Below are 71,195 nucleotides of genomic sequence, written 5' to 3'. Positions count from 1 at the left end.
AAGTTGCTTAAGAGAGGGCTCAAGAGTGGCTACTGGCCTTCTTCTATCAATGAACATACTCAGAGCAACATCATCCTAATTTTCTTCATCACTGGATCTCATAACATGAGCCACTACTTCCAAAGGCTCATTATCAAAGTGAGGAGAAGGAACAGGGTCGAAACTGACCTGGGAAGAAGATTCCTGACCTGTTTCCTCAGGAGAGGGGTCAGGTCCTTCAAGAGACTTAGGCATAGTAGATGTTTCCTTATTCACTATTCTTTTAGCAGAGACGGCCAATATGTTTTCTATGGCCTCTCTCTCCTGAGATTCCAATGGTGCAACAGTATCCGAGACAGGAATACCCGTATACTGATCAACATCGTCCTCGTAGACCTTTTCTGCCTGTGGAGTCTCACTCTTTTCTTCATCTTTGCTTTGTTCTTTGAGAATCTCAGGCGACAGAAAAGAGATACTATCGATTTTAGGGATTTCTGAGTTCTCAACACTTAGAGGAAGAGTGTGGTCTGAGGGAGTGGTGAGAGAGAGGGAGGGTGAAGGATAATCAGGTTTAGGTGCTTCAATTTCAACAATGGTGGAAGGGGGAATGTTGAGAGGTGTTTCTTTAGGAATAGAGGAGTCGATGGTTTTCTTTTCAATGGTGGGAAGGATTGTTTGATCTTCAGCCATAGTACATGATTAGTTTGGAAGTTCTGGAGAGGCTAAGAAAGAGAGAGGTGAGCGTTCAAGGTTTGGAAATGCGAGGGTTTTAATGAAGAAAGAGGCAATTATGAGGGAGAGAGAAACGGGTTCTGAAACGGCGGTAGATGTGTGGGAAGATGCAATGTTTCAGAGGGAAGTGAAAGGATTCGAATGAAAAGACGTGACATACAGAATCTAAAAATATTGATGATGTGGCACTAAATTTTTATTTCTTTTTGAGATATATATGAGAAAAACACAAGACTACTAACCTGTGGTACAAAAACCAGGTTCTTGACCGGTCTTTCAAAAATTCTCAATCCTCTTTTACCGCTCATGCATTGCCTCAGCAGCTTCTATAATCATCATGCATGTCTAGCTGTAACGGTATAGAAGTGAGTTAGACTTGGCCGGAAAACACTTCAGCTAATTTTACCTGTCTGTGATTTTCATAGCCATATAGTAGGAATCGGGTTCTCAATTAGGCTTTATTAGCCCGAGTGCCAGCCTGTTTCTCTCAAAGTGTTCTCTGCTCAGGGCTTTGGTGAAGATATCTGCAATTTGGTTTTCTGTGCTACAAAACTTCATACAGATAAGACAATTTTCCACATTGTCTCTGAGAAAATGATGTCTCACATTAATGTGCTTGGTTCTTTTATGTTGGACTAGATTTTTGGCCATGTTGAGTGCATTTGTGTTATCACGCAGAAGAGGCACACAGTCAGTGTTACACCCCACAATATTATGATAATGTTACATCCTGCAGTATTACATTACGATGATGTTACGCTTTGCAGTATTAAGTTACGACAATGTTACACCCTGCAGTATTACATTACGGTGATGTTATGTTTTGCAGTATTAAATTACGACGACGTTGCACCCTGTAGTATTGTACGTTGAATTTGTCGTAAGGTAATTGACATCAGTCCAAGTAAAAGATTATTTGGAGATTATAATGATTATGCTATTTCAAGCAAGTGATGAGTAAATTCGTGAAGGTGAGAGGGGAAGCAAGTCAAGGAAAATAAATTTTCGTCCAAGCTTGACATGTTGGATAAAATACAGCTCGAGATAAAATACCTGATATTTATGGACTAGTGTCATACAAGGTAGCACATGACCATGATAGTAAAGTGTATAAGGTGTATTTAAAGTAAGTAGTATTTTAAGTAATTTGAGATAATTCTTAATTACGTGGAAAATTGGGTAATTGTGGATTTTAGTGGGAAATTAATTATGTAACAAAGGTAATTGAGTAAATTAAGACATTTTGGATAAGGAGTTAAATCTCCCAATGTCGCAGCACGTCAAAGTCCATTTGATGACTCTTAAATTTGTGTTATAAGGTGGCAAATGAAGATATAATGACGGCTTAGTCACCACATAAGTATGACCCACACCTAAGGACTTAAAAAAGACTATCTAAAATCATTTTAAACCTCTACAATCACAAGGAAAGCTTTAGCAAAGTTCTTGGATTTTGAATAATAAAAACAACATTTTCATTCTCAAAAAAAAGAACTACATCAGATTCCTACAAAATTCCTTACCAAAACTCTACAATGAGATTCTAAAACATTATTTTAACACGTGATTCTTTCAAGTAATTCTTACAAGATTTCAACCAAATTTCTTGCAACCAAATAATTCCAATGAGAATTGTTAGAACCGTAGCAACATAAAATTTTGCGATTCTAAAGGAGTACGGTGCAACCTTTTCCAAGAATATTATACGTATTTTTTCCTACCCTAGGTACGTTAAGGTTATCTCTTCTTTCTTTTTGGCATGATCTATACGACACAAACGAAACAAGTAAATGCATAAATTTCATAAATGGCTCTATTCATAGAAGTATTAGAGATATCTATGTTCTTGAATTTCCATGTGTCATAATATTTTATCATCTGTTCATGGGTCTCAGAAAATATGAAAGTTGAAAGAGTTTACTTTACAAAATTACTCAAAGGCAAAATGCTCTTATGATATTTCGAAAGATTTTATTAACGTACTTTTCATGCATTGCATTCATGTACATTGACCCATGACCAGATGATGTTATGTACGCGTATATATATATGTATATGGGATATGGGAAAGGTTATGGCGTTATATACGCACCACCACCTGATCAGCTGGTATACGTTGATAAATTTGCCCACAGTGGCCGAGATGATATGATGGGACGCCCTTAGAGGCTGATGATATTATGAAACATGTACTTATGCATGACATGACAATCATAGCATATGCATGACACTATAATTATTTCATGATTTACAAAGTTATCTAGACTTACAGGTGGAGTCCTTTACTCTACATTTCCTCGTTGTCTGTTATGTACTTATTTATGTGCCTTACATACTCAGTACATTATTCGTACTGACGTCCCTTTCCCTGAGGACGCTGTGTTTCATGCCCGCAGGTCTCGATAGACAGGTTAAGAGCCCTCAAAGTAGGCCATCAGCTCAGCAGAAGATGTTGGTGCGCTCCATGTGCTTCGGAGTTGCTTCTTTGGTTAGTATGAGTTAGATGTGTATTGTTTGGTATGGCGGGACTTTGTCCCGACCTTAATGAAAATTATGTATTCTTAGAAGCTTGTAAACAGATGTCATGTACGTAAAATATGGTATGGCCTTGTCGGCCTATGTTCAGTATACGAGTGGTTATTTTGGTCTTATAGGCCCTTATGTATTATGTATAAGTTGGTATTACATGTTGTACTCTACTTATATCACGTCAGCCTTTCGGCTCAGTTACCTATAATAGTATGACACGAAAAAATACGTTATGTTGGTACTCGGTTGAGTAGGGTACTGGGTGCCCATCACGGCCCATTGGTTTGGGTTGTGATAGTCAGTGTACACTCCAAAGTCTTCCAACTGCTGTTTGATCTATAGAAACTGAGCACAGCAGGAAGCTGCATCAACATTTTCTGCCTCAGCTGTTGAAAGAGCTACTGAATTTTGCTTCCTTGTGCCCCATAAAATAAGACATGATCCTAGGAAGTGAGCCATTCTAGATTTGTTTTTCCTGTCCATTTAGATAACCTGCATAAGTCAGCATCATCATACCCAAAAATATTAAAATTGTCACCTGGCGGGTAGTACAGAACCAGGTCATGTGTTCCTTTAAGATATCTCATAATTCTTTTGGCAGCCTTCAGATGAGATTCCTTGGGATTTGACTGAAACCTTGCACATAGTCCCATATTGATAACAATATCTGGCCTACTTACAGTAAGATAGAGGAGAGATCCAATGATGCCTCTATACATTGTTTAATTCATTAGAAAGCCAGATTCGTCCATATCAAGTCGAGTAGCAGTGACAATGGAAGTGTCAATCACTTTTGATGCTTCTATGTTAAACCTTTTCAGAAGTTCTTTGATATACTTCTGATGACTAATGAATGTTCCCTTTGTGGACTGCTTCACTTGAAGACCCAAGAAGAAATTCAACTCACTCATCATGCTCATCTCAAACTCACCTCCCATGAGTTTTGCAAATTCCTCACATAGTAAATCAGCTGTTTCCCCAAAAATGATATCATCAACATATACCTAAACAACGAGCAGGCCCCTTCCTCGTTTCTTCAGAAATAAAGTGTTGCCAATTTTTCCTCTTGTAAAACCATTTTCTAAGAGAAACTTTAATAACCTTTTATACCAAGCTCGAGGAGCCTACTTCAACCATACAGTGCCTTGTCCAATTTGAACACATGATCGGGGTGTTCGTGACATTCAAAACCTGGAGGCTGCTTTACATAGACTTCTTCCTTGAGGAAACCATTCAGAAATGCATTTTTGACATCCATTTGGGATAGAGTGAATTCCATATGTGATGTAAAGGCAATGAGGATTCTGATAGCTTCCATACGAGCAATAGGAGCAAAAGTTTCATCATAATCAATTCCTTCCTTCTGATTGTAACCCTGGATAACTAACCTTACCTTATTCCTTGTAGTGTTCCCATGTTCATCAAGCTTGTTCCTGAATACCCACCTGGTTTCTATGATGGTACGATCTGAGGGTCTAGGTACTAGGTGCCACACTTTGTTCCTTTCAAATTGATGCAGCTCATCTTGCATAGGTGTGATCCAGTCTGCATTTTTTAAGGCTTCGTTAATGTTTTTAGGCTCTATTTGGGAAAGAAAAGCTGAGAAGGCAAGTGACTTTTTAACTTTTGATCTGGTTTGGACTTCTAAATCTGGAGGAGTAATTATGTTTTCAAGAGGATGGGAGCTTTTATGTTTCCAGTTGGGCACTTGAGCTTCATTTGTAGAGGAGCTGGGTAATCCTGACTGGTTCCCTTTGTATCCTTCTTTCAGCTACATGTGAAGTACTTTGAACTGCATCAACCACTCTTTCTTCAGCTTTAGTGGTTGTAATAGTAGTACTTGGTTCCTCTCCAGCTAATGAGGAAGAGACTACATTTTCTTCACTTGACTCATCATATCTGCCTTTCCATTTGCCATATCAATAACCTCACCTGGAACCAGCAGAGGCTCTCCATCTTGATCATCCTTGTTGCTTTTCTCACAGGAGAGGTAGGACTCATCAAAGATTATGTGTACACTCTCCTCAACACACTGAGTCCACTTGTTGTATACATTGTAGGCTTTACTTTGGGAGAAATATCCCAAAAAGATTCCTTCATCACTCTTGGCATAAAATTTTGCAAGCTGATCATTTCCATTGTTGAGAACATAACATTTGCACCCAAATGTTCTTAACTGATTCAACTTGGGCTTCCTTCCATTCAACAACTCATAGGGATTTTTGTTCAAGAGAGACCTAATCATGCACCTGTTCACCAAGTAGTAGGCAGTGTTAATGACTTCAGCCCAGAAGTTCTTAGCAATCCCACTATTGATCAACATTGTTCTTGCCATTTCTTCAAGGGTTCTGTCCTTCCTTTCCACAACTCCGTTTTGTTGTGGAGTTCTTGGGGCTGAGAAGTTGTGAGTCATGTCATTCTCGTTGCAGAATTCATCAAACTTAGCATTGTCAAATTCTATTCCATGATCTCATTTAATACATGCTACTTTTGATTCCATCTTCACTTGAATTTTCTTCACAAAGGCTACAAAAACTTAAAATCTCTCATCATTTGTTCTAAGGAACAGAGTCTAAGTGAATCTAGAGTAGTCATCCACTATCACAAAGATATATCTTTTTTCTCCCTTGCTTTGCACTCTCATAGGACCACATAGATCCATATGAAGGAGATCAAGTGTTTTTGAGGTGTTGACATCCTTCTTTGGCTTGAATGAGGATTTCATATGCTTCCCTCTAGCGCAGTCATCACAAACCTTGTGCTCTTTGAACTTTGACTTGGGCAGACCACGAACCAGGTCGTTCTGAACCAACTTATTCAGTAGAGAGAAGATTGCATGCCCCAGTCTTCTGTGCCAAAGTTCAACATCATCATCAACTGCTTTCAAGCAACTCATATCACCACTTTGTAGGGACTCAAAATCAGTAACGTAGATATTCTTGTATCTTTTGGCCACAAGTACCACTTCACCAGTTACTAGATTTGTAACTGTGCATATTTTGTACAAGAACTCTACCTTGTTTCCTTTATCACATATCTGAGAGACACTCAAGAGACTGTACTTAAGACCATTGACATAGTACATATTCTCAATTGAGTGAGTGAGTGATTTTTCAATTTTTCCAACACCAAGAATGTACCTTTTTTTCCCATTTCCAAAGAAAATACTCCCTCCTTGCAGGATTGTTAGTGAAAGAAAGTCCATGTTATTCTCAGTCATGTGCTTTGAGCATCCACTATCCATGAACTATTGTTGACTGCTTCCTTTCACTATTCCCTGCACAAGAAAATCAAGGGTTAAATTTAGGAACCCAAGAAAGTTTGGGTCCTTTTTAATAAACAAGAGGATGAATAAGTGTTCTTCTAGTCCATGCAGGTAACATGCGCCTTTTATGGGTGGCACCTGGTCCTCTTTTAGTAGTTACTCTTTGTTGATACCCAATTTTTCTCTATGTATTTTCTATATGCAAAATAACTTCAAAATAGCATATTTATATATACATATATAAGCATGTCCAAATGTTTTATTATTTTTTCATAATTTTTATTGATTTATTTTCCCCCTTTTATCCATAAAATCTCAATAATTATTTCCAAAATTTATTATCTTGATAATTCATCTATTAAATTTTTATATTTATGCCGAAAGATGGCTAAAATAATTTTTACATATTTTTACAATTTCATTTAGTATTTTTAAAGCTAAATTGCACACAATTGCAATATAAGCCATTTTAAGGTTTAATTGTGTCTTATATTCATAAAATTGAGTCTTGTATTTTTAAATTTTAGTATTGTTAATCTATTTTCAGAAGCTATTGACTATTTTTTATAAATAAAAAAAGTAAAATTGGTTATTTAAATAACAGCCCATTTGTATTTCATTTATAGCCTAAATTAGACCCCAAATTTCCCAACCCAATTCCAATTAAAATCCACCCCTAACCCTTTTAAAACTGACCCAAACCCGGATCCCCACCTACACCTTTTAATTTAGGTCGTTGATCATTCAGATCAACTGCCACCATTTCACCTTACCATTTTTAACCCAAAACGACCCCTAAACCTAAATCATTTCTACCAACCCGCCGCTCTTGAATCCCTTCTCCTCTCAAACTCTCTCTGAAAACCTAAGGTTAACCCTAGCCGTTGCCACCCAAATCTACCCTAATCCCCTTTGATCTTCACCTAATCCATGGACTCCCATGGCTGTTTGAGAGATGTACCTGTCTCCTATAGCTCCTGGTCATTTCTTTTCGTGATTTCATGGACAGATCTCAAAGGGATCTAGTCCAGTCTTGGCTCAACTTCTATCTATGGCCTTTTCCCGGCCACCCATGACCGATCAAGTCAGATCCATGGCCTTTCCGGCTAGATCGGTAACTTTTCAAAGTCTTTTCTCACTTTTTATTCTAACTTTAAGAGCTTTCCGATTTCTTTTAGATCTGTCTTAGATTTGTGGATGTTATGAACTTCTTAATGTTTACTCAAAGGTTCTTTGATTTTCTTTCAAAGTGACTCTTCGTTTTCAAATTAGGTTTTCTTAAACTCTTTTTAAAAGATCTCTTCTCCGATTTTCAGTATTGTTTTATGATTCTACTATGTTTAATCGATTTGTTCATATTTTTCTTCTACCTGGTTCATCGTGTCGAAACCCTAGGTATTTTTGGATTCTGAAGCTGTCTTTGTTTGTCTTGCATATATACTGGTCTCGACTGAGTTCTTTGTGTTTGGATCCTTTTCTTTGTTTAACTTGACTGATTCTAAAAGTTCTTACCTTTTTAACTCAGCTCTGTCAAAACCCTAATTCCTTATAAATTTTTCTTTCTCTTCACTTATTGCTATATGTTTAAAGACTTTTCTTGTTTTTGTGTGTTGATCTCCTTGCTATGTGCTAGACCGTTTCCTTCATTTTTTTGGTTTTATGTGACTACTTGACTTTGTGGACTACTGTGCTTCGAGTAGGTTTCTTTTACTACTGGGTCCTAGCTTTGGCAATATGGTTGGCCTCGCATGTCTGATACTCTTGTTCATTCTTCTCTATTTATATGGCAAAGTGCAGAATCATGATTCTTTCTTGATTGATCTTGATTACCTCAAGTTACGACTGATTGCAAATATTTTCTCATAAATCCCTGGTTTCACTCCTTTTGTTTAAATTGATTGATTCCTTTCCTTTTCTGTGATGTTTAACCTTTGTTGAACCCTTTCCCCAATTAAGTATATTTTGTACTTAGACTTAATTATTTACTCTATACTTTTAATATCCCCTATAGGGTCAAAAATCAATCTTTCTCAAATTAGTTTTCTTTCCTTAATTATTCCTACCAGTGTCTGTTTGAATAGTAATTCCTTAATTAAAGGAAAGTACTTGTATTAATTGATTCTGATTGTAATTATCTCCATGTTTGTGTTAAAACTATACTTGTTACCTTATTTTTCTACCCGTTTTGAAAGCTATAAATACCTTACCCTCTCTTCTCTAAAGACACGAACAACTGAGTTCAGAACATACACTTACACACTCAAAACTCTCTCTTTCTCTACTACTACATGTGTTACTACTTTGTCTAGCCGACTGAAAGCCAAGGCTAGACTGTGGAAGCCTACTTGCTTTACCTTTCTGCACTTTGCTTTCTCAACTGGTATGTCCTAGTTAATTTTAAAACTTCAACAACAACACGATTCTTTAATTGTTTTAGTTTCTCTCATTCTTGGTCTACTTCTGCTTGTAATTCTGTTGTGAAACCTGCAATCAAGTTACATTAGTCTCTCCTTCCTCTTTAGATTAATGCACTCCCCTGTGTGTGTTTTAAAGCATATTTTGTCAATCACTTATTATGTAATTGCTACCTTTATGAATCCCAAACCCCTATGCCCTCTATGTGTTTACGTTCTTTTGGCTGGTTTGTGTTCATACCAGTATCAGCCATTACTGTGCATGTCTAAACCAGACCCCTGTTGGGGTCATGTGCTTATAGACAAGTGTCTCCCCAAAATCCCTTTGACCCTCCTTGTATGACTACTGATTCTGTGTGTGATCCTATCTTGGGAGTTTGAGTTTTGTTTACTACTACAACTGCTTTCAATCCCCTCTGTAAACACGTGATTTTTGCTTCCCTTTGACCCCTCATGCAGTTGTCACCTACATCATCTTCTTCTTTAGACTCACTGGAAAAATCTCCCCATGCTGAAGAGCTTGCTTCACAACATTGTCAGCGACATTCTTTCTTTTGAAGCGTTTATCAGGAACCGGATTCCTCTTGGCTGCTTTGTCAGAGTTATGTTTGAAGTGTTCTTGCTTCAGGAGAGGACAATTTTTAATGAAATGCCCTGACTTTCCACACTTATGACAGAGGTCATAGTTCTTTGGCTTGCTAGAGTTGCCCATCTTTGGTATACCTCCATTCCTTCTAACCATTTTCTGAAATATTCTGGTTAAGTAAGCTATGTCACTATCCTCACCACTTGAGTCATTACTTTCTGCCTTGAGTACCAGCTCTTTTTCCTTCTTTGGTTCTCTTCTTTCAATGTCCTTCTTCTTCTTCTTCTTCTTCTCCCAACCAGCTCATCTATAGTCAGCTCTTGCATATCCTTTGCTTCAGTAATGACATTCACTTTACTCTCCCATGAGCTGGGCAAAACACTGAGAATTTTCCTCACGAGCTTGTTCCCAGGAATGATTTCACCAAGCGAGTGTAACTCATTTATGATGTAAGTGAATCGAGTATGCATGTCTTGAATGGATTCATCATCCTTCATTCTGAAGAGCTCATACTCAGTGGTGAGCATGTCAATCTTAGATTGCTTTAATTGAGTAGTTCCTTCATGTGCTGTTTGTAATGCTTCCCATATCTCTTTGGCAGATTGGCAAGCTGAAATCCTATTGTATTCATCGGGACCTATACCACACACCAAAATTTTCTTGGCACAAATTTTTTTCTCCACAACCTTCATGTTAGCATCGTTGTATTCTTTCCTTGTCTTAGGCACTGTCACAGCAGGGTCTCCGACCTTTTCTGTAGGGACATAAGGACGATCACATATAACATCCCACAACTCGGAGTCTTCAGCCATGATAAAATCATGCATCCTTGTCTTCCACCACCCGTAATATTAGCCATTGAACCTGGATGGTTTATAGGTAGACTGACCCTCTTCAAAGTTCGGTGGAGCAGCCATAAGGATCCTTTCTAGGTTTTAACTTGATAGAAGGACTTGCTCTGATACCAATTGATAGAATATATGAGTCCACCAAACTATATAGAGACCAGGTCCTATATAGGTTTCCACAGATAACGTTGATGCAATAGTAAGTAAATGGAGCATGGAACTTTTACGTGGAAAAATCTCTGCTCAAGGGGATAAAAAAATCACGACCTACACTAGTAGGATTTCAACTTCACTATGAGCAATCTTTATATTACAACCTATGCAATCTAGGAATTAAACTCTTAGTCCCTCTCTAACTTGTAATACACCTATTACAAGCTACTTTGCAATATATTTATTACAAAGACTTTAATTCATGACTAACTCTAGTCATGACACAAACACTAAAGGTTTATGGTTTACAAGGGGTTCCTAAGTAAAACTTCTAGATAAGCAAAGTAGGAATTACAATGAAGAACAATTACAAAGTTACAACTCAACTAAGACATACAAGACACTTGTTGTAGGAACTGGTCCGTAATAGTGTTGTACTTTGTTCTTGATGCACTTGAGAATTGAATGCTTGATTGTCAGATGCTTGAATGCTTGGATAAAATCTCAAGTATTCAAGTGATGTTTTATTGTAATGTTATTGTTAATACAACATGGATGACATCACTTGAATGATATAATCACTTGGTTGGTCAATGAGAAGTGACTGTTGTACTATACTACACTATTTGCATGTACAGTGCAGGCAGTCACTTTCCAGCTGTAGACAGTTGACTTCGTACTGCTGTCAGGGGAACCTAAGGGGATCAAGTCCCTGTGTTGATTCTTTATCTTCTGAATTTATAGCAACTCACATTAGCTTGAGTGCGTTGATTAAGTTGTGTACCAAGTGTATCATGTTCCTTATTTGGTTTTTTGACAGCAAGTTTGTTAGATTATCAAAACATGAAGCTAAGGTACTGTAAAGAAGGGAGCACTGACGAGGAAGAGAAGAGAGAGAACAGTCAAAGGTATAAGGTAGCTAGGAAGGAAGCGAAGATGGCAGTGACGGAGGTTAAGACGACAACTTTTACTCGTCTGTATGAGGAACTAAGGAACAAAGGTGGGGAGAAGAAGTTATTCCGACTCGCTAAGGTGAGAGAGAGGACAACTCGGGATCTGGACCAAGTGAGGTGCATAAAAGATGATGACGACAAAGTTTTGATAGGAGATGACCAGATTAAGAGGAGGTGGCAGACCTACTTTCATAAACTTCTAAGTGAAGAAAGGGATCAAGATATTATACTTGGGGAATAGAGGAATGCCGACAATCACCATGAATCAAGTAATTGTAGGGATATTGAGATCGATGAAGTCATGGAGGCAATGCGTAAGATGAGAAGGGGCAGAGCTACCGGGCCAGACGAAATTCCGGTTGAACTGTGGAGGTGTGTGGGTAGAGCAGGCTTGGAATGGCTTACTGCATTGTTTAGTGTTATATTCAAGACTAATAGGATGCCTGAAGAGTGGAGGTGGAGTACAATGGTCCCGTTGTATAAGAACAAAGGTGATGTCCAGAGCTGTAACAACTATAGGGGCATCAAATTACTAAGTCATACCATGAAAGTTTGGGAGAGAGTGGTAGAAATGAGAGTGCGAAGGACGGTGTCTATTTCAGACAACCAGTTCGGGTTCATGCCGGGGCGATCTACCACAGAAGCTATCCACCTTATTAGGAGGATGGTGGAACAGTACAGGGATAGGAAGAAGGATCTCCACATGGTGTTTATTGATCTGGAGAAAGCGTACGATAAGGTTCCTAGGAAGGTCTTATGGAGCTGCTTAGAGGATAAAGGGGTCCCGAGTAACTATATTAGGGTGATTAAAGACATGTATGATGGAGCTAAGACTCGGGTTAGGACAGTAGGAGGCGACTCTGAACACTTTCCAGTTATTACGGGGTTGCACCAAGGGTCTGCGCTCAGCCCATTCCTATTTGCCCTGGTGATGGATGCACTGACTCATCATATTCAAGGGGAGGTGCCATGGTGCATGCTATTTGCTGATGACATTATTCTAATTGACGAGACACGAGGCGGCGTCAACGAGAGGCTAGAGATTTGGAGACATGCTCTTGAGTCTAAAGGTTTCAAGTTGAGCAGGACGAAGACGGAATACCTCGAGTGCAAATTTAGAGTTGAGCCGACGGAAGCGGGAGTTAAAGTGAGGCTTGACTCTCAAGTCATTCCCAAGAGGGGTAGTTTCAAGTACCTTGGATCGGTTATTTATGGGATCGGGGAGATTGTCGAGGATGTCACACACCGTATAGGGGTGAGGTGGATGAAGTGGAGGTTAGCGTCGGGAGTCTTGTGTGACAAGAAAGTGCCACCGTTACTAAAAGGTAAGTTTTATAGAGCAGTGGTTAGGCCTGCAATATTATATGGAACTGAATGTTGGCCGGTAAAGAACTCACACATCCAGAAGATGAAAGTATCAGAGATGAGGATGTTGAAGTGGATGTGCGGGCATACAAGGATGGATAAGATTAGGAATAAAGATATTCGAGAGAAGGTGGGCGTGGTCCCCATGGAGGACAAGATGCGGGAAGTAAGACTCAGATGGTTCGGGCACATTCAGAGGAGGAGCACTGATGCACCGGTGAGAAGATGTGAGCAACTGGCTGTAGTGGGCACGCGGAGAGGTAGAGGGCGACCTAAGAAGTATTTGGGAGAGGTGATCAGACAGGACATGGCGCGACTTAGGATTACTGAGGACATGGCCCTTGACAAGGAATTATGGAGGTCGAGCATTAAGGTTGTAGGTTAAGGGAAAGTTGTGAATATTTCTACAACACAATAGGGTGAGACTAGCCAGTTAGGAGTTAGACTAAGAATGTCATTGGTCGTCTATTGATGCAGGGCTTTACCTGTTAGTTTTTACTATACCAGCCATCTATTTCGTATTTCGTATTCTGTATTTCATATCTCTATATTGCTGTTATTTTATTATACATTTTTATGGTACTAATATATCGGCTCTTGTTGCTTTTTTGAGCCGAGGGTCTCCTGGAAACAGCCTCTCTACCCATCGGGGTAGGGGTAAGGTCTGCGTACATATTACCCTCCCCAGACCCCACTTGTGGGATTATACTGGGTCGTTGTTGTTGTTGTTGTTGTAAAGCTAAGGTACTGTAAACCCATCAATAATAATAGCAGGGAGATAGAAATGACAACAACAAGTCTTACTTCAACATTGGATTCTACAATATAAACCTCAATTTTGAGTTAACATTCAGTCAATACCAAGGTCCGTAAACATAATAAGATTGCTCAACATAACAAGTAGCTAGTCTAAACATGGATAATACGATCAAAGAAACAACAATTGCAAGAATAGGACCCACTTGCATGTTATAACTCGACAACAACACATAGGTATTCGTCACCCCACCTATACATTGTACTCAACATTCAAACACATTTAAAAATTAAAAGTCTATGATTACTTTTCAACCAAGAAATAAGTTTTCTTGCAATTGTGAAGGTTAGATTCGTTATTTAAATGTTTTTAATCCATGCACTTCCTCTTGATGGATAAGTGTTAAAAATATAAATATAACATAAGTATATAATTTGATGTAAATAACTAATACGAGTAAATTTTTTAATATGAGTAAATAATTTGTAATGCGAGTAAATACATTTCCTTTTTTCTCTTATATTAGAAGCAACAGTTGAGGTTCTTCACTAGCCTGTTTCATCAACATGCCTAGTTCACAAAGTGTGTTGTACAACTAGGCCCCACCTAAACTTTGTGATTTATGTTTGGTCCTAATTGTAGAGAAATCCTTAGAAACCTATTTAAAAAAATTAAAATATCAGTTTTTGCAAGTAATGATTGCTCAAAATTGATGCATGGTAGGGTGACTGCTGAATGAATAAATAGGAGAATTTCTTGGTTGTATAATTTAAATTAATCTAATTTACAATGACTTTCATTGTTGCGATGGTACAGTCTGCTGAAATTCTATAAAACCTTTATAGTAACTTGTCTTATTTAGTTTTCTCTGAGAGTAAGGCCTCTTCAATTTCAGTTCTACTACCACTATCATTATAATATTTTCATGATACCATCGCAAGCTGTAGTGGATTTGTAGAGAAAAAGAACAAATTTTCAATTTTTCTAAAATTCAAATTATCCAAAATTATAGCTAAAGTTATTAGTGATTTATATAATTACATTAGAGATCCACAGTTAATAAAATATATCAAAAAATTAGAAGAAAAAAAACCAAAATATGTACAAGGAAGAAAAGATTTTACAGGTCAAACGAGATGAACGTAGATGGTTGATTCCATTACGCAGAAGGTCAGAAATGAAATCTTAGAGAAATGTAGAGAAATCCAAATATAGGAAGAAAAAATCAAAAGCGATAAAACTGAAAACTGTAATCATTTGAAAATACAAAACTCTTTATTTATACTTGAATAGTTTTTTAACATCATTTATTCTTACATGGATAACAAATGGACCAAAATTCACGTTATAGTGTAAAATAATAATTAAACTACTATTTTTAAACTTTTTAAAAGGAAAATAAGGTTGGACAAAAAGTACAACTAGAGACCATTACAAAAAAAACGGGGCTCATTGGGTGATGAAAAAAGCTAATTTCATCAAATAAAGAATTCATGTTTTACAAGGCTTACTGAGTAAATAAAGAAAATAAAAGAATTTTGGATACTAAAATAAATAAAAAAAGAAAAAATTTCGGGTTTAGAGCATAACTTAGAAATATCAAGATGAAAAAACAGTGCGGTTCAACAAATTCAATTGGTGGTCTAAAGCTAACTATAATAATAGGCCTTAATTTTAAACATATATAAGAAAACATTCACACCCTCCATGCTTGAGTTGCATTGTTGTTTTTAATAATCGATTTTTTCTAATAATTCATTTTTAGTTGATAATATACAACCAATTCATTAGATATGTCTTGATACATTGTTGATCTAAGTAAGAAAAATATAAAAGGCATAATATACTTATGAAATAAAAATATAAAAAAAAATAGATTGAAAAAAGACACTAGAATAAAATTAGAATAACTGAACTTGATTCTTGACTTTGATAACTTTAATTATATCAAACTAGAGTATCACTACGTAAATTTGCTTATTGCAATGCTTGAAACAGTGAAAAAAGAGCATGTAATTAAAAATGTGCAATTTACTACGGGGCTTGTATTTGACAGAATAATAATATACTTGGACAAAGAGAAAAAAAAGATAAAAGTATAAGTTCTTCATAAGAAGTAAAATATAAGAAGTATAATTTGGCTTATTTATTCCAATAGACCTAGAATAATTTATATAAAGGAAAGAGGATCTAAATGAGTTATTGTTGTTACCTAATATTTTTCTAAATATTAAGTACTATTCCAAAAGTTTACTTACATTTTATATATATATTTTTATAGTTCTTATACCAAAGTATTTATTTTTTTTTAAGGAAAAAGTAGCATATACATGTACTATTATTAGGAAATGGGGGCCCTCAAAAGTTGGGACCTAATGCAAAAGTCTTAGTGGCCTCCTCCTTTCGCCGCCCTGTGAAAAAGAAGAGTGAGAGATTCAGTTTAGATCATATAAAGAAGAATGGATAGTACTAATATATCGTCTCTTGTCGTTTTTTTGAGCCGAGAGTCTCCTGGAAACAGCCTTTCTGCCCCTCGGGGTAGGGATAAAGTCTGCGTACCTATTACCCTCCCCAGACCCCACTAGTGAGATTATACTGAGTTGTTGTTGTTGTTGTTATTGTGGTATACACTAGCAACTTTCTGTACGTTAATTTATTTTCCAGGTCAATAACTCTTGTGTACATCACAGATAAAACTTTCACTCATGATCGGATTTCAGCTGAAGCTTAAATAAGTTCGTGCATCATTCGTATATTACTCAACAGTTGTAACATCTTACACGTTCTTCGTGAACTTTATCAAAGCTTATGCACTTGGTTTGAGATTCTTGGTTATAGACTTATCTATTATTACCTATTATTAAAACGTATTGTATTTTTGAGAGTTGAAAAGGAATAAACGTATGAGTTGTAAAAAAGCTACTCAACAATGTTATTGAAAGTTCGAAAGAAATTTACAATTATACTTCTAAGGTAAAAAAAGAGTTAATACCCTCAAACCCGCCTAAACTATACGATTTTTGTCAGTTTCTTACCTAAACTATCGAGTGTCCCTGAAAACCTCCTGAACTATATCCCCCTTTATAATAAAACTCCCCCGTCTCATTTGCCCTAGTGCGTATGATACACGCTCTAAATAAATTATAAAACCTGCCATGTGGCATGCCACGTGGATAATTAATCTAATTAATCTTAAAATAAACGTAATTAGCCTAATAATTAAATTATGTTGAGTATTTACTTTCTATTCGGTAAAGACTATAGATGGTCATTTACTCAGTCAAAAAAATGGCATTTTACTCTTATCAGAGAAGAGCTCTTATCGGACCGATTCTCTTCTTCGATTATCTTCCTCTGATTTCTGTTCAAAACTAGTCGTTGCTACCATCGTTTTCTCTTCAAACTAGTCGCTGCTATTTCGAATTTGGAGTAAAGGTGAAGTATAAACTATTGAATCGGAACAAAATTAGGGCTTAGGGTTTTGCTGGTGAAATATCTTCCTCCGATTCTTTGAAGATTTTGAAGATTGCTTCAATACAGGTTTTATTCTTTATTCCCTATTAATTTTGTTGAGAATTATGATAAGTAGGTGGTGCGATTTAGTTTGTAGTAAAAAAAATTGGGTCTTTTTTTGAGGTGTTACATCTTTCTGCTTGTCGATGTTTGTTTGTCGAATATATAGTTGCATGCATGTTGTTTGTTGTTAGTTTTAGATTTCGGGTCATTTTATGTTAGAAAAATAAAGGTGTTCTGTGTTTTTGGCCTTATTCTTTGCTGCTTTTTATTGTTATTTTAGGGTAATGGCAGACAAATATCTGAATTTGAGATTTCATATTGGTGGTATGCTTGTGAGTGAGGTAGGGCCAGTCTATGTTGGGGGAAACATTGAATATGTCTTTAATGTGGATACCGACAAACTGTCTATTCCAGAAATTATTGATTATGCCAAGGATTTTGTGTTTACCAATGTAGCAAAAATGTTTATTGTATCTTCTAAGGGTGGCAGTTTGGTAGAATTGAAAAATGATCGGGATTTGTTGGTACTTGCTGAGCTGTTAAGTAATAATGATACAATAGACATTTATGTATGCCATAAGGGAGATAATGTAGTCCAAAACAACCATGTGACTAGTGGGATCGTTGAAGAATCTTCCAGTAGGGTTGTTGAAGGTTTCAATGCACCTTTAGGTTCCCAAATTGAAAATATTGATTGTAGTAGTCAACTAGAACCCCATGAACAGTCACATGTTGTAGAAAAACTTCCTAGAAACTCCTTAGTAGATGAAGATAATTCTGACATAGAAGATGAAGACTTAGAGGAAGATGACAAAGGTAATGCTGCAGATAGTGATAAATCTAGCAGTTCTGATGATGAAGAGAATGAGGTTGATTATGGTAGTGATGTGCATGAAGAGTTGAACATAGTTAAAACAGATTTGAAGGCTTATAAAAAGAAAAAAAAAGCACCAAGAAAGAAAGTTGTTGCTGAGTGTTTTCTTAGACTAGTTGGGATAGATCCAGGTTTTGAAGACATAGATAAAGGGAAAAAATATTTCCGGTAAGCTAGTTGGTGATGAGCCTTTTTATGACAGTTCAGATGCTGATAGTTTTATGAGTGATAGTGACAATGAGAGTGGTACTGAATCAGGAAATATAAGTGATAACATGAAAGCAAGAAAGGAGAACAAGAGGGTAATGTATGATCCAAAATGGGGAAAGATGGTTTAGCAACTTAACATGATCTTTGAAAATGTATATAAGTTAGGAAGCTGTCTAGGTATGCAATAGAAAGAGGTTGTGAGCTAGAGAAGATTACAAATGATAAAAATAGAGTTAGGGTAAAATGCAAAACTAGTGGATGCACTTGCTTGTTTTTTGCAAGCGGAGAGCCCAAATCTGTTGATTTCATTATCAAAACTTATAATCCTAGGCATAACTGCAACAAGACCAACACAAATTCAATGTGCAATACCAAGTATCTTGCAAAGTACTATAAAAGTAGGATAATTTCACAGTCGTGCATAAAGGGTTGGGAGATACAAGATTTGGCAAGGGAGGATTTGGGTTTATATGTTGGGAAAAAAATTTGTTCTAAGGCTAGGGAACAAGTATTGAAAGAAGTGATGGGTGATCATGTGAAGGAGTTTGGCAGGATTTATGATTATAGAGATGTGCTCCTTCAATCAAATCCAGGGAGTACATGTGTGGTAAAAGTGACAGATTCTGAAGATGGAAAAAAATTATTTCACTCCTTCTACGTTTGCTTTGCAGCAATGAAAAGGGGATTTATTGAAGGGTATAGAAAATGTATTGGGTTAGATGGTTGTTTCTTGAAGGGAATATCTAAGGGACAACTACTTGTTGCTATTTCAAAGGATGGGAACAACCAAATGTTTCCAATAGCATGGGCTGTAGTTGGGACTGAAAGTAAAGACACATGGTGTTAGTTTATAAGGATATTGAAGTCTGATTTGGAGATCAATGATGAAGGAGCAGAATTGACAATCATTAGTGATATGCAAAAGGTACTATCTTATTTAAACTAACAAGATATTTATTTTTAAGCTAACAATATCTTTTTTAGACTAACAATGTCTTATTTTGCAGGGTTTATATTCAGCAGTTCAACAATATCTTCCTGAAAGTGAGCATAGAATGTGTGCAAGACATATTCTAGCTAATTGGCAACAAAAATGGAAGGGTATTGAGAGAAGAAATGGGTTTTGGAGCTGTGCAATGTCAACTTATGAAGCTGAACTTAAAGCAAACTTGGACAAGTTAAGTAAGCTAGGTCACAAGATCTATAAAGACTTGGTAAACTGCAATCTTGAGAAATGGAGCAAAGTAATGTTTAGAACTTCTTCCAAGTGTGACAGTGTGGATAATAACACGGCTGAAAGCTTCAATGCTTGGGTTTTGGGTCCTAGGCATAAGACAATTATTAGCATGCTTGAAGAAATTAGGATAAAGGTAATGAATAGGTTCACCAGAGTAAGGGCATTTGCAAATACTTGGAATGAAGGCATATCACCAATGGCAATGATGGTATTGGTTACAAATGTGGAGAAGTCTATGAGATGCACAATACACTGGCACATGGTGTGGCTGCAATTCATCACAAGAGACTTAATCCACTTGACCTCATTTCTGAGTGGTACAAGAAGGAGACCTACCTAAAAGCTTATTCTCATTTCATACAGCCAGTACTATGCATGGAGATGTGGCCTGAGTCATCAAATGCAAAGGTTGAACCAGCTTGATAGCTTATATGATTCCACCAAACTATAGAGTACCTGGTCCCGTGTGAGACTGATACATAGAATGCTGTAAAGGCTGAAAGTAAAGAAGGCAAGAGATTTTTCTACGTGGAAAAATCCCACACAAGGGGATCAAAAAACCACGACCTACTCTTGTAGGCTTTTAACTCAACTAACTTGCAATCTACCTATTACAAGCCACTTTGCAATCTACCTATTGCAAAGACTTTAAACTAACTTGTGATGCAACCACCACAAGTCACTCTCTAACTCTCCTAGTTACAGAGGATTTAACTTATGACTATTTCTAGTCACAACATAAACTCTAAAGTTTACGAATTTTGTTTGTTCCTAAAATAGCACTTCTAAGAAAGCAAATGTAGAACAATTAACAAGATTACAACTCAACTATGGATATGCATAAGACTTCGTTTAGAAACTGATCCTTAGTGGAGTTGTTTTCTTGCTCTTCACACACCAGTGATTTCAATGTCGGATCGATGTTTCTCCTTCTTGAGAGAATATCACTGAATGCACAAGTAATGGTGTGTCTTGTACCAGGTTGTTTTATTACAAAAGATATCACAATAGATTGTGGTGTCAACTCTTGGTGTACTTATTCTCCGTGAGAAGTGACTGCTGCACTGTCTGCACAGCCACGTCTGGGCAGTTGCTTTCCAGATGGACTTTGTGTTTTATGTCAGGACATACCAACGGACCAGGTCCTAATACTTCTGTCAGGATATACACTAGGACTAGGTCCTAGTTGTGTTCCTCTTTCTGTAACAGTTGCCAGATGGTCACTTTCTTCTGCTGTATTCCGGCTGTGCACTTGACTTGTACTTTGGTCAGAGAACCCTAAGGGAGCAGGTCCCTGTTGTGTTCCTCTTTATATTGAATGCGTACAGTCACTGACTTGTGCTTTTGTCAGAGAAACCTAAAGGACCAACGCATTGGGTCCCTATTGTGTTCCTCCCTGTGGTTATTGATCCATTTGCAGATTTTCAGGCTTCGAATAGTTCACATGAGATGTGTATCCTATGGGACAAGGTTCTCTATCTGGTTCTTCACAACAAGTTTGTTAGATCATCAAAACATAAGAAGCATAAGTTTAAGACATTGAAAACCCATCAATTTCTCTCTTTTTGATGATGACAAACTTAGGCATGGAAAGCATTTGTTTGGGTCAGATTTAACCAGATGAGATATCAGTTCCCCCTTAATCTTAGATCTCCCTCCTTGTCACTTTCAGTTCCACCAGTTACCCCTTCCTCCTTGTCATTTTTAGTTCCCCCTCAACACCATCTGCTTCTTTTCCCCCTTTTGGCATCATTAAAAAGAACAAGTGTGTCGAAGAGCACAAACTGGTAATTAGCATAAAGAAGTCTAACACATCTAGCTCATGCCACATATGTGCATGCAACATGACAGAAAAGAGAGGCTAGAGGAACACAAATTTATACATGCAACGAAAAGGGAGCTGTTTTATTAATGTTTACAGTGGACTGAGCAATACAAGAGCAGTAATGGTTAAGTTCAACATGCCATCACAAAAATAAGTAAACATAAGTAAAACGGCAGCCACATGAAGTTGAAGCAAAAATAGCTTGACACTAGGGAGGATCCTAGGGAACACTAAAAGGAAGGAGGCTTAGAGGAAAAGACAACAACGGTTTTGAGAACCAGGTCCAGTCTAGCATTTACAGCCAGTTGTTCTTCAAGTAGTTGAGCCCGAAGTCTCTCGTTTTCCTTTCTCAGTCAGGCAACCTCCTCATGTACAGAATCAGGTCCCTTAGCTGCTTGGCTAAAGTGAGATTCCAATATGGAATTTGGGGCCTCAGCCTTCTTATTTCCTTAGAGGCTATAGTTTGAGTGTTTATCAGCTGAGAAATGGTCGAGATGCTTCCACCAACCTTTTCTATACATTCACATTCTTCTAGAGTGGTCTTAGAGAAGGTTTGCTTGTGTGTGCCCACTCTGGGGTTGCCTAAGGGAACCTTATAGAATCTGAACATCTGAGTGAGGAGAATGCCATAAGGTAACCCATGATTGCCACCTTTAAAATTTGCCACCTTCTATATATGATCTATCATGATTTTTGGAAAATTGATAGGTACAAACTCATCAAGCGCTTCCATCAGGACCAAATCCAACTTTGTAGCAATGGAATATCTCTCAGAGCGGGGTAAGAGTACTTTATTAATCAGTTCAAAAAGAAGCTGGTACTTAGGAAGCAATACCTTCTTATAGACATGTTCCCCCTGTTGGATGGCTTGCTCTTTCATAATGGCTCTCCGAAAGTTTATTCCACAGATATCCTTAACTAAGGACACACTTCACATGGAATTCTGAGAATCTTTCCCAACATTGAAGTGTTGAGTACAATGTCCACTCCATTTACAAGTGCACAGATGTGACCCCCCTCGACAGTGAAGAGAGATGAGTAGAAGATTTGCACCGCATCTTCGTACACCAGAGGCATGCTCCCTTCAAACAGGTGTTCCCATTATTGAAATTCCACAATCTCCAGAATTTGTCTCATGCCTGCCATCTCCGAAATTGCTGGATCAAATGTTCGGCCCCACAACACTTTTTGAGTTCTTAATCTCTGCTGCCACTAAACACCATCACAGGTCAAGGACCTTGTTGAACCAGGTTCCTTAATGGTTTCCCCTTTTTGTTTGCTAGTTCCTTCTCCAGACTTTCCTTTCCAGCTTGTAGCCCCTACCGTATTGTCCTCAGGCATGGCTAGCTCAGTTTTACTCCGTTTAGACTTGCTACTATACTTCACCGATTACCCTTTCTGTTCCTCAACAATTTTACTTGTCATAAACTGTTGCACTAAGGAACCAGGTTCCCTAGAGGCATTTTTATCTATCTGATTTACTGACATACTCTTGATGAAATCTTTGGGATTCATTTTCCTCTTTTTCCTTGTCTTGACGCTCCTTTTACTTTTCTGCAATGAGGATTCAGAATTCTCTTGCTGTAGTGACCTGGTGATGGGTGATTTGGAGGAAGAATCCAAGAGCTTGGAATGAATAGGAGGTACAAGAGTAGTTTGCATAGAAGTGAATCAGGTTCATCAAAAGGATTTTCTGAGAATATCTCATGAGCCAAAGACTCGAGGAGTGTTGTGGTTCTCACATCTCCTAGGAATGGAACGCCTTCCCTTGATACTCAGAAGAGAGATAAACTCCTTAATTCATCAGACTCTTTGCAGATATAGCCATAATGTTATGAGTTGTTTCCTTTTCAGGTGACTCCTTGAGAGTCATTGAGTCCAACATGGAGGTGTTCAGGTACTGGTCAGGATCATCCTCAAGGGCTTCTGATATTCGAGGAGCAAGACCTCATGTGTGGTCTTTGATGAGATCGTAGGATTGACTAGACATAGGATTCTCAAAATAGTAGTGAACAGGGTTTATCATAAATGGAAGCACTGTAGGGGTGGAGGAGGAACCAGAAATGTGTAAGGTGGTAGAAGGCATGAAACAATAATGTTATGGGAATTATTTCAATGATGATAAAGAAGTGGGAGTAGTGTTAATGGCGGGGGAATGAGAAGATTGTTCGATCACCATTAGATGAGTACTTAGTAGACGAGTAGAGAGAGAAAGAGATAGATGGGAAGAGGATCCTAGCTATACACGGAAGATGAAGGTTCATGACTTGTGATGAGAGAGAAAGAAAGTTTTATTGGAAGGAGAACTAATGATGAATGGAGAGCGAAATAGGTTATGAATAGTTCTGAAAACGGCGGTAGGTTTGTGGGGAAGTGTTACTGTGCAGAGGGGATGAAGGGATTTGACGGAAAAGACATGACACACAGACGTTGAAAAGTTGGATGATATGGCAACTGAATTACAAATATTTATAATTTTTTTTGTTTAGGAAGGGCATGCAAAATTTAAGCACATTACTACTAACCTGAGATATAGGAACCTGATGCTAGAGCAATCTTTTGAACAAGGTTTTAGCAGCCCCCTCTCTTGCAGTTCATAAACTGTATCTTTAGCTTCTATGATCGTCATGCGTGTTTACCTACAATAGTATTGATGTGAGTTAGGCTTGGTGAGAAAAAACTTTAGCTACCTTTACCTGACGGTGTTTTACACAGTCAATAGGATCAGGTTCGTTATTAGATTTTTTTGTGACCCCGTCTTCACCTTGATTTATCCAAAATATTCACTACTTGAGGCTTTGATGCAAATATCTGGAGTTTGGTCTTCTATTCTACAATGTTTTCCACCGATCAATCCCTTCTTCATATTGACTCTTAGAAGAGGATCCCACCCTTCAATGTGTTTGCAATTTCTCTCTAGTTGTTGATGAGGTCATTTCGTTTTGCTTCCTTGTCTCCCAGAAGATGAGGCATGAATCATGTTAGGTGCACTTTGGTTTTCCAATTTGAGACAGAAGTTGGTTGAAGAAAGAGATATGGAGATTAATTTGATTTCCCACACTTTGTGTTCTGCTGCTGGTGTAGTGCCATGAGCTGCATCTTACTTCTTCCTTCAGCTTCAGTGGTAGCAAGTGATGTACCAAGTCTTGGTGAGACATGGAGGATGATGTTGCGTTGTCTTTTGCCAGTCTCCTTCATTTTGCTTACTTTATCATCCTCCTGATTTGAAGCCTTAGATATTTCCCAAAGGCAGGATTGGTTCATCATATTAATCCTCACGGTTTCTTTCTTGGCAAGTGAGAGAGTTTTGTTGAATACCCCATGAGCATCTCCTGCCATTTTGTGCTTCCTTTGTTGGAGACCCTGTGGCCTTGTTTTGTGGATTGTACCTCAGAAGGATCCCTTAGCTCGTCCTTTTGCATTGAGCTTCCCAAGCTGATCCTTCCTGTTGTCAAGAACAAGGTATTTTCTTCCAATTTGGCAGCTCCTGGTGAATTTTGATTTAGGAGGGACCTGGTCTGACACCTATTCTCAAAGAGAGAATATTATTCATTTCTTTTGCTCGGAGTTTTTTGGCGATTCCATAGGCGATGAGCACAGTCCATACAACAATTTCCAGATCCGTTCTTTCTTTCAGCTACGCCATTTTGGTTATGCAATCCTTGGAGTTTGAGAATTTGTGCGAGATCCCTTCTCCTCCTCCTCCATCATTTTTTTGAACTCATGTCCAGGTGACACTTTAGTTTGGCAAACCACGTACCAGGTCCGGCTGAGTTTCTTCGGAGGTGAGGAATTTGCATATACTACTCCTTCATCCTATGGTTGTGACTTCACTCATCTCATTCTCCACTTGATGATTAGTGTAAGCACGTGATTTTTGCTCCACGGACAATCGCTCCAAAAGAAATAAAAATAATGGTAAATGGCTTCGCTATACAATTTTTTGATCTTTCCGTAACATGTGTTGTTGGTCATTTGGGGGTCTGTCCATTTTACATCTAGTCATTATCAAACAAAAATACAAAATGCCTGTCGTTAAAAGAAAATTCAAAAAATATATGTATGTGTGCATCGTTCGTTCTAAGATGTGATCTAACCATTTTTATTTTATTTTATTTTTATTGTCCATTTATGTGTGTTTATCGTTGTGGGTGTCACTCAATATGTGTGTAGGTTTGTTTTAATTTTTACATTGTTTTAGGAATTTTTGTTTAAATTGAAAAAAAAAGAGAAAGGGGAAAAGGAAAATCTGATTTGGGCCCCGAAGCAAGGCCCAAGGCCAAAATACTGATCCAGTCCAAGATGAGCCTGCCCAAACACGGACTCAAACGACGTCGTATCGGCGTCCCTACCAAAGCCGTTGATCTGATTCAAACGAACGGTCCAGATCAGGCTGTTCAACTCGCCTCAACGACTTCGTTTCAGGCAAAATGATCTAAGCCGTCCAACCCCATTGATCCAACGGATCCAGGCCCTCCTCTAAACCCGTCAAACATGACCCGATCCAATCCCCTACCCGGTCTTAACCCACTATCAGCTCCCGAACGACGTCGTCTCTCCTCAATGAGTAGATCCTGGCCCTTGGTCTCAATTGATCCAATGGCCAGGATCTAAACCCTCAATACATATATAAACTCGACCCTTACCCCCACGCCCCAAGCCGCACCCCCCTTCAGCCACTGTTCACCATCTTCCCCAGGGCCCCTTTCCTCTCAAACCCTTAGCAGCTTAGGTTTTTCCCGTGAGCCCGGTAACCATGGTTCCGATGACCACCAAAGTAACATCCCCGATGCACCCAACCACCTTGAACACAAATCCGTTAACCGTTCACCTCGAATCAACCCGTAGCTTCTCGAATCTTCGAACGAAGACTCGAGCAAAAACTAGATCTACACCGATTGACCCCAAATTCACACCACAACCCCTCCTGACCTCCCTCACCCCCGGAGTGGCTTTGGTTCCGTTCGAATTTGACTGGGATTGAACGGTTCCCAAGTCGAACCTCAAGAGCCCTAGGATTCAGATTTATGGGTTTGTCCGAATCAGTGGCAGGATCAGGGCCTAGCAGACTTTTACCGAAGTGTTCTCAGTTGAGAACGCTTCGGTTAAAGTACATTAGACCCCAAAATCACCTGGCCCGAGTTCGAACTTGAATCAATCTTAGTTTCATTTTCCTGAGGTATTTTTCCTTTTTCTTTTGTCCTCCTAAAATCTATCTGTCGTTCGTGTTCTGGTTTGTTTTGTTTCATGACTCGTCTGTCCATGTGTGTACGTTTTAAGTTAATAATGAGTTTGTTGTTGGTTTTATTGGTTGCTTGCTGTATATTATAGCTTGTGTAGTCATCTAAATAAGTGTCGTCAACTGAATTCACTTGAAAGATGTTATAGCTTGTGTAGTCATCTAAATGAGTCTACATTTCAGTATTGATTACTATGCCTGTTTCTTGTTGGTGTTACTTGTATCGGCATGACCAACTTGTACCCTTTAATTGGCACCCTTGTTTGCTTAAAGTTTGAATCATTGCCTGAACTTAGGCAGAGAATTGGCAATTAGCTTTAGAAATCTAACAAATCAGCCTGAAAGCAGTTTGAGTTTAATTAGCTAGTAGTCAGGTATTGGCTGAAATTAGAGAGGTCTATATACTAACTATTAAGAGTTGGGGTAATACAGTAATATGCAAGGTATAAGGGTAATCTTGGCATAAGACAGGGTCTGATTAGGGGATAATTTCAGAATATGTCAAGTGGTAATTAAAATAGGATTAAATTAATGCTAATGGGGGACCAGACCTAAGAGTATGGGAATTAATTGAATACTTAACTAAACCCATAACCCTTGATTAGAGTAATAAAGACAGGGCATGGGGGCTGATTAAGGATTCCAAGAAAGATGCCTTTAGGCATGGGGAGTTAAGGGGTATGGGCAGTCTGCAAGTAGGAGGGAGGCAGCTTAGCTGCCCTTAGTCATTTGACTTATAAATAGGCCATTCGAGAACTTAAACAGGGCTGGACTTTTGAGCCTTCAGAAAGGAAAAACAAAACAAAAGGCTGAAAAAACTTTAGTCTGAAGGGTTGTCTAGTGAGTCCCAAATCATAACAGTGTAAACACAAGGTAGTTTCCAATAGACATTGTAACCAAACACTGCCTGAAAGTTGTATAAGAGTGCATTTTGGTCAGGCTGTCTTGGCCAAGTTCTGTTGCTTGCATTGACTGAGCTGTTTATGGTTGTTGAACTGTTGGTGTTGCTGCATTGAACACTCTGTTAGTGCTGTGGTTTCTCTACTCTTTCCTGGGGTTACTCGACTATCTGTTAGTTCTTGTATTCTGGGAGACATTGTTGGTTGTCTGTGGCTGAGGAAAACATTTGGTTTGGTTGGTTGTTGCTGTGCTGTTGCTGTGTATCTGTTGTTGCTGTGATTACTGCATACTACTCAACTGATCACTCTCCTTCTTCCTTTCCTTTCTATACCAGGTACACAATTGATATCACCAATGTAACTGAGAGTTTGAGCATGAATGCAAAAGAGAGGACCTGCAGATTGTTTTTATATATACATGAACTGTTACATTAAATGTCATGAAATGGTTACATTTTCGTTTGGATAATAGAAGTAGCCTACATGCTCAGTATATCAATGTAGGTTAATGAATGATAGTCATGTATATATGCTGTTAGGTGAAAAACAATCCCAGTGTAATAAGTTGTATTTTAGACTTAGTCTGATGGTGTAGTATATTCTCTAATGTAGGCCAAATAGGAAAACTATCCATATGGGTTAAAGTTCCTTCCCCTTTTGCCAGATTGTCACATATAAATTGATAAAGAACGAAGAATCAGTTCTAGGCCTCAACCTCAGGAAGACCGAGCCCAAATCGAAACAAATCAGCTAGGCTTGTATCGGAAAAACAGGGGCCCAAGTCTGGCCATCTCGCATGAGCTAGGTTTGGGCCCATAATTTTCGACTAGTTATCCATAAGTGCAGTCACATTTTATTATTCTGTAAAAGCACTTTAAATCCTGTTATAAATAAGCTCGCAAGCATGTAATCAACTAAGGCTATTTACTGCTTTCAATTGATAGAGACAAACACGACAAGAAACGTAGTTGCTATAGGATATCCTTTAAAAATAACAACGAGACGAGCCTCGATAAAAATAAATAAAACGCAGATGCGGGGCCCTTGTTAAATGTATATTATTGAAGCATTTAGTTTCCAGGGCGGGTTGTTTAGCAAATCTCACAACCCTCCTAAAATAACAATACGTTAGACTCTTTAGGATGCGCCTTAATAAATCTTACCTTCGTAAACTCGGGTGCACATTGATGTGACCCAAATCCAAATCTCAACGGAGTCGAAATGTGTTTCTAATCACGGGTACATTGATTGTGACGTGGTTCGAGATGCGTGTCCATGACGTTGCAAATTCATTTTTAAAAATAAGAATGAGATGAGCCTCGCCAAATAAAATACAAATTGCGGGGCCCTCAGTAAATATTTGCTTTAAAAATTATTTGGACTTCGGGATGGACCGTTTAGTAAAATTCCACGGTCTTACCCAAAATAAATACGCTAGTCGCTTTAGGCGCGCCTTTAATAATTTAATTTCCTTAAACTCGGGTGCACATTGATGTGACCCAAATCCAAATCTCAACGGAGTCAAAGTGTGTCGACGACCACGGGTACATTGATTGTAACGCGGTTCGAGATACATTTTCACAACGTTGCAATTCTTGATAAAAACAGTAAATGATAAAAGCGGTTAAAAGTTAAATTTTGCACATAAGTTCACACTTGTATAAAATCAGATAATCAAGCCGAATATAACAATTGAGCGACCGTGCTAGAACCACGGAACTCGGGAATGCCTAACACCTTCTCCCGGGTTAACAGAATTCCTTATCCGGATTTCTGGTACGCAGACTGTAATATAGAGTCATTCTTTTCCTCGATTCGGGATTAAAATTGGTGACTTGGGACACCCTAAAATCTCCCAAGTGGCGACTCTGAAATAAATAAACAAATCCCGTTTCGATTGTCCTTTAATTGGAAAAACTCCTTGCGCCCCCTCGGGTGCGTAAAAAGGAGGTGTGACAATTAGCAGGAGTGACTGTTCTTGTTTCCTTTGTTCATTGATACTACTTGGCTAGTTATCAGATTGATGACAATATTTTTTAAGTCATTCACATAGTGCTCGTTCCCACTCAAGTGCAAAAAGGAACCTTTCTGCCTTTTCATTCATTGAGAATGTACCCTTTACTTTCTTCTTAAGGATACATTCCCTTCCTGCAGGGCTTTCAGTGAGAAGAAATTCATGATGTTCTTCAGCTGCATGTTTTGAACATCTTCTATCCGTAGTCCATCGTAGTCCGCTCCCTCTCACTATTCCCTGCTCATGCACATCAAGGGTTAGATTTAGGAACCCAAACTAGTTTGGGTCCCTTGTTAGCATAAAAAGGATGAATGAGGGATTTCCTGGTCCACGCAGGCAGCATCCGCTTTTTGCAAGTGGTACCTGGTCTTTTGCTAGTAGTCACTTTATCAGCAAACACTTTGTTCTTCTGAGCAGACTGAACCCTGGCCTAGCAATTTTCTTTAAAATGCCCATTGTTTTCGTAGCGGATACATAGCCAGTTATCAGGTACAGTGACATACTTGCTATGTGGGTTGTAGGGAGTTTTCTCCCTCTGGAACCCGATGCCCTGCTTTTTCCCACTATTGTTGAGATACATGGTAGTGAAAGCTTCTGAGTACCAGGTCCACTTCAGGGATTTCTCAAGATCATTTCTTACTTTCTCCAACTCAGTTTGGAGTTGCTGATTCCTCTCGAGTTCACTGCAGAGACTGGTTTTTACAACAGTTAACTCTTTTTCGAGCAAGATGTGTTACTCACTGGCTACTTCCTTCCTTTTCGCAAGACTTACATCCCTATGTTCTCTATTGAATCCCTCAATGGTTTCCTCTAGATCAGCGCATATCACTAGAAGGTCATCCCTTTCCTCTTCAGTGGAGGCAATTTTTCTTCTAAGGTGTGTTTCTCATTGCTAAAATCTTCTATTGTTTCTTTTAGATCAACAACTACTACCATCAGATCATCTCTCTTATTCTCCACACTAGTTATTTTTTCATCTAGGTCCTCCTTCTCTAGTTCAAGATTAGTTATGGTCTCATTTAAGTCCACTACACAGACCACTAGATTATCTCTAGATTGTTCGGCCTCTCCTAGTTCTACAGTCAGGATCTCCTTATCATTTACAAGACTATAATAAGCATCAATTAGGACATTTGATAAAGACCTTAGTTTCTTAGAGGAATAAGATTTCAGATTTCTCTGAACATCCCTGAAGTTTACCCCATCGTCTTCATCTTCATCATCATCATCATCTGACTGAGCCATCAATGCGAACAATGGATCGTACTTCGTTGCTTCAATTTTTAATGCCATCATGGAACTATTTTCTGCATCTGATTCCCTTTCGGATTCACTTGAGGAGTCTCCCCAAGCAGCAAGAGCCTGCTTAACGATATTGTCTACATCACCTTTTCGATTGAAATTTTTCTCTGGAACCAGGTTCTTTCTTCCAGCTTTGTCAGGATTTTGCTTGTACTGCTCCTATTTTGTGAGAGGGCAGTCTTTGATGAAAAGCCCTGGTTTTCCACATCCATGACAGAGATCGTTGTTCCTTGTTTTGCTTGAACTTCCCCACTTTGGTATGCCACCATTTCTTTGAACCATTGTTTGAAATCTCTTAGTAAGATAGGCCATGTCACTCTCTTCATCACTTGAATCACTCATTTCAGCCTTAAGCACCAGGTTCTTTTCCTTCTTAGGCTCTCTTCTTTCACTGTCTTTCTTTCTTTTCATCTCGTATGTTTTCAGATTACCAATCAACTCATCCATGGTCAGAGTCTGTAGATCTTTAGCTTCTGTGATGGCATTTACCTTACTTTCCCAAGACCCAGGTAGAACACTGAGAATTTTCCTTACAAGCTTATTTCTGGGAATGACGTCTCCAAGTGAGTGAATCTCATTTATGATGGAGGTAAATCTGGTGTGTATATCTTGTATGGACTCATCATCCTTCATCCTAAAGAGCTCGTATTCAGTAGTGAGCACGTCGATCTTGGATTGTTTGACTTGAGTGGTTCCTTTGTGTGCAGTTTTTAAGGCTTTCCATATCTCCTTGGCAGTATCACAAGTTGATACTCTGTTGTACTCATCAGGTCCTATGCCACACATTAAGATTTTTTTGGCATGATATTTTTTTTCTATAACTTTTCTGTCAGTGTCGCTGTACTCTCTTCTCCCTTTGGGCACCAATGGTCTTGTTTCTTCAAGTTTCTTCATGGGAACATGTGGATCATCACAAATGATGTCCCACAATTCTGAATCTTCAGCCATTATGAAATCATGCATCCGAGTCTTCCACCAGCCATAGTATTGATCATTGAATCTGGGAGGTCTATGGGTTGATTGTCCTTCTTCAAGGTTTGGTGGAGCAGTCATTTAGGATCCTTCCTAGGTGTTAGCCTGATAGGAGGAACCTGCTCTGATACCAATTGATAACTTATATGAGTCCACCAAACTATAGAGTACCTGGTCTTGTATGAGACTGATACGTAGAATGCTGTAAAGTATGAAAGTAAAGAAGGCAAGAGATTTTTCTACGTGGAAAAATCCCACACAAGGGGATAAAAAAACCACGACCTACTCTTGTAGGCTTTTAACTCAACTAACTTGTAATCTACCTATTACAATCCACTTTGGAATCTCCTTATTGCAAAGACTTTAAACTAACTTGTGATGCAACCACCACAAGCCACTCTCTAACTCTCCTAGTTACAGAGGATTTAACTTATGACTATTTCTAGTCACAATATAAACTTTAAAGTTTACGAATTTTGTTTGTTCCTAAAACAGCGCTTCTAAGAAAGCAAACTAGGAATTACAATGTAGAACAATTAACAAGATTACAACTCAACTATGGATATACATAAGACTTCGTTTAGAAACTGTTCCTTAGTGGAGTTGTCTTCTTGTTCTTCACACACCAGTGATTTCAATGCCGGATCGATGCTTCTTCTTCTTAAGAGAATATCACTGAATGCACAAGTGATGGTGTGTCTTGCACCAGGTTGTTTTATCACAAAAGATATCACAATAGATAGTGGTGTCAACTCTTGGTGTACTTCTTCTCAGTGAGAAGTGACTGCTGCACTATCTGCACAACCACTTCTAGGCAGTTGCGTTCCAGCTGGACTTTGTGCTTTATGTCAGGACATACCAAAAGACCAGGTCCTAATACTTCTGTCAGAACATACACTAGGACTAGGTCCTAGTTGTGTTCCTCTTTCTGTAACAGTTGCCAGATGGTCACTTTCTTATGCTACATTCCGGCTGTGCACTTGACTTGTACTTTGGTCAAAGAACCCTAAGGGAGCAGGTCCTTGTTGTGTTCCTCTTTATATTGAATGCGTACACTCACTGACTTGTGCTTTTGTCAGAGAACCCTAAAGGACCAACACATCGGGTCCCTATTGTGTTCCTCCCTGTGATTATTAATCCATTTGTTGTTTTTCAGGCTTCGAACAGTTCACATGAGATGTGTATCCTGTAGGACAAGGTTCTCTATCTGATTCTTCACAACAAGTTTGTTAGATCATCAAAACATAAGAAGCATAAGTTTAAGACATTGAAAACCCATCATACTTTCTGTTTTTGTTACATTCTGTTGGTTGTTAGTTACATTTGTTAATGAATCTTTTTTTTGTTCATTTGTTTGAACCAATGAAACCTACAAGAAAAAATGAATAAGTACTATAAGAGACAAATTACAAGATAGAAGATCTATATACTACATAAATTTCAAATGAGAATATAAAAACAAATGTATGTACAAGCTAGTTAGTTACACTTACAGTGGAGGAAGAAGAAGACAATAAGAAAAATCTTTATCTTGACACTTCTGTCCATATTTCACCTTCTTGTCTGTGGGTGTAGGCTATTGTCCTCTTCTATCCATAGTTAGCGATGTTGATTTTATTTTTTTAAATTCAAGTTTTTAAATTTTGGGGTAGAATATTAGTTTGAGTAACTTATTTAGCAAAGAGACAAAGACAAAGTAACTTACTGTTTTGTTGTTAGTGTTTCTGTCAGCTGAAGTGGGACTGCTGAATTGGGACTACTGTTTGGGATTACTTCCTGTTATAATGTTGTTTGGGACTACTGAATTTATAGCATTGTATTAGCTGTTATTTTGGGACTGTTATGAATGTTAGTTATTAGTTTCTGCTGAATGTTACAAAGCTGTTATAACATTGTATTGAATGTTAGTTTGGTACTGTTATGTATCAGTTAGTTGTTAGCTTAAGTTAGCTGTTAGTTTGGGACTGTTAGCTTAATTCAGCTAGTTGCATCAGTTGTTTCTCTTAGTTGGTATTAGATTGTATCAATAACATTACTTATTAGATTGGTATTAGTTGATTGGGATTGTTTCTATTTATGCAAAGGGAGTGGCTCACTCACAAAAATCAACCTCTAAAAAGAGATCAAAGGCTGACTCCCAAGCATCTACTAGTAAGAAGAATGCTAAAGCTAAGGGTGGTAAAGGAAGAAGCAATAGCAACATGGTGCAGAACTCACAAAACTCAAATGTTCAACAATATCAAGTTTCAAATGTCCAGCATTCTCAGGTTTGATATGTGCAACAATCTCAAGCAAACAACAGAGGTGCTCTTACTGCATTTAAGAGGCCAAGAGTAGTGGGACATGGAGTATTTGTCAGCAAAAGTGGCTATACATGTGTTGAGGTAATTAGCAATTTGGTTGCTAGTTTTGAGGTTGCAAGTTAAACTCTATTGTCTGATATCTGATTTTCTTTTTAACTTAATTTTCAGCAAGGGAGGCCTGTTAGTAGGGTAATCGACAGTGGAAAGAACAATGGAGCAGTTGAAAGTTCAGCTGTAGTGACTGGTGATCTTGGTTATAAATCAAGTAAAGGCCTAAAATGGAAGGGAACGCAAGCAATCACAACTAGACAACTTCAACATAGACGTGCTTTACTACAGTATTTAAGGACAAAATCACCAAAAGCTAATGAAAAAAACCGGAGGTGTTTGAGCTTCAACACTACTTTATTGGGTACTGTTATATGCAGATACTCTAATTGTGTTTTGGATAATATTTTTGTGGTGAAAGTTATGAAACTAGTTGTTTAAAAGTTGTTTTACTTCAATGCAACTTATGAGATGTAATGTAAAACTAGTCAATTGTAGGCCTTTTGAGCTCTATGATACATGCTGGCAAGAAACTTGTTTTACTTCCCTTCTATTTAGAACATATAGTTGGTTCCTTGGTTCCTTTTGGTATTTGCTTTCTTGTACTACGGCAATCAAGGAATGACAGGATATAATGCTTGAAGCAGCATAACTGAGTCAGTTTTAAATGAAGCCAAAAAAACAACAATACACATTGAAACATATAGTAATAATATTTCTAGCATTTCAAACAAAAGCAACAACCAAGTTTCAGATTACACTTCCTAGCATTTGAAACAAAAGCAACAACCTAGTTTCAGATTACAAAACACTTCCTAGCATTTGAACAACCAAACATACACATTGAAACATATACTAATAATAAGCAGCATCTTCAAATTTTTCTTCTTCTTCAATTCAGCCTCAAGTTCCATTTTATCCTTCTGTAAGCCAAGAATTATCACCTTCGATTGGCCAGGAAATTCTGGATCATACCACTAGAAAAATCCACAAGCCACACGATCCTTAGCCTGAAAATTTTAACCAAACCATTCAAATGAAAAAGTAAAATTTAGCCATATTAAATCACATAAAATATGATGATTTGCAAGATGATTACCCCATAGTACTTGAATCCAAAAGAAAATGTCTTTCTGGGTTAGCATTTGTCGTTGATGTTCTCAAAGAAGCAGGCTGCCCACAACCACAAAACACATTAAACCTCATGACTTTTCTACAATGAGTGTTCTTCTTTCAAATTAATTTGGGTAACAATGAAGGATGGATAAAACGAGAAAGATAAAAAATAAACTCGATAAACAGAGAGAATTTCAAATGGATTAAGATGAACAAAAAGATAAAAAGGGTGAAGAAATGATGAAGAAAGGTGAAGAAATAGTGAAGAAATGGAGAAGATAGTGTAATATAAAGAAAAAAGGGAATAAAATATAAGTTTTAAAAAGAAGGGGCTGCCAGGTGGGCCCCGTTTCATGCTAATTATCAATGTTCACGCGCTCTTGCGCAACTGATTTCATACAATATGCCACATAAGCTGGGGGGGGGTTTAATTACGAAGGGGGATATAGTTTAGGGGGTTTCCAGGGACACTCAATAGTTTAGGTATGAAACTTAAAAAATCGTATAGTTTAGGCGGGTCTGAGGATATTAACTCTAAAAAAAAATGAGGTAGTCAAACTTTAGTAAAAATAGCACGGTATAGCCAGTTTTCGAAATGGTCATTCAAAAATAGCCAGCGTTTACGAAGTCAATAAAAAATAGCCACTATTTCGCTGCAACAGAGACTGGTCCAGCATAATATACTGGAGTTCGGTGCACCTGTGTATGAACTCCAGCATATTATGCTGGATCGGTATACTTTGCTGACTCCAGTATAATATACTGGAGACTGGAGCACCGGTGCTCCAAACTCTAGTATATTATACTGGACAACTATACTTGCTGGAACTCTAGTATATTATGCTGGAGTTCTAGTGTACTTATGCTGGAACTCCATCATATTATGCTGGAGTTCCAACATGCTTATCCTGGAACTCCAGTATAATATGCTGGAGTTCAAGCATACTTATGTTGGAACTTCAGTATAATATACTGACGTATTTTCCGGGTTTTGAACAATATTTTCGCTCAGATTTATCTTTACATAAAAAGTGGCTAAATTTCAATTACTTTTAAAACTGGGCTATTTTTGAACGACCCGTTATAAATCTGACTATTTTTTAATTTCTCCCCAAACTTTAGCCTTAACTATGCAATTGGGCCTGGGCATAGCCTAGGCTAATGGTAACTAGTTTCATATATAAGTGCGAGTCCAAAATCAAATTATTTCATCAAAATAGAAAATTGGATATACACGAGTCGAAGGACAATCGGAGAAAACATTAAACTAGAGTGTGAATGGTCCTGATGCTTTATTCCTTGAGCTATTTCTAGAAGGAAAAAAGGTAAAGAACAAGAGTGGCAGTGAGAAAGGAAAATTGCAGAGAGCGATGGCGTTGATGGGGGAGAAATGCAGAGTGTGTGTAACAGGAGCAGGTGGCTACGTCGCTACGTCGCTAGTTAAGCTTCTCCTTTCTAAAGACTACACCGTTCATGGCACCGTTAGAAACCCTTGTAAGTAAATCCTTACTATTTCCTATTTTTCTACTTTCCTGAAACGACAGTTTCTATGGTTGAACAGATATCTGTAATAGTATTGAAAAGAAAGGTAAAAACTTTTTGGGACAAGATTGTCAGTTGTGTTTTAGAACTGTTCTTAGTTTTCAAATTACTATATATTAGGAGCCTCAGCTGGGAAGGAACCCTTTATTTCAACCGAATGTTCTAGCCTCTAGGTGAATATTCCTAAGAAATTGATTCAACTTTTAAGCAATCAATCAATTATGCCTCAATTCCAAATTAGTTGAGTCGGCTTTATTGATCATTTATAAATATTTCAATTTATTTTTGTAAGGTGGAATATATTAACCCAATACTTACAGTTGCACCAATTTTTGCAATCAAAGCATCTTCTTTTTTTAAAAGGAGAATTTCGATTGATTTGAATAGTTTGAGAACTGAATTGAGAACGGCTGTAAATTATATCTTATGGCAATACCTAGATTTTCAGAGATATTTATAGTTGATTCATCCTTTTGCTTGCTGTGTTCCCCCCTTGTCCTCTACTCATGATCCTTTCTGCTGATAGCTTTGAAGAAACTGTGTTATGAAAAACAAAAGGTAGCATATTTTTCATAATCCAATGCGCCCAAATAGGAAATCTTGTTCTAGGTTGGTAACATGGTATAATAATTAAAATTGTAGGGGTTTTTTAGTTTCTGCTTCAAATTTCTGAAGAGGCCTCATTGTAAATCAATTTGCAGCTGATGACAAGTATGCTCATTTGAAGAACCTAGACAAAGCTGCGGAGAACCTAAAACTCTTCAAGGCAGACTTGCTAGATTACAACTCACTTGCTGCAGCCATCAAAGGTTGCGATGGAGTATTTCACGTTGCTAGTCCCGTCCCTTCAAGCTCTGTACCAAATCCCGAGGTACGACTTTGCTAAGACCTGTTAAATTTGTTCTTGTGACCACATTTAGAAGAAAACTAGGTCCTCTAAACATCTAAAACAGAGTAAAATAATAGTAAACTAACACAGGCAGTGTCCCGTCTCCACATCAGTTTATTAATTTTGTTGATATGAATCACATCCTGTAGTTTCAGTTTGTAGGTCTCCAGATATCTGTGGAATCTATTAACAGTCTAGCCTATTGACCTTTAGTACATGTTATTAGTTGTTGAAAGCACTTAGTGGTGTATTCTACAGAATGAAAAACAAGATGGTGAATTTATGTTGGGATTTTACTTTATGTACTATTCAAAGAAGTGCCTTGAGGGTGATTAATATTCTTAAAAAAAAGAGCCACTGTCTATGGAGCTCTGCGATTTGGGAGCCTAAGACTTTGGAAAATCAGGTCCATCTTGGTTACACTGTTGTGGAATCAAATGATCTGCAAATGTCCGGATTTCTTTTGGAAATAACTTCTACCCAGGGGCAAAGCTACATAGTTCTAAGGGTGGTTAATTGACCACCCTTTATCGAAAAATTACACTGCGTAGTATAGGTGCAATATTAGATTTTACAGGTATAATACATATTTTGAACACCTTTTATCGGAGAATTTTTTTTACTTCTTTCAAGTTTGAACACCCTTGGTGAAATTCCTGGCTTCGCCACTACTTGCCATTATGCACTAGTTCTTCACAGAAACTTATCTTCCGCTTCATATGTTCAATGGCTTGATTGCAGGTAGAAGTTGTTGAACCTGCAGTAAAAGGCACACTTAATGTTCTGAAGGCATGTTCTGAAGCAAACATCAAGAGGGTTGTGTTTGTATCTTCTGTTGCTGCTGTTTTCATGAACCCCAACTGGCCGAAGGGCCAAGTAAAAGACGAGACTTGTTGGTCAGACAGTGAATACTGCAAAGCAACTAATGTAACTTCTTTTACTGATACAACTTTATGAATTTGACTTCTGTGGACACTTTAAAATTATTACTGTAACCAACTTGTTGCTTTACATGCGATAGTGAGTGTTGGTAATGTAATTTATTTTCTGTATCTTGAATGCTTATTTTGATTAGAGCAGTTTCCTGTCTGATTGGCTTAGTATTGGTAAGGTAAATTTGCATTTGAGTCTTGAATGTTTATTCTGCTAGAGCAGTTTACTATCTGATCGCATTTTGTGGTTCCACATGCATGCAGAACTGGTACTGTTTTTCTAAAACGGTGGCTGAGAAAGAAGCTTGGTCATATGCAAAACAAAGTGGACTTGATATGATAACTGTGCTTCCAACACTTGTTTGGGGGCCAATGTTGCAGAGGACAACAAATGCCAGTAGTTTGGTTCTCATTAAGCTGCTGAAAGGTACCAACAAGGCATAGTCATACCTCACTGTTTTGATGTTTCTACATTATTTCTACATCTCTGCTTGTATAAGTTGTTCATTGATGAATAATTAGAATTCAGTGTTTGCACAAGCCTTTTTAATTTATTTTCTTGTGAGCATGAGCATATGTTCAGCATGCAGTTTTGTCAAATTCTTTGCCAATGCTTAAAAGCGTAAATGAGTTATATGTGTAACTGTAATAAGTCTAATCATATTTGACGTTTGGTTCTCCAAAATACTTGGTGCTTGACCTTGAGCAAGAGATCATTGAAAGCAAAAAGAGTGCTGTGTAGTTATCTTTGAGGCATATTTTTTAAGCTTCAAGTGAAAATTTCTACAATATTATTTGTCCATGTAGATGGACTAACCTGAACTGCTTTGCAGCTTGATAGTACATCTACCTTAGCATGGTATTTATGAGACTGAGTTTAAGTTCATTATAGTTTTTTATGCTTAATATGTTGGTTAGTGGTAGCTAGGACTTTTTGTCCATAACATACAGTGTTTTGGATAGCGTGCGACAACAAATAGCAATGAGGGCCTGCTTCACTGAGGCGAGAGGCGCCCAGCGAAGCGCTTGCCTTTTTGATGTGAAGTGACAATTTATTAAAAAAAATAATATTTTGTATATAACTAAAAACTCAATAACAATAATATATTAATAAATATATCAATTCAAAAATTAAAAACTCAATAGATAGTCATAGTAGATTCATAAACTAAAAGTCTAAAACAGGCAACATCTATTCTTCTTCAAGATTTTTAAATTCTAGAACTTCAAGAATGTTAGCATTATATTGGCTATCATCTTCTTCGTCCTCGGAGTCTTCATCAATTAGGGACCGACTTGAACTTGCTACTCCCTTTCCCTAGTAATTTGAACTTGAAGAACTCCCTCTAAGACCATAGATATTCTCCTCAACTCCAGCCGCCATAGAAACAGTACCCCAATCAAGATCATCTCCTACATACACTTGTTCATCTTCATGATTTTGGGGGGCTCCAGTTAACCATTCATTTGCCTCGTCAATGTTATCCAACAAAATTGGATCAATGGTATCGCGAGCTTCATAATGTCGCCTCAATGTTCTATTGTATTTAATATACACTAGATCATTGAGACGCGATAGCTCAAGCCTATTCCTTTTCTTGGAGTGAATCTGCCATTGTACTACATTTTTAAATCTATCTATCAAATGTTGCTTGTGACGAGCTATTCCACCATGATATGTTTTTTCACAAAACACACATTTAATTGTGGATCTTGATGAGCCTTATATAGCATAATTCCAAGCTATATCATTTCTTTTATTACTATCGGATGACGCCATTTCAATGCTGTTTTATAGAAAAAAATTATCAAGTCAATATGCAATTAATTCTACTCTACAACAACAACAACAACGACCTAGTGTAATCCCACAAGTGAGGTCTGGGGAGGGTAATATGTACGCAGACCTTACCCCTACCCCGAAGGGTAGAGAGGCTGTTTCCAGGAGACCCTCGGCTCAAAAAAGCAATAGGAGATGATATATTAGTACCATAAAAATGCGTAATAAAAATAACAACAATATATAAGAGATATGAAATATGAAATACAGGATACGAAATACGAAATACGAAATAGATGGCTGGTATAGTACAACTAGAAGGTAAAGCCCTGCATCAATAGACGACCACTGACATTCCTAGTCTAACTCCTAACTAGATAGTCTCTCTCACTTGTGCTGTAGAAATATTCACACTCTCCCCTAACCTACTCGACCTCCATAATTCCCTATCAAGGGCCATGTCCTCAGTAATCCTAAGTCGCGCCATGTCCTGTCTGATCACCTCTCCCCAATACTTCTTAGGTCTCCCTCTACCTCTCCGCGTGCCCACTACAGCCAGTCGCTCACACCTCCTCACCGGTGCATCAGTGCTCCTCCTCTGAATGTGCCCAAACCATCTGAGTCTTACTTCCCGCATCTTGTCCTCCATGGGGGCCACACCCACCTTCTCTCGAATATCTGCATTCCTAATCTTATCCATCCTTGTATGCCCGCACATCCACCTCAACATCCTCATCTCTGCTACTTTCATCTTCTGGGTGTGTGAGTTCTTTACCGGCCAACATTCAGTTCCATACAACATGGCAGGCCTAACCACTGCTCTATAAAACTTACCTTTTAGTAACGGTGGCACTTTCTTGTCACACAAGACTCCCGACGCTAACCTCCACTTCATCCACCCCACCCCTATACGGTGTGTGACATCCTCGTCAATCTCCCCGATCCCCTGAATAACCGATCCAAGGTACTTGAAACTACCTTTCTTGGGAATGACTTGAGAGTCAAGCCTCACTTCAACTCCCGCTTCCGTCGGCTCAACTCCAAATTTGCACTCGAGGTATTCCGTCTTCGTCCTACTCAACTTGAAACCTTTAGACTCAAGAGCATGTCTCCAAAGGGAAGAAAGAAATAAAGAGCCTCTGCTTTGCTGCTTGCTCGAAAAACAGAGCACAAAAAATAAAAGACAAGATGAAGAAAGAAGAAAGAAGAAAGAAGAAAGAAGAAAGAAGAAAGAAGAAAAAGAAAAAAGAAGACATCAATGGTTACTGTCGCTGAACTAGAAGAAGAGGGAGGTAGAAGAAGAAAAGAAAAGAGAAGCATACCTGGGTTACTGTCGCTGGAAGAATATGAATCCCAAGCCTAATTTTACGGTCGCTAATGGCTGAGAAAAAGTCGCTGAAGGAGAAAAAGTGAAAAACCCAAGCCCTAAATTTGTATTTTAATCTCTGTTGGCGCTGCCTTTTCTTTCCCTTTTTTTAAAAAAGTGTCGCTTCACAGCGCCTCTCGCATCGCAGCGCAGAGGCGCGCGCCTTTTCTAAATCGCAATGCAACAAAGCAAAATGGCGACACAGCCTCGCTTCGCCTCGCCACTCGCTATTAGCGACGTAGCGCTCGCTATTTACAACACTGCATAACATTTAGATAAATTGATTATTTTAAATTTCGCGCACTAGTTAAGGAGTTCTTTCTTATTTATACATTCACTTTATACCCCCAGATGCTATGGCCAACTGCCAGAAGCCCCTCTAGCTTAATTTACCATATTTGGGTTGTCTGAAGTTTATATCCTCCCCTTGACCTAGTGTTGTAAATAGCGCTCGCTACGTCGCTAATAGCGAGTAGTGACGCGAAGCAAGACTCGGACGCTTTTTTTGGTCTGTTGCGATACGTTTTTAAAAAGCGCCGATGAGGCGAAGTAGCGCCGGCGAGGCGAGGTAGTTACAGAGGCGTCACTTATTAAAAAAAGAAGAGACTTAAATAGAAGTTAGGGTTTTCTCGACTCCCAGGTACCTCTTTCTTCTTTTCTTCTTCTTTCTTTTTCCGGCAGTAAACTTCTGTTTTTCCGACGTCTTTTCCGGCAGTAAGCTTCTCTTCTTTCTTTTTCCGGCTGTTTTCCGGCGTCTTTTCCGGCAGTGAGCCTCTCTTCTTTCTTCTTTCTTTTCTTTTTCTTTTTCAGGTATTAAGTCTTCTTTGTTCTTCTTCTTCTTTCCGGCAAGAACTGATTTCCAGCAGAAATATTCTTTCTTTCTTTTCTTTCACCTCTGTTTTCGCTTCTGCTCTTCTTTCTTCTTCTGTTTCTCTCTTTTGTTTTTTTTCCAGTTTAGTAAACAATTACTTGCATATTAACTTCTCTCTATAATTACAATTACAATTAACTGTTATTTTCTCTCTTTAATTATAATTAATTTCTCTCTATAAACAGTATATCAAAATATTTGATTTCTATCTATTGAGTTTTTGAATTTATATATTTATTAATATGCTGTTGTTTTTGAGTTTTTAGTTATTTATATATGCAAATTTAATATTTTATTTTTTTGTATTAATTGGCGCTTCACATCAAAAAGGCGAGCGCTACGCTTCTCGCCTCAGTGAAGCGGGCCCTCATCGCTTTTTGTCGCCTCACGCTATTCAAAACACTGCTTTGACCAATTCAGTTTTGCACAATTATCTATTATGACAGAGAGACAGAGTCACTTCCCCATTTCCCTTTCGTATAAATCACAGAAGATTTTTTTTATTATCTATAAAATAAAATAAAATAAAGAAAGATATATTGGTCATTTGATAAAGTTTAATAGACCTTGAAATAGTTTTGGTTACAAGCATTTCTCAGGTGCTTTGTCATCCTTCTACTCTAGTTTCCAAGCATTGCTTTAGCTTTGAATTCTTGAGTGTATTGCCTGTTTAGATAAAAGTCCTCCCAGCTACTATGGACCAAGTGCACCTAAGCAGTGTTTAATGTGAGTAGATATCTATTTCTATGTAGCTCCAAGGGCTTTGGTCTAGTGGTAAGGTGCATTTTGTGATGTGTGATTTAGACACGTCATATGTTCAAACCTGCTGCAGACAAGAGCCTACTATTTAAGTGGAGAAGGGCAGAGAGGCGGGTCTATTATCCATCGAGTTTTGAACTGTGCACCACTGACCCTCTAGAATTTCTCGATTGTAAAAGAGAATGTTGATTTTTATTAAAAAAAATAAAAGAGAATGTTAATTTCTGTATAAGCGAACAAGTTGACCTATTGATCATGTAAATTTTAGGTAACGGGTTCAGAGTCTAATATAAACAAATTCCACCTATATACCCATCCCACCGCACCCCTCTATACCTACATTTTCTGTTACAATGCTAACAATATTTTGCTGTATCTCCATTTGCCTCGAGATTGACTGCCTAAAAGGACTACAGGCACTTAAGTATTCTATCCGCTTTTGTATCATCTGAGTTGCTTTGCATTTTTTATTTTATGTTAATGGCTTCATGTGTTGTTTCTGTGCATTCATGTATATAGATTCATGGTCATGGTTCTTTCAGTTTTTCACTTGAAGCGACTGACCTCCCCCTCTTCTCTCTTTTTGTCATTCATATAGAAGGATATGAAGAGCTGGAAAACAAGAGCCGGTTTATAATAGATGTACGTGATTTAGCTGATGCTTTGGTGCTGGTGTATGAGAGACCTGAAACTGAAGGTAGATACATATGCACGGCTCATCAAGTGAAATCACAGGATTTGGTTGACATGCTGAAGAGACACTACCCCAACTACAACTATCCTAAACGGTGAATTTCTCTGCTTTACCTTAGGCTTCTCTAAGGGAATCTGGTGTCCTCTTTCCAGTGTCTGGGTTAAGAGTTACAAAAAACAGCATAAGGAAATCTGACTTCTCTTATGGGATTTTGATTTCCTTTGTCCAGTGCGTAATGCGTTTTGGTTAAGACATGACGGAAAAAATATGTGCGATGAATTTGGTGTATTTGATAAGTAGTCTTGTTTTCCTTCTGCATAGAAGTTCCTCATTTATCTAAATCTGGTGTCCTTAATTGTACTGTCTATTTTACAGCTTTACCGATTTGCTGGAGGAAGGAAGTTATAGCTCAGAGAAACTGCAGAAGTTGGGTTGGAAATGTAGGCCACTGGAGGAAACTCTAATTGATGCTGTTGAAAGTTACAAACAAGCGGGCATTCTTGATTGAAGAAGAGAAAATATCAAGTCCCCCTTTTTACTTATTGTAATTGTTTATCTGTTGCTCTGCATGTTTTGTACATCATAATACAATAAATAGATTCATGCATAACTTATACTAGTATTATTTAGTTATATGGGCAACAAAAATGACAGTCGAACAGCGTTTCTGCAATGCTGAATTTTATGCCAAGTATATGAAAGATTCAGAAGGTAACCAAAAATTGTATTGGAGATGTGGAATTTTATGCAGGTGTTATTACATCTTATACATATGATGACCGAGCGGTCTCTAAGAGTTTTTTTTGGGGTATTATCACTTTTAACTCGCGCCAGAAACTATTTACATCTAATAGCCGAAAAAGTGTATAAAATTTGCATATAACACACAAAATGTATATATGTACAAAAATATAAATTTTATACATTTTTCGGCTATTATTTTTATAGCGGCTATATAGTGTCATTTTTCCCTTTCTTCCCCCCCCCCCTTCCTTTTGGGATAGCCTTAAGAGTTGCTGTTGTTTTGATCCTTGTAATTCAGGCTTGGCCATTCTTTTTCCATAATTATTCTAAGCAGTGATTTAACCAATAGGAGAACCGAAGCATATTGAATTTGGATATTTATACATTAGTAAACGAAGTTTATATTCAGTATATTTTAAGTTTTAACTTGTTGAATTGTCTTATTTTTTGTGTTACTACTTTAACTGTTTATGGATATTTACATGTAGTTATTATCTTGATAACCTAATAAGTGTACAAAAATTAAGCTCTTCAAATTTTAGTTGTGAGCCACTCTTTATTCCATTTTATGCCCGTTCTTTCCTTTTACCTTTGCTTCGAAAAGACTGTAACCTATTTGTATTTAGAACTTTTTAAATTTTAAACTTTCTATCTTATTCTTATGAAAAATAGTCATAAAATGTCAAGGTATTTAAAATTACAAATCTTAAGAATACTAAGAGCACGTTTGGACATAAGATTTTTTTCACTTCTTTTCGAATTTCTTTTACCTTCTTTCGAAATTAATGTTTGGCCATAAAATTTCTAATTTTCACTTGAAGATGAATTTTGTAATTTTTTGAAAATTATAAAACTCCAAAAAATTGTTTTTCAAAATTTTCACTCAGATCACTCACAAAAATTCAAAAACAACACAAAATTATATTCTAGTCCAAATACAACTTTAATTTTCAAATATCATTTTTATTTAAAAAAAAACATTTTTTTTTGGAATTTCACAATTCTTAGGTCCAAATGCCCACTTACAACTTGTTTGGATGGTTGTTACATATCGTTTTATAATGTATCATATTGTATTGTACTGTATCGTTTGATGAATACAATGTTTGGATGGATTGTGTCGTTTTGCAGTCGTTTCATGGTATCATGCACCAGTAATATGATGAATAAACTTGCAATATTATAAAGAAAAATTATAAGATGGTATATAAAAAAGTAGGGTAAATGATAAAATAAAATTATTTAATAATAATGAAGGGTGAGATTGAGAGAAAAACACAAGAAAACGACGCGACCACACCAAATCGGTCGTTACATAAAGTGACACATTTCATCGTTACGTAACGACTGATTTAACGATACGATCCAATAAAATTGAAGTAACAACCAAAACAAACATTGTATTTAAAATAACAATACGATACGATACAACTGGTAACAACCATCCAAACAAGCTGTTAATATACACCAAAAAATATGATTTATTACAAGTTGCAAAACTTTTTCATATCAAAATGAAAAAAAAAAAGAAGACATTTTAAAAGTTATCATTAGGGGTGTTCATGGTACGGTTTGGATCGATTTTTCCCTAAAAAGAAACCAAACCAAGTAAGTCGGTTTTTCAAATATTAGAACCAAACCAAACTAATTAAGTCGGTTTTTTCTCGATTCGGTTTATGTCGGGTTTTGTCGGGTTTTCGATTATTTGTCGGTTTTTTCTTAAATATAAGACATACACCACTAAACACATATTCCAGCGACCACATTTTTAACATAACACTATCAAATCAATTACCCTTTGAGAAATCTATTATTTACTAATATATATTGATGATAATTGAATCAAATAGTGATGAATAATTTAAGGACTCAATTTAAAAAATATATTTTTAACATGAAATGGATTCTTACACTTAACAAAAGAAAACTACCAATCAAACTAGAATATAAAGGTAAAAAACTATACTAAAAGTGTAAACAATTAACATTCACCATAAAATTTTTGAATCTTTGTAGAAAAATATACATATATATAGGTGTAATAATAAATTTGAAATAGATATTCCTATAGTCGGTTTGATTCGGTTTTTCGGTTATTTTTTTGATTAAAATTAAAACCAAACCAAATTTGATTGGCTTTTAAAATTCAAAACCAAAACCAAACCAAAAAGTATCGATTTTCTTGATCGATTTGGTTCGATTTTTCGGATTTTTATCAACACCCCTAGTTATCATCATGACGTTGCAAATATGTGAAGTTTATGAAATTTAAAATGCACCCGTTTGACAAGAGGGGTTGCTCTGATGGTAAGCAACCTCCATTTCCAAGCAGCATTTCCAAGCAAGAAGTTGTGAGTTCGAGTCTTCCCAAAGCAAGTTGGAAAATTCTCCGAGGGTGGAAAGTTCTCGGAGGAAGGGAGGGATGACGAGTTTTTATTTGAAAACAGCCTGGGGTAAGGAACGATTGAAAAAATTTCTACCAACTCTGAAAACTTCCAATGGAATCATATTTTAATGGTTTTAGATCTACACGATGCAAAAGGACATGTGTTAGCCGTCGGAAAACAGTAAATTAATACTATATGAATGGTCCCTAATGCTTTTTCTTTTGTTGAAGACAATGATTTATAGACAAGATCGAGAGTGAGAACAGGAAAAGCAAAAGCAAAAACACTGCAACAACTTCATTTGCTCCCACAAAGAAGAAAAATTAATAACAGAACAATGGCGTTGACGGGTGAGAAGTGCAGAGTGTGCGTAACAGGAGCAGCTGGATTTATTGCTACGTCGCTGGTGAAGCTTCTCCTTTCTAAGGATTACACTGTTCATGGCACTGTTAGAGATTGTAAGTAATACCCTCTCCGTCCTAATCTATGTGGTGGAGTTGAGTCCAGTTTTTCTTTGATTGCGATTTTTGAAAATCATCTGCCTTTTACAAGAGGGGTTGCTCTGATGGTAAGCAACCCCACTTCCAACCGAGAGGTTGTGAGTTCGAATCTCCCCAAGAGCAAGGTGGGAAGTTCTTGGAGGGAAGGATGCCGGTTTTTATTTGGAAACAGTCTCTCTACCCTAGGTAGGGTAAGGTCTGCGTACACACTACCCTCCCAAACCCTAGTAAGTGGGATTATACTTGTTGTTGTTGATCTGCCTTTTACATATTTTGAATTGTGACTTGTACTTTTTACGTAGCTTTTAAATATATTAATTTTGTTTCAAAAAATTTAAAGATTATATGTCCAAATTTAGGGAAGTTTGATTCTCGAAATTCGACCATATAAATTGGGACAGAGGGAGTAGTAATATGTAAATCTTATTCTAAGTAGGTAAATATTACTGAAGAGGCTTTATTGTAAATGAATTTGCAGGTGAGGAGTATTCTCATTTGATGAATCTTGACAAAGCTGCTGAGAATCTAAAACTTTTCAAGGCAGAGTTGCTAGATTACGACTCGCTTGCTGCAGCCATTAAAGGATGTAATGGTGTCTTTCATCTTGCTAGTCCTGTTCCTTCTTCCTCTGTACCAAATCCTGAGGTATTTATGAATTTGCTATTACCTGTTAAATTTCTTTATTTCTGTCCACATATGAAAGAAAAATAGCTTCTCTAAACATCTAGTAGAGAGTAAACTTATTCACATTGTTGATATAAATCACATCCTCTAGTTTCACTTTGTAGATCTTCAGATATCATGAGTGGCATCTTCACAAGCAGTAGGCTAACTTTAATACATGTTATTAGTTGTTGAAAGCGCTTAGAGGTATATTATGAAAAAACAAGATGGTGAATTTATATTGGGACTTTACTTGATGTACTATTCCAAAAGTTTTCGGAGGGTGATTAATGATATTATGATAAGAGACACTATGTAGGAGCTCCACGATCTGGGAGTTTAAGACATTGGAAAATCAGGTCCGTGCCAGGATATAAACGATCTGCAATTTCTAGATTGCTTTTGTATTCCCATTATGTGCTAGTTCTACCCAAAAATATGTAATATATCTTCTTGATATGTTCGGTTGCTTGGTTGCAGGTAGAAATTGTTGAGCCTGCAGTAAAAGGCACACTTAATGTTCTGAAGGCAAGTTCTGAAGCAAACATCAAGAGGGTTGTTTATGTATCTTCTAATTCTGCTCTTGACTACAACCCCAACTGGCCAAAGGACCAAGTGAAAGACGAGACTTGTTGGTCGGACAGTGAATACTGCAAAGCAACTAATGTAACTTCTTTTACTGATGCAAGTTAATTTTCGAATTTGATTTTCTGGGGACATTATAAGTTTTTTTAATTGAATAATCACATATTTCTTTTATGATCGGTAATAATCAACATACTTCTTACATACAGTATTTAGTGTTGGTAAAGTAATTTATGATTTGAATCTTGAATGCTTATTTAGCTAGAGCAGTTTCCTGTCTTATTTGCTTAGTTTTTGAAAGGTAATTTCAGATTTGAATCTTAAATGCTTATTTTGCTAGAGCAGTTCCCTATCTGATTGAATTTTTTGGTTCCATCTTCATGCAGAACTGGTATAGTTGTTCCAAAACGATGGCTGAGACAGAAGCTTGGTCATATGCAAAACAAAGTGGACTTGATCTTGTAACTGTGCTCCCAACAATTGTATGGGGACCAATGTTGCAGAAGACAACAAATGCCAGTAGTTTAATTCTCATTAAGCTGCTGAAAGGTACCAACAAGGCATAGTTAATACCTTAGTGTGTGGATGTATCTGCATTATTTTTTCTATTTCTACATCTCTGGTTGCATGAATAGGTCGCTGCTGAATAATCAGAATTCACTTTCCCAAAATCCTTTTTAAATTTGTTCTTATGAACATGGGCATACGTTTAGTATGCAGTATTTGTCAAATTCTTTGCTAATGCTTAAAATGCCAGAATGATTTATATGTGCAACTATAACAAGTCTTGCTGTATTTTGGTTCTCCCAAATACTTCTTGCTTAACTATGAGTAAGAGATTATTGAAAGCAAAGAAAATGCTTAGCATCTTTGAGGCATATTATCTAAGCTGGAAGTGGAGATTTCTATAGTATTATTTCTCCATGTAGATGGGTTAGCTGAATTGCTTTGCAGCTGTGGCACATCTACCTCAGCATGAGATTTATGAGACTCTGGGTAGGTTTATTGTAGGTTTTTATGCTTAATGTGTTGGTTGATGGTGGCTAGGAGTTTTTGTCCATAACATTTAAAGAAAGTAAGAAACTAGTTATTTTCAATTCAGCGTACTAATTATTGAGTTCTTCCTTATGTATGCATTCAACTTATACCCTCTGATGTTTTGGACAACTGTGGGAGTCTTTCATGCTTCAGTTACCAAATTTGGATCCAGTATCCTCCCTTTGACCAATTTATTTTTTTCATAATTATGTAATATGATAGATAAACTGTGTCACTTCTCCATTTGCCAGAGGCGGAGCCAAAATTTGAAGTTTATAGGTTCTGAATTTTCCATGGAATCCATAGCTCGTCTTTGTTATTGGTTCGCAATTGAATATTTATACATATTTAATGAATTTCTTAGAAAATACAGTGTCTAAGCAAAAGTGACTGGGTTCGGCCGAACCCGCACCTAGTAGTCTCGCTCCGCCCCTGCCATTTGCCCTTCATGTATATTGCACAAGTAAATTTTTTTATTATGTGTAGAATAAAAAATAAAGAAATATGAGAGAATAAGTAAAGTTTTGTGCTGTATTTGTCATTTGATAATGTTTAGTAGGCCGGTTGGTCATGATATAGTCTTGTTTACAAGCATTGCTTGGTCTATGTTCTCATCCTTCTCTAATGGTCTAAGCATTGCTTTAGCCATGAAGTCTGGAGTATATTGCTTGGTTAGATAAAAGACATCCCAGCTACTATGCAACAAATAGCTACTAAACGTTGACTTTAATGATAGTAAATGTTAATTTCCTTGTAAGCAAACAAATTGACCTAATAATCATGGAAATTATGGGTAACTGATTGAGAATCTTGGAATATACATTTTCTGAAACATACAAACTTCCACCTATAGGGATATACCGCAACCCCTCTATACCTACTTCTTCTGTTGTAACATTAAACCTAAAGGGAACACAAGCGCTTAAAAATTCTGTCCGCTTAGTTTTGCAATACTTTGCGTTTTCTTATGTTGATGGCTTCATGTGTTGTTTCTGTGCTTTCATTCATATGGATTCGTGGTCATGGTTCTCTCATTTTTTCACTTGAAGTGACTGACCTCCCTCTCTTCACTCTTGTGTCCTTCATGTAGAAGGATATGAAGAGCTGGAAAACAAGACCCGGTTTATTATAGATGTACGTGATTTAGTTGAAGCGCTGGTGCTGGTTTATGAGAAACCTGAGGCTGAAGGTAGACACATATGCATGGCTCATAAAGCAAAATCACAGGATTTGGTTGACATGCTGAAGAGACACTACCCCAACTACAAGTATCCTAAACGGTGAATTTCTCTTCATTCTACCTTAGGCTTGGAATGTAGTGTCCTATTTCCTGTGACTGGTTTAATGAAATCGGACTCCTCTTATGAGATTTTGATTTCGTGTTTCCAGTGTGTGTTGTTAAGAAGTAACAAACAAAATGCATTATGAATTTGGTCTATTTGATTGGTTCTGTTGATAAGTGTTCTTGTTTTCCTTCTACATAGAAGTTCCTCATTTATCTGAATCTGTTGTCCTAAAAATACTGTTTATTTTACAGCTTTACCAATGTGATGGAGGAAGGAGGTTATAGCACAGAGAAACTGCAGAAGTTGGGTTGGAAATGTAGGCCACTGGAGGAAACTCTAATTGATGCTGTTGAAAGTTATAAACAAGCGGGCATTCTTGATTGAAGAAGAGAAAATATCAAGTCCACCTTTTTACTTATTGTAATATTCATTGTGGTACTTGCCCTGCCTGTCTTTCAAGATAATACTCTTGCGAACTAGTATCTATATGTAATAATATAATCTGGATTGAGGAGGTTATATTTTACTCCTTTTTGAGTGCTATTTCTTTGTTTTGTTGTTGTTTTATTTGCTCTCACTTGGGTTATTGCAGAGGCGGAGTTAATATTTGAAACTTATGAGTTCAAGATTTCAATTCTTTTAAATTATTGGGTTCTAAATTACTAATTTATGTATATTTAATGAATTTCCTAAATTAAATATAAGGTTTGAATCAAAGTTACTGAGTCAAGCTGAACCCTGGCGGGTTATTCATTTGCACTCATGGAACACTGATATCCATGAGGTTTACGTTGGAGTATCTAGAGCTTATTGAGAAAGTAGCCTTAAAAATAAGCTTTTTATGGGAAATATAGAAGTTTATATAAGCTTTTGGACAATTCGATATAAACATATCCGAGAAGCACCTAGTAATCAGGGGCGGATTTAGGGTGAACACCCTTCGCCGAAAAATTATACTGTATATATAAGGCAAAATCTGTTTTTTATTTCTATATATTAAGTTTTGAACACCCTTGACACAATTTGAAAGTGTAGTTTAGTGGTCAAGTAAGTCCAAAATCTACATAAGGTCATGGGTTCAATTTCCACTAGCTACAAAAAAAATTTTGAACCCCCTTCGTGAAGATCCTGCCTCCGCCATTGCTAGTAATTGTCACCATTCATATTAATACTAGGCTGGAACACAACATTTGAGCGGGGAATTCGCATGCTTATGTTTAATAAGCTAATTGTCAAGAACATGAAAATCAAGACAAATTTAAGAACCTTCCTTAAAGAATATTTGTACGATATACATACAAATGTTTATGTGTGTGTGATTGAAACCAAGTTCTAAAGTTGTCATAAATTCTCATAAATATTACTCCATCAAACAATTGCTTATCTAAATTATGCAATCTTTTTACTGTTCGGTTTGATCCTAATTTATTTCGATTGACATGGTAAATTGAGTTTGAAAGATTCAAGTAATAAAGTGCCATAGTTGGCATAGTAGTATATAAAAGGGGTACAAGTGGGGAAGTCTTGAAACAAAAATCACAATTATTTGGATTAATAAAGAAAGTATGAATGATGCTAAGGATATGATGGGATTGATGAGAGTTTTATATTCTTAGGCCCCGTTTGGTCATGAGTTTTGCCAAAATAAATTTGGGATTTATTTTCAAAACTCATGTTTGGCCATAAATTTTGCCTACATTTTGATAAAATCCCAAATCCCAAAATCACCCCAATTGCTGATTTTAGGCCAAAATCCCAAAACTTGGAAATTATATACATGTTTTTTCAAAATAAAGTTGGAAAATATGTTTTGAAAACACATGTCCAAACACATTTTCATCTTCAAACCAAACTTCACCTAAATCAAATTTTTCAAAACAAATTTGAAATCTTTGACCAAACGCTAACTTAATCAAAGGTTGTAGTTTCGAACTTTACGAATAGAGAAACTCTTATTAAGGAACGCTTCTTCTTTTTAATAAGCTTTGTGTGATGTAAATTGAAATTAATCGAACTAGTTAAATTCGAATATAAAAAGGTAATTAAAAAGGGAAAAAAGAAATATGACAAATAGGGAAAGCTAGAATACGATAGAGGAACCATCAAAGGATGTGGTGCAGTAGATGTGACTGTTCCCCTTAATTAGAGTTTCGGGTTCGAGCCCTAGGTATGGAAAAATCCGTGTTAGGGAGTAGGGTTGTGCACGGATCGGATCAGATTTAACATATTTCGGATTCGAATTTCGGATTTCGGATTCTAGAAAATGTAATCCGAATCCGATCCGAATTATATCGGATCGGATCGGATTTTAAAGTTTGGATCGGATCGGATATCGGATCGTATTATTATGCCTCAAAGTTAAACTAATATGTATATTTTCTTTGTAAAAGAGGCAATACATTAAGAAAAATTCATGTTTATGCAATTATGAGAGTACTATGGTGCCAATATAGCTAAATCTAGCAATTGTAAAGGTAGTAACTTGGAGGTTGATGTAAATTAAAGTGTAGTATTTATACATGTCCTAATAATTTCGGATTTCGGATTGGATTGGATTAAAATATACCAATCCGAAATCCGAAATTTTAATAAACATAATCCGAAATCCGATCCAATCCGAAATCCGAAATTCAAAATTGAATGGATCGGTTCGGATTTCGGATATCTGATCCGAATGAACAGCCCTATTAGGGAGCGCTTTCGCCCGAATGAGGCCCTACGCGGCACGAATCCGGATATAGTCGGGTTTCAATGCGAATACCTAAAAAAAGAAAAGAATATGATGGAGGAAGAGAGAGAAGGAGTGTAGGACCATAGAAGAAGGTGCCCCAGCTGCCCAAAGCTGACCTACCACTACTTCCCATTGCTAAAAATAAAGAGAGTATAAAGCCGTTAAGGAGAGAAATCCATTTGTTTTTCACAGTGCAATTAAAAACGATGATGATTGAGTCACTTGCTCCTTCTCCTTCTATTTCTACTGTTATGTTATGCTCTGTTTTTCTCTCTCTCCATCATTTCTCACCAATTCCAATCACAATTCTTCAAAATCAAATCCAATTTCCTTTCTTTTACTGTTCCACTTCTTAGGATCCGCCATGAATGCTTATTAGCCTCAGTTATTATTATTTTTTTCTCACTTTTTTAACTTGTCGTGCTCTTCTTTGTATGATGATGACCCAGCTTCTTCACCTTTTTACCCCACCCACCCCCTCTTCTTCTCCTTCTTACTCTGTTCTCTTGTACAGCTGATCCACCCTCCCCCATTTAAAAACCCCACCTTGACCCTCCTTCTACCTTTTGACCTACTAATCTCTCTCTTTTTTAGTTCTAGGGTTTCCTTTTTCTTCTTGATCCTTTGTTTTCTCTTCCTCTCCTCCTCTTTAGCTCTCGCTTCAAACCACCCTTGTCTTGTTTTTGTATATTCCTGTAGATTTTCACTATCTTTTCTGCCAATTTTTAGGGGGTTATTTTCTGTTTATAATGAGGTGGGGTTTTTACTTGATCAATTTTTGTATAACGTGAATAGCTTCTTGTTTCTGGTCTAAAAGTAATATTCCCTTAGTTCTTCTTTCTTCGTTTTTCCAATAAAATTTGGGTTTATGGCTTATCAACAACAGCAGGGAGCAGTTGGGGGTTCAGGTTCGGCTCCATTTTATAATTCTCCATTTGGGGACACCACTTTTACTAAGGTCTTTGTTGGAGGCCTTGCTTGGGAAACTCAGAGTGAAACCCTCAGGCGATACTTTGAGCAGTTTGGTGATATCCTTGAGGCTGTTGTCATCACTGATAAAAATACTGCCCGATCCAAAGGCTATGGCTTTGTCAGTCTCCTTTTGTTTGCTTTACTTTTCTCCTTTAATGTTTTATATTTGTTTACTGAATTTGAAAAAGATTACAATTTTTTTTACTATCTTTTGCTTTCTCTTTCTTTTTACGGATAAAAAAATGGTCCATTTTGCTAAATCATTTTAATTGCCTGCTATAACTGAATGACATAGTTTCTGCAATGGTATTTCTATGGAGGGTTTAGGTGACTTTCCGGGACCCAGAGTCCGCGAGGAGAGCGTGTGCTGATCCTGCTCCAATTATCGATGGGAGGCGAGCAAATTGTAATTTGGCTTCGTTAGGGCGACCTCGGCCTACTGTGCCATTTGGTATTGTAGCTTATTTTGGTTGAATGCTCTGCTCTATTCTATAATATCATAGTTGTTCCATCGAGTTTCTTTTGCACATCTAAGCACTCTGATGACCTCACTAATAATGTCAAGTGTTGCTGGATGACTTGTTCTTCCATCGCTTTCAATTGTATTTAGCTTGTGGATTGTTTTTCTATTTGTTTATATTTCTTCTTGTTAAAATTGCATGCACTCCCAGCTTATATAAGAAAATGTATGATCCATCTTAAGCTATCATATGGTGGAGATATTGTTTGAGATGAAGAAATGGAAAATTGAGGGATAAATTGTCACACAAGTAAAAAGAATTTGAGAAAGATAAGCCTTGGGATTGATACTCAGTGGTGTAATAAAGATAGTAGGAGGAGTGATAAGAAGCTAGTACTGGAAAATGGAGATGAAGTTTTGTATTTTGATAATCTTTCATTGAACTGAAATGATCGGCTTGACTAGACGATTGAGCATGATGAAGTGCATGTGATTAGTAACCGTGCTTCAGAACACTCTTTAGTCTTTTCTCCTGTACTAACAAGAAATTATCCCTCATGACAAAGCGATGCAATGAACTTTGGCCCATTGAACAACTCCCTTGTTTGCTGAAATGAAATGCCTGATTTTTGTAACATAACAGGTGCAATACGTTTAGAAAAATTCTTTAATTCTTTGCAAATTCCCTATACCTATCTACCTCCTCGGTGATGACGAGATTTGCTCTTCGAATCCTCCAAAATTGATTGATAAAAAAGATACACCACTAGCAAGCTTAGTCAATTACTTATCTGGCCTTTTGCATAATCGACGTGGACAGCTGTTTCCTTGGCTTCTCTCTAACACATTGATAATCTTCGAAATTAGGGGAGCTGCAAAGTTCCCTCAATGGCTTTTTATATGAGTAATTGTGAAGCTGCCTGAAACTTTTTACAAAAACATCAATAAGGATCATCTCTTTTAAAAGGATCCTGTGAAAGATGATTTTCATGGCAGGTTATGTGTTTGACAGAGATCTAATACCACAACCTGATCAGCTTCAAATAAATGATAGATAACCATTATTATCTTTTATGTCACATCCGACCCTGAAAAAGGGAAGAAACCAAAAAGAAAAAAATGCTCATTCTTTCAAGTGCATTAGCTTATTTCCACATTATTGGATACAGGACGTCCGAGGTCATCAACTCCATTTCCATCAGGTTTACCAGCTGCTCGGGGTGCTTATGTTGGAAGCTTTGGCTACCAGCAACCGGTTTCTTATGGCTACCAGCAAGGCTTGATGTATTCTCCCTATGGGTAAGCTGTGTGTCGAAGGCATGCCTACAGGTCTCCACAATTCACATATAAATTTGGAAGAAAATGACTAATTAGACTACGCAAGATTCATTTGCACTATACCCTTCTACTGGAATGTAGACCTTTCCTGAATCATTTGAATTTTAAATGTCATAATCACATAATTTCTTTCATGCTGTAGTCGGATTACAGATTCCATTCTAATGGTCATGGCTATGATTCATAAGTTAGTCAGAATTTTGGCTGCAGCCAACTTGTGACAATTTTCTCAAATCTTAATCTGGTGAACTGTGTGACATATAATAATTAGTGTGCCTGAGAATAATAAGATAGTTATTAATTAAATTATTACATATAAATATTTTGGAGTATAGAATCTTAAATTATATTAGCTCGTTATTCTTGCTTGTAAACTACAAGCTAGTGCATCGTTTACCTTCATATTGCATGTTTTCAGATGCACATTAGCCTGCCCGTGGCCATTAAAAATTGTGTTCAAATGTGACTGCTTTTGCTGTTAAATGATCGCATATTTCTGGGCCTCCAATTGCACAAAAATTAGGAGCCTATTATATTTATAAATGTTTCAGTATTGACATGTTATTTTTATTTTATTTTAAGTTACCCAAAAGAATTATTACCATTTGGAAGTAAACTTATGGAAATGTATTAGCTAGGATGCCTGAATTATCCCATTTTATAGTAGAATCATAGGGGGGAAAACATCAAGATAATTGGCTGTAGGAGAAAAGAAATTCAGTAAATTAACTTATGAGCATACTGTTTTTGTGTAAGGCAACAATATCATAAATCATTAGCACAAAGAGAGACTGCGTTCTTTTTTGAATTTCACGAGTTTCTTATGTGCATGCAGAACAAATGGTTTCACTCGTTTTACTGAGAAAGAGCACTAGATTTCACCTTTTTTTCTTAGAAAGAACCTTTTACTTATTCATAATTAAAAATTAGTTCATTCACTTGATGGACCTTAGACCTTTATCTTGATTAGTCATTTGTTAGTACATTTCTTCACATGGAGTTTGGACTCATTTATATTTGTGAATTACATTTAAAATCGCAGCTCTTAGAAAGCATAGTTAGCTCTATATTATTTATTAATGCAGGTATGCAACATATGGTGCGGATTATGTTTACCCTCAGGTTAGTAGCACTGCATAAATGGAGACATTACAGTTTATCCCTTTCTTTCTTCTGCAGTAAAAAGGTTCAAGTGCAATTTTGTCTTGACAGTGTGAGACTCAATTTTGATGCGTACTGTAATTTTATCCGATAGGGTGTTTACAATCCTTATGGAGGTCAACAGTACCTTCCTATATATGGTGTACCTGGAAGTGTTAACACAACAATGTATCCTTACGGCCAGCTAAGTCAGGCTGTTCCTGGAAGTCACAGTTATACAACATTGCAGGGTTATGCAGTGCCAGGTCATCAGATTCTTCAGTTTGGTGGGCCCAGTGTCAATGCAATGACAGCTTCATCCATTCCAACTATTCAAGCACCATACCCAACAGGCACATCTCTTTTGTTTGTATCTTATATATATGCATGCATTGTAGCCTTGCATATCTTTGACGTTAATCTGTATTCCAGATGTATCAACATCTAGGAAACATGCTTTAACCTCATCTATTTCTGTAGCTTGGCCTAAAGTTGGCAGTATCATAAAGCAACCATTTTTTGTTTTTAGGTGTCGGAGCGCCTGTTACTCCACAGCCACAGTTTATACTACCTACTCATTCTCCTCAATTTATGCAAGGTAGCGGTTCTGACCAAAATGCAGGGTGATATTTTATCAAGGTAAAAGGTGATTCAGACCCAACAGAGTGTTAATATATTTAGTTACCTTATTAGTATAGGGATTGATTATCTACCATATTATGCATAGCTTAAGATTCCTGTAAGGAACACCTCTTGTACAATGTTAATCAAATTAATGAGAAGTCTTTTTATATTTTCACACGCTGTATGTATTTGCTTCTTGCAAGTTGCAACCAAAATTTTCCTGCTGATGTTTGTGTTCTACTTTTGACCTTTAGGTAATCCTAGATTGCAGCAGGACTAAAAGAAGCAGTACTGCTACTTGAGAGGCGGGCTTTCAATCTAACCTTGCAAATTGTTCACTTTGCATTCTAGGGGTACTGGATTTTGCTTTTGGCTTAACTTTTTTGTTTCCTTTAAATTCTCTCTCTCTCTCTCTCTCTCACACACACACAGAGCTGCCTCTCCCTCTTTGTCATCTATCTATTATGGGTTTGTTTTTTGGTGTTTGGGGGTGGGGGTGGGGTGAGGTCAGTTGCATTTATGAGGAAACGATGAGGATCAAAACAGAAAGCAGGCCAATTAGAATGAGACAGAGGAGGTAGTGTGTTTCCCACAGCTTGAAGTAGTTCGGGCTTGGGGTTTCTCCTCTATGCAAGAGACCGTATATTAAAATCATTATATGGTTTCACCTATCCCTAAAAAAGAAAGATAACATATTATAGGGCTTCTTGTACAGGAAAGTTTATGTTTCTCCTAGGTAACTCATGTCCAAAACTGTTTGCTTGTTCAACTCAACTGTCTTTAGTCTTAATGCTATTTGCCTTGATGCAGGTTATAAAAAAGTCAAAGTCAATACTCACCATGAGAGCTCAATGTCTGAGTCGCTCCTGATGATTGAGTGAGGAAACATGGAAGTTGCGGATTGCACTTCCTTCAACATCATCATCTTATTGTACTTGCATTCTGCCAGTGTTGGGATAACTGGCAGAGAGTCATTCGACGTCATGCATTTGAGGGATGCTGGAATAGGTTTCTGGCTCCCTCCCTGTAGCAATAAATAAACACTGTAAAAATTCACATCAGAATCAACATATGATTCTTTCATAGTCAAAACTCCCCAGCATGTTTGGGTGTGTAGATAGTCTTGAGTGTTGGTGCATCATACGCACTGTGTTTAAAAGTATTCTCAAAGTCTTGTGCATAAAACAATCTTTAGTCTTTTAATTGACATTCATTCTGTAATTTGGATTATTTATTGAGAGCTCAGCTCTGAAGTAAGTAGCTTCAGGATCTCAAGAACACGGGAAATATGTTATTGCACTGTTTATTCTGTTTTGTGTGTGTGTGTGTTATCACCATTGATGGTGACATGACCCGCCGACCGCGCTAACGCATCCCATAATTTGGAGCATTTTGGGTGCAAAGCAAGTTTGGCTAAAGAAGGCGACGGGGCACAGCAGACTTTGCAACTGAAGTTTATATTATATGGATCAAAATCATAAGAGAAAAGTTGTCCTCTTGCTGTTTTTGCCTGGGATTCAAACAGAAGTAACTGAATTTCGTTGAAGTTTTGGTCCTAATGATTCAATATGTGCAAGTACTTTTGTTCAACAACAACAACAACAACCCAGTGTAATCCCACAAGTGGGGTCTGGGGAGGGTAATATGTACGCAGATCTTACCTCTACCCCGAGGGGCAGAGAGGCTGTTTCCAGGAGACTCTCGGCTCAAGAAGGCAACAAGAGACACTATATTAGTACTATCAATAGACTCATAATAAAATAACATAAAATATCATAAAATCCATAACATAACATAAATACCATAAAATAACAAAATAACAGCAATATAAGAGATAGGAAATACGAGAAAGATGTAAGATATACTAATAAACAGCAGATAAAGCCCATCATCAGTAGCTGATCAATAGCATCCTAAGACTAATTCCTATCTGGCTAGTCTCACTCTAGTGCGCTGTAGGAAAAAAAAAATGAACTAGCACGGGCCCAACATTACGATGATTAAATTTTTAGTTGGCTATTACACTACCGCTGTACATCAGTGACATCAAATTGAGTTCATATCAAAATGCTTGAAACAAAAAACTTTGGACAGCAGATGCCACTCTGCAAATAAAACTTGGTACTCCCAACGATTCATGCGAGAACTCATCTAGCACCTAACAACCTTCACACTGATGTAATGGAAGTTACCAAAAAAATGATTTTTTTTACATGTGAAGAAATACACCATAAGAAAAAAACATCTATGTACATCATTGTCCTTAATAGGATACTTTTTCTACAATGTGTAAATACATTGTCTAGTAGAATCCTTTTCAGAAGTAAATAAAATGTTTGTATCTTCGAACACTTTTTCTATTATGCATTTTTTATGGTACTAATATATCGGCTCCCGTTGCTTTTTTTTGAGCCGAGGGTCTCCTGGAAACATCCTCTCTACCCTTCAGGGTAGAGGTAAGGTCTGCGTACATATTACTCTCCCCAGACCCCACTTGTGAGATTATACTGGGTCGTTGTTGTTGTTGTACCTGAGTTGGAGCTATAGCCTCCAACTTGGTAGCCAACCTCAACTATTCCAAAAATGACACCACTGGAAGGTGTTTTAAAGTACCTTCAAAGCCAAGTTAAACACCAACAACAACAACAACCTAGTATAATCCTACTTAGTGGGGTCTGGGGAGGGTAGTGTGTACGCAAACCAGGGTAGTCTGTCGAAGTCGATATACTAAAATCTGTAGTATCTTTGTTTGCAGACATTCTTTTCCAAATACTGATAACTTTATTAGAGTAGTATTTACAATTTAGTAGTAGAATATATCTCGATAATTGTGAGTTATATCTAATTTTCACTTTTAACACAATAGATAAACAGTAGCAATACTGTAATAGACCTATACGTGGAAGAAGTGAGTTAGGTTCTGAAAATTCTGAGCTTTGGCATATAAGAGCCTCAATCTGCTAAAAGTATCTACAGTTAGTTAATTTAATTAATATAAAGTATGTGTCCAGAAATACTTGCATTACATGCAACCATACAATATGAACACCATAGGCTCCATTTGAGTGCATATACATCCAGCTAATCAGAACATCAAAAGAATATTCAATTTACCTGCTGACAAAGAGGAGTAAGCATGGAGGACAGAACTTTGAGCAGTTTCACAACCCCAATGAAAAGATAACTTGCCCTTCGACTCACATTGCTATTCCAGTGATGTATACCTCTTTCATCAAGAAAGTTGCTCAAAACCAAGGGAATGCATTGTGTATTCTCCTGAAAATTTTCATATACCTTGTTACTATTTCCAAGTAGGCAAGTGCAACAAGCTTGTTGGTGTGGCAAGGGAACTTTGCCGACAAAAGCATTGGTATCAGTTCTCCCAAGAGACCACAACAACAACAACAACCCAGTATAATCCCACTTAGTCGGGTCTGGGGAGGGTAGTGTGTACGCAGACCTTACCCCTACCCTGAGGTAGAGAGGCTGTTTCCAAATAGACCCCGGCATCCTTCCCTCCAAGAACTTCCCACCTTGCTCTTGAGGAGCGCGAACTCACAACCTCTTAGTTGGAAGTGGAGGTTGCTTACCATCAGAGCAACCCCTCTTGTCTAGTTCTCCCAAGAGACCATTTCCTATATAAAAACCCAGAGGATTAATTTATTAAACACGACAAACGAAATGAGATACTTGTTGGATCATCATAAACGCAAAGGAGAAGACTGATGAACAGAAAAACGATCAAGCTAGAAGGGAATAAAACTGATGAAAGAAAGAAAAAGAAAAGCAATATGAGAATAAAGGGAAGCGTAAAGAAATATAGAACAATGACGAAAGCAATTGATATTGATACAATTTTCTAGCTTACCTTGGTTAATAGAGTTTACCTTGTGAAAGAGCCAGCAAGAACTCGTAAAAAAAGACCCAAAAAGATGGACGAGACGATCTTTATTTCAACATAAATTACTCACACGAGAAAAAAAAGGAGAGGAGAAGAATCTCACAACTTCAGATCCACCTTCTTAAGACCGATGAAACGATATAAATACTTATAAGAGTTTAGATGATTAATGTATAAGGTGGAAAAGTAAGAAATCTACTATTGAGTGCCTCTCATATTAGCGTCAATAGTTTTGCATCTCTAGAAACATAACGTAACTCACCCAGCCACTCACTACGTACAACTATGTTGTTTTATCTTTTCATGACCTTTTATTTGAATAGAAAGTCACTTAAATAGGAATTTAATTCCACATCATTAGTTGAAAAGCTAAAATGATATTGCTTTCTAAAAAGCTTGCCAATCTTTTTCAAAAGAATGCCATTAAACTTGTGACACAACTTCTATAACACACTTAGAGAAATCTAGCCAATCAAACTCCTTTTCTAGACTTATAGCCTGTTTGGCCAAAAATTGAGGTGTTTGGCCAAGTTTTTGGAAAGAAAAAAAGTGTTTTTTAGGAGAAGTAGAAGCAGTTTTGGAGAAGCAGAAAAAAATAGCTTCTCTCCAAAAGCACTTTTTTGAGAAGCACTTTTGAGAAAAATATACTTAGAAGCAGTTTTTTAAAGCTTGGTCAAACACTAATTGCTGCTCAGAAGTGATTTTCAAATTAATTAGCCAAACACAAACTGCTTCTCACCAAAAGTAATTTTGAGAAAAACACTTCTCAAAATAAGCTGATTTTTGCAGCTTGGCCAGACGGGCTATTAATTGGGAGGGACAATAATACAGTTGAACCTGTGAATTAGGATTGGCATTCATATATGTGTTGCTTCTTTCTTTAAGAAGCAAATGACTGAAAAAGGAAAATCAGAGACATGTAAGCTACCTGATAACCATTTATTAGCTGCAACCACATATGGAACTTTCTCAGGCTAATCATTATTAATTTGAATAAATATCTTTAAACAGAAATTCATAATCCCAGAACTACATTAAATCCGTCCCCCATCCTCAAATGAAATGAGAGTAAAAAGAAAACGAATCAACCTAAGTATTTGGAAGAACAAAGAGATAATTGAATGATAATCCCCCCTCGGTCATCTACATCAGCAAAGCATTTGCAGAAAAGTCAGATAAACCAAAATTAAATCAAGAGTCCAGAAGCTGAAAAATAAAAATAAAAAAAAATAAAATATTTTCAGGCTGAGGCGCGGATATCTCGCTCTTTTAAGGAGATTCAAGCCCACTGCAACAAAGTCTTTACTGGTCCAGCAGTAATCCTCTTGACTTGTCTTCCCCAGGATACTGCCCGATCACGTCGTATGACTCGAACAAACTCTGGACAAATTGTTGAATCCAAAGCTCCACCAAAATGAACACCTTCCTTCAACAAAAGTAAAAACTCTCTTCTTCTTTTTTCACAACTTTAACTTCACTTCATTGAAACACTCTCAATTATTTTTTACATCACATTATGGAAGAAAGACTCATATTTATAGGTGTGAGAATTCTTCCTTGAATTAAATTAGAAGAAAGTGGGGTAATAAGTTATGAAATCATGGAAAATATGGAATAATTACTGTGTAATTAATGGTAGAACATGAGAGAAGAGTTACAAAAGAGTTATAGCCATTTTCTACATCATGGAATAGTGGCAGTTATGGGAGTTATGGTCATTTTCAACATTATGGAGTAGTGAGAGTTATGACATATTTTATTTTAATATTAAAATGCTAAAATACTAACATTTCTCCACTCATTTTAATATTAAAATATATAAGAGAGTTTACCAGTTGAAGGAAGACTATTATACATAATGAAGGTGTGCTCTACATTGAACCTCCACTTAGCAAAACAACGATCGTTACTCCAGAGTCAGTAGTGATATCAGACTTGAACTATGACTGCTTTAGGAAAATAAATTATCACTGCTTACACATAATAATCAAGGTGTTGACATGAGCTTTATTAGCCAGCACATTACGGCCTTGTGCTATCCCGATTTTCGTGAGTGTTTTTGAGAACATGCAATTCTCATAAGAAGCGGCCTACTTCCACGCTCACATAGGTGAAATATGTCAAGGGTGCTCCTGTAACTCTAACACCCCACTCATAAGATCTCTAGTCCCCAGGTTGGGTTTCCTCATATGTGACTTATAAGCTTGTGGGCTTCAACCTTCCCCCCCCCCACCCTACCCCACCCGATGTGCTCCAGACCTTTCTCTTGCTAAGGCTTTAGTCAGTGGATCTGCAAGATTATCACAAGATTTAACATAATCAACATTAATGGTACCACTTATCAAATATGATCTCAAAGTACTATATTTTCTCCTTATAGGTCTAGATTTACCCTTGTAATAACAATTTTGTACTCTACAATAGCAGCAGTGCTATCACAGTGAATTAAAATAGGAGGAATTGATTTTTCAAAATAAGGAATTTGAAATAATAAATCTCTTAACCAATTCTCTTCCTCACTAGCTGAAGCTAAAGCAATTAACTCAGCCTCCATGGTAGAGTTAGCAATTATGTTTGCTTTTTCGATTTCCAAAAAATAGCACCACCTTCCAAAGTAAAAATATAGCCTGTAGTAGAACAGGAATCACCAGATAAAGTGTTCCAATCTGCATCAGAAAAGCCTTCGAGTACAGCATAATATTTTTTTATAAAATAAGCCATAGGTTTTTATGCCAAGTAAATACCTCATGGCTCTTTCTATGGCATACCAATTTTCACTACCTGGCTTACTTATAAACCTGCTAAGTACTCCTACTGCATATGCGATATCAGGCCGAGTACAATCAGTCGCATATCTCAAGCTTCCAATTAAGCTAGCATTTTCCTTTTGATTTATCACATCATTATCATTTTGTATAGGAAAAAAGTGAACACTTGAATCAAAAAGGGTTACAACATGCAATCAATAAAATTATAATTTTTCAAAATTTTCTCAACATAATGTGACTGGTCAAGGAAAATTCCATCACATGTTCTAGTAATTTTCATTCCAAGAATGAATTTGCCTCACCCAAATCTTTCATGTCAAAATGGCTACTAAGCACGATTTTAGTTTCTTCAATAACATTCATGTTAGAGCCAAATATTAACAAATTATCAACATAGAGGCAAACAATTACATGTGAATTATTCCAAGACTTATGATAGATGCACTTATCACACGCATTTGATTTAAAACCATTTTCAATCATGCAGGAATCAAACTTTTTATGCCATTGATTAGGTGCCTATTTCAAGCTATATAGGAATTTTGTAAGTTTACACACTTTACTTTTTTGGCCTGCTTCTATATAACTCTCAGGTTGATCCATATAAATTTTTTCATTTAGGTCCCCATTTAAAAAAGTAGTTTTTACATCCATTTGATAAGTATACAAATCAAAAATTGCAGCAACAATAATTAAAAGTCTAATGGATGTAATTCTAGTAAAAGTATCAAAAAATTCTAGGCCTTCAAGTTGCTTAAAACCTTTAGCAACTAACCTAGCCTTATACTTATCAACAGATCCATCAGGTTTTAACTTTTTACTTGGGACCCATTTGCACCTAGTTGTTTTACAACCTAGTGGTAAATCAACCAACTTCTAAGTTTTATTAGAAATCAATGACTCTATTTCATCATTTACAACCTCTTTCCAAAAAATACTGATAATAAAGCTTCTTGTAAAGTAAGAAGATCATTTTCAATATTAAAAATATAAAATTCAGGACCAAAATCTTTTTCTATTCTAGCTCTTTTACTTCTTCTTAACTCAAAAGTATCATTTTCTTCATTTTGCAAAATAGAAGTAGAAGAACTAGGCATAGAGAAAAAATTATCTTTATCTCTTTGACCTCCATTATTTTTAGACTCAAATGGAAATTTATTTTCATGAAAAATAGCATTACCTGATTCTATAATTATATTCTCTTCAAGATTTAAAAATCTATAGGCTGTACTATTAGAAGCATAACCAAGAAAAGCACAAGTGACAATTTTTTTTAATCTAATTTTGTAATTTTAGGATCCGTTAGCCTAACATAGCTAAACAACCCCAAATTCTCAGATAACCCAAATTTGGCTTGTGATTTTTCCACAACTCAAATGGTGACAATTTTGTTTTCTTATCAGATACCCTATCAGCACATAACATGCAGTCAAAATAGCTTCACCCCATAAATTTAAAGGTACATTTGACTCAATAACCATGACATTAGTTAACTCTACCAAAGTTCTATTTTCTTTCAACTTGGAAATGAGACCTTTTAGTTATTTTAGCTTTACTACAAGCCTCATATTTTTCAAAATTGTTTTTAATTATTGGGATTAATCCTAAAATACTCATGATTCCCACATAACGATTATTAATATGGCACAAACAAGCATGCTAAAAATTAGCAGATGAAAGCATATAAATAGAACTAGAAGAAGTTTTATTCATCTCAACATTCAGCTTGAACATCTCATCACATGCATACCCCTTACCTACAAAATACCCTTTTCACTATTACATTTGATCACTCTTAATAATTTGTTTGAAGTTTGCCTTGTTAAGAAGAAAACTAGATATCAAATTTTTTCTCATTGAAGGAGTATAAAGTACGTCTTTCAACGTTAATACTCTTCCTGATGTAAACTTCAACTCGACCTCTCCCTTTCCAAGTACCTGGGCTGTGTGAGAATTACCAAGCATGATGGTTTTCAGCTCCTCAAATGGAGTATACATTTTAAACCAATCTCTATCATAGCAAATTTCTAAACTTCTACCAGGACAGGGGGAGCCTCTTAGCGATCTTGCAAGATATAGGTGGTTGGTTGGTAAATTAAATTAACTCACAGTGACTAGACCTAACATTTCCTTTCCTATGAGTGTTGTGAGTCAGTTTATGAATTCTCCCTGTGATAGTTATCGGGATACAGTTGTCTGCATTCTTTGGTATATAAAATTAGCTCCAGGCAAAGGCTTATTGTTTGAGGATCGAGGCCATGAGCAGATCGTTGGATACTCAGATGCTGATTGGGCAGGATCACCTTCTGATAGACGTTCTACGTCTGGATATTGTGTCTTAGTAGGAGGAAATTTGGTATCTTGGAAGAGCAAGGAACAGAATGTGGTTGCTCGGTCTAGTGCAGAAGCAGAATATCGAGCAATGGCTATGGCCACATGTGAGCTAATTTGGATCAAACAGTTGCTCAAGGAGTTGAAATTTGGTGAGATTAGTCAGATGGGACTTGTGTGTCATAATCAAGCTTCTCTTCATATTGCATCAAATCCAGTGTTTCATGAGAGAACTAAACACATCGAAATTGACTGTCACTTTGTTAGAGAAAAGATACTTATGGGAGATATTGCTATAACATTTGTGAATTCGAATGATCAGCTTGCTGATATTTTCACCAAGTCCCTCACTGATCCTCGTAATAGTTATATATGTAACAAGCTCGATACATATGATTTATATGCACCAGCTTGAGGGGGAGTGTTAGTTTGATAGTTAAATAGTAGTAAACAACCCTAATCTCATATGTATTAGGAGTAGGACATGTATTATATATATAGGGATCATTGTATCATTGTTAATATTAATCAATAATATTTTCTCCCGTGCATTCTCACACCCTTGACCAAATTGACTTAAAAGGGTGTTTTATTCAGGTGGTTAGATAAGTGCGAGGCAAGCTTTCAGAAGCTCAAGACTGCCTTAACCACAACTCCAGTGTTAGTTTTGACATCACCTTCAGGTTCATATACAGTGTATTGTGATGCTTCGAGAGTTGGTATTGGGCGTGTGTTGATGTAGGAGGGTAGAGTTAGTGTTTGTGCTTCTCGTCAGTTGAAGCCCCATGAGAAGAACTACCATATTCATGATCTAGAGTTGGCTACCATTGTTCATGCGTTGAAGATTTTGAGACATTATTTGTATGGTGTGTCTTGTGAGGTGTTTACTGATCATTGTAGCCTCCAACACTTGTTTAAGCAGAAGGATCTCAATTTGAGGCAGCGGAGATGGTTGGAGCTGCTGAAGGATTATGATATTACTATCTTGTACCATCTAGGGAAGGCCAATGTTGTGGTCGATGCTTTGAGTAGGAAGGCAGTGGGTATGGGGAGTTTGGCGTATATTCCTGTTGGGGAGAGACCTCTTGCAGTTGATGTTCCTTAGCCATTCGGTTCGTGAGGTTGGATATTTTGAAGCCCAGTCGGGTATTGGCTTGTGTGATTTTTCGGTCTTCTTTATTTGATCACATCAGAGAGCGCCAGTATGATGATCCTCATTTGCTTGTCCTTAAGTATAAAGTTCAGCACGATGATGCCAGAGATGTGACTATAGGTGATGATGGGGTATTGAGGATGCAGGGTTGGATATGTGCGCCCAATGTAGATGGGCTTCGGCAGTTGATCTTAGAGGAGGCCTATAGCTCGCGGTATTCCATCCATCCGGGTGCCGCGAATATGTATCAGGATTTGAGACAATATTATTGGTGGAGAAGAATTAAGAAGGATATTGTGGGATCTATAGCTCAGTATCTCAATTGTCAGCAGGTGAAATATGAGCATCAGAAAGCGGGTAGCTTGCTTCAGCAGATGGATATTCCAGAGTGGGAGTGGAAGCTGATCACCATGGACTTTATAGTTGGGTTTCCACAGACTTTGAAGAGGTTTGATGTTATTTGGGTGATTGTGGATCGGCTGACCAAGTCCGTGCACTTCATTCCTGTGTGTACTACTTATTACTCAGAGCGGTTAGCAGAGATTTATATCCGAGAGATTGTTCGCTTGTATGAGGTTCCAGTTTCCATCATTTCAGATAGAGGTACTCAGTTTACTTCACAGTTTTGGAGGGCCGTGCAGCGAGAGTTGGGTACTCAGGTTGAGTTGAGCACATATTTTCACCCTCAGACGGACGGGCAGTTCGAGGGCACTATTCAGATATTGGAGGACATATTTCATGCGTGTGTCATTGATTTTGGAGGGTCATGGGATCAGTTCCTTCCGCTTGCAGAGTTTTCATATAACAACATTTATTAGTCGAGTATTCCGATGGCTCCATATGAGGCTTTATATGGAAGGCGGTGTAGATCTCTAGTTGTTTGCTTTGAGCTGGGCGAGGCTAGGCTTTTGGGTACAAACTTGTTGCAGGATCCTTTAGACAAGGTGAAGGTGATTTAGGAGCGGCTTCGTACAGCGCAGTTGAGACAAAAGAGTTGTGCTGACAGGAAGGTCTCTGATGTATCTTACATGGTTGGGGAGAAGGTTATACTGAATGTTTCACCCATGAAGGGTGTTATGAGATTTGGGAAGAAGGGTAAATTGATTCCTCGGTTCATTGGGCCTTTTGAGGTACTTCAGAGGATTGGGGAGGTGGCTTATGAGCTTGCTTTGCCCCCTAGCTTGTTGAGTGTGCATCCGGTGTTTTATGTTTCTATGCTTCGAAAGTATGTTGGCGATCCGTTGCATGTTTTAGATTTCAGCACGGTTCAGTTAGAGAGATATTTGACTTATGATGTGGAGCCAGCGGCTATTTTGGAGCATCAGGTTCAAAAGTTGAGATCAAAGGATATAGCTTCAGTGAAAGTGCAATAGAGAGGTCGGTCCATGGAGAAGGCTACCTGGGAGACCGAGCGGGAGATGCGGAGTAGATATCCTCACCTATTTGAGGCTTCAGGTATGTTTTTTGACTCGTTCGAGGACGAACGTTTGCTTAAGAGGGAAGGATGTAACAACCCGACCGGTTGTTTCATGAGTTACTGCTCTGTTTCTCCTATTTATGTTTCTTTATGTCTTGTTCAGCTGTATTATATGGTATCGGGTTGGTTGGTTCGGGTTCGGAGTGGTTTTGTAAAAGAATGAGACACCTAGTCTCTTAAGTTGGCCATTTAGTTGGAATAGTCAACCGAAAATTTACTTGTGAGTAAACGATCTCGGAATTGGGTTTTTATAATTTGTATAGCTTCGTGAGGTGATTTGGGACTTAGGAGCGTGATCGGAATGTATTTTGTAGGTTCGTGGAAGATTTAGGCTTGAATTGGCGAAATTAGAATTTTGGCATTTTCCGGTTGGTAGTGGAAATTTTGATATCAGGGTCGGAATGGGATTCCAAAAGTTGTAGTAGGTCCATTGTCTCATTTGTGACATGTGTGGAAAATTTTAGGTCATTCGGACGAAGTTTGATAGACTTTTTGATCGAAAAAGGAATTCGGAAGTTTTAGAAACATTAGGCTTGGATCCAAGGGTGTTTTGATGATTCGATGTTGTTTTAAGTGTTTCGAAGATTGGTATAAGTTTGAATAGTAGTATATGAATTGTTCGTATCATTAGTTGAGGTCCCGGGGGCCTCGGGATGAATTCAGAATATTTTCGAAAATTTTTGGAATTGGAAGTGAGCAGCTGCAGCTGCTGCCCCTGTCATAACCACACCTGCGGATTGGGGATCACAGGTGCGAGATCGCGGAAGCGGAAGAGCAGCCACAGATGTGGCTAGGAGCTGGAAGACCAGAAGACGCAGGGGCGGAAGGTTTAACGCACCTGCGGTCTAGTAAGGCACAGGTGTGGTTCCAGGAACTTAAGTGAAAACCGCAGAAGCGAAAAAGGACCACAGGCGCAAAATCCCTGCGTCAGAAAGTATATAAGGTTTCCTTCGCGTATTTTTGCTAAGTTCTCCATTTTTTAAAACGGGAAGTGAGCTAAGGCAGTGGTCCTTCAAGGGAAATCGAAGGTTATCAGTTGGGTAAGCCACTTAAGCTCCATTACTTGTGTTTATGACCATTTTTTCATTATTTAATCATGGTATTAGTGGAAATTAAGGAAGAAAATTT

The 71,195-nt window shown here is 37.3% G+C and overlaps 6 protein-coding genes across 7 annotated transcripts; 3 read left to right on the top strand and 3 right to left on the bottom strand.

Moving 5' to 3' along the window:
- Positions 1-3,576: 3,576 nt before the first annotated feature.
- LOC138890616 (secreted RxLR effector protein 161-like) lies at positions 3,577-3,959 on the bottom strand. Its single transcript, XM_070174018.1, has 2 exons — positions 3,793-3,959; positions 3,577-3,715 (listed from the first exon to the last, which is right to left on the bottom strand). The coding sequence occupies exons 1-2, from the start codon at positions 3,957-3,959 to the stop codon at positions 3,577-3,579; spliced, it is 306 nt and encodes a 101-aa protein (XP_070030119.1).
- A 5,728-nt stretch (positions 3,960-9,687) lies between these two features.
- Positions 9,688-10,317, bottom strand: LOC138890615 (uncharacterized). Its single transcript, XM_070174017.1, has one exon. The coding sequence runs from the start codon at positions 10,315-10,317 to the stop codon at positions 9,688-9,690; it is 630 nt and encodes a 209-aa protein (XP_070030118.1).
- A 19,105-nt stretch (positions 10,318-29,422) lies between these two features.
- On the bottom strand, positions 29,423-31,750 carry LOC138890614 (intracellular protein transport protein USO1-like). The gene is made up of 5 exons (XM_070174015.1): positions 31,187-31,750; positions 30,977-31,108; positions 30,225-30,856; positions 29,889-30,078; positions 29,423-29,632 (listed from the first exon to the last, which is right to left on the bottom strand). Exons 1-5 carry the CDS (start codon positions 31,748-31,750, stop codon positions 29,423-29,425), a joined length of 1,728 nt encoding a protein of 575 aa, XP_070030116.1.
- Positions 31,751-36,341: 4,591 nt separating this feature from the next.
- Positions 36,342-44,701, top strand: LOC104231439 (cinnamoyl-CoA reductase 1-like). Its single transcript, XM_009784439.2, has 6 exons — positions 36,342-36,630; positions 37,380-37,549; positions 38,309-38,494; positions 38,764-38,926; positions 43,874-44,063; positions 44,345-44,701. The coding sequence occupies exons 1-6, from the start codon at positions 36,507-36,509 to the stop codon at positions 44,475-44,477; spliced, it is 966 nt and encodes a 321-aa protein (XP_009782741.1). The 5' UTR covers positions 36,342-36,506; the 3' UTR covers positions 44,478-44,701.
- Positions 44,702-47,164: 2,463 nt separating this feature from the next.
- Positions 47,165-51,736, top strand: LOC104231437 (cinnamoyl-CoA reductase 1-like). Its single transcript, XM_009784438.2, has 6 exons — positions 47,165-47,558; positions 48,079-48,245; positions 48,744-48,929; positions 49,235-49,397; positions 50,977-51,166; positions 51,424-51,736. Exons 1-6 carry the CDS (start codon positions 47,438-47,440, stop codon positions 51,554-51,556), a joined length of 960 nt encoding a protein of 319 aa, XP_009782740.1. The 5' UTR covers positions 47,165-47,437; the 3' UTR covers positions 51,557-51,736.
- Positions 51,737-54,464: 2,728 nt separating this feature from the next.
- On the top strand, positions 54,465-59,724 carry LOC104231440 (uncharacterized). Of its 2 annotated transcripts, none has more exons than XM_070172452.1 (8): positions 54,465-54,993; positions 55,203-55,326; positions 56,505-56,634; positions 57,759-57,795; positions 57,929-58,166; positions 58,343-58,452; positions 58,692-58,790; positions 59,248-59,724. In XM_070172452.1, the coding sequence occupies exons 1-6, from the start codon at positions 54,772-54,774 to the stop codon at positions 58,438-58,440; spliced, it is 849 nt and encodes a 282-aa protein (XP_070028553.1). In that variant the 5' UTR covers positions 54,465-54,771; the 3' UTR covers positions 58,441-58,452; positions 58,692-58,790; positions 59,248-59,724. The 2 variants fall into 2 exon arrangements, with proteins under 2 accessions (XP_070028553.1, XP_070028554.1); XM_070172453.1 differs by having other exon boundaries at positions 58,064-58,166; positions 59,248-59,386.
- Positions 59,725-71,195: the final 11,471 nt, after the last annotated feature.

The sequence above is a fragment of the Nicotiana sylvestris genome, chromosome 4, assembly GCF_000393655.2.
Source record: "Nicotiana sylvestris chromosome 4, ASM39365v2, whole genome shotgun sequence".
NCBI lineage: Eukaryota > Viridiplantae > Streptophyta > Magnoliopsida > Solanales > Solanaceae > Nicotiana > Nicotiana sylvestris.
Note: the sequence above shows the minus strand (reverse complement) of the source record. Positions and strands in the feature narration are given on the sequence as shown.

Coding starts and splice junctions, on each gene's coding strand:
- LOC138890616 (XM_070174018.1), bottom strand. CDS start 3,959: ATGTATAGAGGCATCATTGGATCTCTCCTCTATCTTACTGTAAGTAGG. Junction 3,716..3,792: donor GGAACACATGACCTGGTTCT/GTACTACCCGCC, acceptor CTAAATGGACAG/GAAAAACAAATCTAGAATGG.
- LOC138890615 (XM_070174017.1), bottom strand. CDS start 10,317: ATGGCTGAAGACTCCGAGTTGTGGGATGTTATATGTGATCGTCCTTAT.
- LOC138890614 (XM_070174015.1), bottom strand. CDS start 31,750: ATGACTGCTCCACCAAACCTTGAAGAAGGACAATCAACCCATAGACCT. Junction 31,109..31,186: donor CTGGGTCTTGGGAAAGTAAG/GTAAATGCCATC, acceptor AAAACATACGAG/ATGAAAAGAAAGAAAGACAG. Junction 30,079..30,224: donor AGGAAAGGGATGACCTTCTA/GTGATATGCGCT, acceptor CAGTCTCTGCAG/TGAACTCGAGAGGAATCAGC.
- LOC104231439 (XM_009784439.2), top strand. CDS start 36,507: ATGGCGTTGATGGGGGAGAAATGCAGAGTGTGTGTAACAGGAGCAGGT. Junction 37,550..38,308: donor GCTCTGTACCAAATCCCGAG/GTACGACTTTGC, acceptor GCTTGATTGCAG/GTAGAAGTTGTTGAACCTGC. Junction 44,064..44,344: donor AACTACAACTATCCTAAACG/GTGAATTTCTCT, acceptor TCTATTTTACAG/CTTTACCGATTTGCTGGAGG.
- LOC104231437 (XM_009784438.2), top strand. CDS start 47,438: ATGGCGTTGACGGGTGAGAAGTGCAGAGTGTGCGTAACAGGAGCAGCT. Junction 48,930..49,234: donor AATACTGCAAAGCAACTAAT/GTAACTTCTTTT, acceptor ATCTTCATGCAG/AACTGGTATAGTTGTTCCAA. Junction 49,398..50,976: donor TCTCATTAAGCTGCTGAAAG/GTACCAACAAGG, acceptor TCCTTCATGTAG/AAGGATATGAAGAGCTGGAA.
- LOC104231440 (XM_070172452.1), top strand. CDS start 54,772: ATGGCTTATCAACAACAGCAGGGAGCAGTTGGGGGTTCAGGTTCGGCT. Junction 56,635..57,758: donor TTGATGTATTCTCCCTATGG/GTAAGCTGTGTG, acceptor TTATTAATGCAG/GTATGCAACATATGGTGCGG. Junction 58,167..58,342: donor TCAAGCACCATACCCAACAG/GCACATCTCTTT, acceptor TTTTGTTTTTAG/GTGTCGGAGCGCCTGTTACT.